This window comes from Cryptomeria japonica, chromosome 6, assembly GCF_030272615.1.
Source record: "Cryptomeria japonica chromosome 6, Sugi_1.0, whole genome shotgun sequence".
Lineage (NCBI taxonomy): Eukaryota > Viridiplantae > Streptophyta > Pinopsida > Cupressales > Cupressaceae > Cryptomeria > Cryptomeria japonica.
In genome coordinates, this window is record NC_081410.1 from 629,360,545 (window position 1) to 629,432,633 (window position 72,089).

Sequence of the window (72,089 nt, forward strand, 5' to 3'; positions counted from 1 at the left end):
ACGAGGGTTCCTGAATGCTTTACATGTGGTGGCAAGGATGGAGGTTGGTAGGGCATTGAGAGATAGGGCTGAAGAAGGAAGGGCCATACAGCTACTGGCAAGCTTGGAGGGCGACCCCAACTTCTGATTCCTAAACTACATTCCAAAAATGAAAGTTGAAGCGGCAAAAGGGAAAGCCAAAGCATCGACCTCTGAGGAGGGAAAGGACTGGGAGGACCAAGGGGGTAGTGAGACTGAGTGAGCGGCCTATCGGCAATGAACTAGTTTTTTTGTGTGCTTGCTATAAGCTGTGGACAAATTTTGTATCTTGAAACGTTTCAATTAATTGAATGAAAAAACCTTGACCGATAAACTTTTGTATCTTGCAACTTTTGAAATTTTGTATTTTGAATGACTATATAGTAATAGTATATATTTATAAAATTATAATCAACCATAATCAATGTACAAATAATTAATGGAACGAATTGAATTTTTTTTTTATAGCATTACATAAAAAGATCACAGTATTAAATTTATTTCCATTGTTTAACAAATAATTGAAATAACGTAGCCGGTAGCTTATATACAAAAAGCATTTGAAAGAAATTAATTAATAAAAATGAAATAGAATTATAGAAAGCATTTTTATATCCATAAGAATGTAAGAGGCAAAGTGAAACAAACTGGAATTTGAAAAATTATCATTAAATTATTTATGCTTTTGAAATTTACAATTTTTTCGTCAGAGACTTGAGTCCCCCAAAAACTTAAAAGCCAAAATGAGTGAGCCTCTGGTACTCAGTCTGTTAGGGTTTAAGGACATAGGAAAAAAAAACTACAGGTAGTGGAATTGTTTACAATTTTTCCCTATGAATCTGGCTCTCCTTCCATGTAGAATTCTTCAGACAACATAAGTTGAGAGAATTCTTCAAGCCACATGTAGTTTGGAAAGTCATCCAGGAGGAACCATTTCCGGAGGAAGTCCATGCCAATCCGCACCCATTTTCTGTGACGTGTCAGCTACTCCACATTTAGGTTTAGGAGAAACGGTTGCCTGGCCACTGGCACTGCTTGGTCAGGGAGGAGAAGCTTGGATAATTCACTCGCCCAAGGGATCCCCACCCCTACTTCTACAAGAATGACAAGAGTAATGTCATCTCCGAGGAATTCTTCCTTAAAAACCTTCCTCAATAGCATCAGCATATCCACCTTGTCTCCTCCCAAGTCCAGAAGAGATGCTAAGAAGTGGGATGTAATGTCCATGTTAACACGGTACCTATTTTCATTTTGCAGAAATTCTCTGCCCAGCACCATCTGCACAGCTTCATTGGTGAACGACCCAACCTCCTTGCAGACTGATTGGAGGGTTGGGTCTCTAACGGAGCCTAGAAAGGCCCTCTGGTCCTCTGCAGAAATGCTTCTCAAGCAGATGGGAGTGTCCATCTTGAGAAAATAGATTAACAAATTAAACAACCTGAGCACTAAGCAGTGAGCCTATAAACCTAAAATACCGTGAGCTCTGATGATTTATCTACTAAATGGCAAAGGCTAATTGAAGATGAAAGAAGCAGAGATCGTATATAAATTGTTGAAACTCTTGATTGTAATAATTACTTCTTTAACAGTATTAACTGCTATAAATTTTTTTAAATCTTTCATATCTCTGCAAATCTTTCCCATAAATGCATGAGTGTGCGAAATTGGAAATAGCTATGAACTAGTACCAAATTGGCAAGTATCACATTGGAAGTCGTGGGGATAGAGTGGATTGCCGTAAGTGAAAAGATATATATTAAATGAACAAAATTATGGATCATGATTCGTGACATTTGATACATGTCTATTGAATCCAATTCCATTCTGGGCACTTTTTGGTGAGCTATGTTCTCTTCAGAAAATTGGGCCGAAATAAAACTTCAGCCATTGATATACGATCATCAAACGGTTTAAAATCATTGACAGATTTTAGGTATGTGTCACCCTTTATGTGTCAAAGAGGCCGCGCTTATTGATACATCGTGCAGAGTCTGGACTCAATGTATTATGTGATGTGATGTACTGATGTGATGTGATATGCCTTGTCTATTAATGGCAATGAATTTATGAAATCGCCAATGAATTATATATTATACCATAAATAACAAAATATTCGCCAATACATTTAAATAATTTCAAGCAGTGGATAAAAATCGCCAATACATTTAATAATTATTCCTTTGGAGTAAAAATTTTCGCTCATACAATTATATATTTGTTCCTTTTAACATTAATTATTCACCTCCCACAATAAATATTTTCTCCATAGAACAAGGTATTATTCGCCATAAATTTATGGCATTTTCACACACTAGAAAAAAATTCGCCAATACAAAATAATTTTTTCGTCATTTAAAAAAAAAATTCGCCATCGATATGAAAATTTCCCCTCGAAAATAATGTCTGATTCGCCAGGATTTTACACAATTGCTCGGGGGGGGGGGGGGTTTCTTAAAGTTATCCCTACCTCTAACAACACCATATGACCCCTTAGGACACAATATGACCTCTTATGACCATATGTTGTCCTAATGTTTCATATGGTGTCTTGAGGACACCATATAACCCCTTTAGGACCATATTATGTCCTAATGGTTCATATGGTGTCCTGAGAACACTATATGACCCCTCAGAACACCATATAACCCCTTTTGGCATCCTAGTAAATGACATGAGTCCTTAGGACACTATATGACCCCTTACGACCATATGATGTCCTAATGGTTCATATGATTTCCTAAGGGGTCATATGATGTTATAACACATGTGTGGCCTCTTAGGACCCCATTTAACCCCTAACGAAGCCATATGACCTGTTAGGACACCATATGACCCCTTAAGACCATATGATATCCTAATGGTCCATATGTTCCCCTAAGGGGTCATATGGTGTTCTAAAATATGTGTGGCCCCTTAGGACCCCATATGACCACTAGAATGACAACATATGATCCCTTAGGACCATATGATTTCCTATTTGTTCATATGGTGTCCTAAGTTCTCATATGATGTTCTAATACATGTGTGACCCCTTAGGACCCCATATGACCCCTAATTATCATCTGATTTATCAATAGGGGCTTCACTGGCTAGGCAATAATATATCATGTGCATTCATATTGGGGGTTATAATATCCCAAAAATGAGGGTACAATATATTTCTTATCGGTGAAAATAGGGGGGTTTTAATTCGGGCTATGAAAAAATACAACATTTTGCGAAAATAGGGGGCCTTTTAATTCAAGATGTGTATTGAGAAGGATTGATAAAAAGGGAATTTAGGGCAATATTTTTTGAAAATAGGGGGATTATTTAGTATGCCATGAACACATGTGCTATAACTTGGGTTCACTAAGTGAAACCCCCGTGGATTTGTCACATAAGATGGATGTTATGAATTGACTTGTTCTCTTAGGAGGAGCATTTTTATAACCATCGGTATCTTCTCTAATTTTTCAAAACACCTGATAGTAGAGATCAAATTCAATATGATAATGACAACAACGAGTTTCAAACACTTTGTTTACCTTCACATAATATGGCCTTAACATTTCAAACATTGTTTGTCCAATTTTTATATGAGGGTTTGAATTAGTAAGCATCACGTACAATTCATGTTTTGTTGTGTCTAATCAATGTTTTACATGGAGTTCATAATGATCAGGCCCAATCCTATGCATGATAACATCTCTACTATTTGATGAAAGACAAGTATTATCATTCCAAAAAATTGACACCAACTTCCTAACAACATCTTTAATCCTATCAGAATGAGGACCTCTACACATAATTTCCCAATTCCCTTCCAGGGTAGTATCATCCAAAGTCTTTTTCCTTTTCACATATTTTAATATTGTCCTTCTACTAAAACCAAACTTAGATGACAGTGAAGAGATTTTTCTTTTTTGAGCCATTTTTTTCATTTATTATAGATTTCAACATCACTCTTCTTGTCATGGTCTTATTTGTTGATCAAGATTTTTCACCAATGTTCACCAAACCTTTCCTAACATTTTCAACAATAGATTTTTGTACCCGAGAAGTTTTCCTATTTTTTTTTGTTATATCTATACCCAATAATTTTAATGCATCTATTAACTGATTACAAATAAGTACAATTGATAAAAATTGGGCTTTCTCTAGTGTATCAAAAATATCAAAATGAGAAATTATTTCATTTCCACTTTTATTCATTGACCTACTTTTAGTATTTCTAGGAATTTCACTAAGACATCTCAATTAATCCACATCAATTTCAAGTAAATGATTTAAATTTTTATAAGATATTTATCTTCACCTTTTTAGCTAGATCCACAATATGCTCGTCCATACTGGTAGAAGGTAATGAGCATGGCGCCTCTCCAACCTCCATTGATTCAACTTGGGCCTCCTCCTCATGTTCTTGAAAAATAATGTGTCTTTTAGCCTCGTTTGCCCCAACTCTAGCTTGAGAACTTCCTTCTTGTTGAGTTTGTTCTACACACAATATATATATATATATATATATATATATATGTATATATATATGTATATATATATGTATATATATATGTATATATATATATGAATATGTATGTAGATATGCATACATATATATGTGTGTGTGTGTGTGTATACATATAGATATACATACATATATGTATATCTATAAATATATACATATATGTATATATATGTAGATATACATATATGTATATGTATATATATATGTGTGTGTGTGTGTGTATATATATGTATGTATATACATACATACATACATACATACATAGCTATATATATATATATATATATATATATATATATATCGTAAGAGAAGGATGGGTGTGTGCACCAAGATGGTGTGCAAAAAAGTGGACACACCCCCTAAAAAACTTGGAAAAACACAAAATGCGCACATGTTATTTGAAATTTTAAAAACCCCATACGTGTTTTGACTCGTTTTGTCGAGCCTTATCGAAGCAAAACCGCATATGGGGTTTTTCTTATACTAAATGCATACGCGGTTTAGTTTTCAAAAACCCATATGCATTTTTTTGTCAATAATATTTTTTTGAATGCAGCTACTAGGTCATTTTCACCTGTGGCTACAAGAAAAAATACTTTAAGGGTTTCAAGCTAAACGATACGCGAATAGGGTTTTTAAAAATCAAACCCATGCATAATGGAAAGAGGTATGAGATTGAATTTCTTCATCTATTCTATGCATTTGATAAATTATATTCGCAATTAGAATGTAAATTGATCATTTTTTATTATTATTATTATTTTAATGACTGCATATTAGATTTAGAAAATAATGCCCCCTACCAAGACACACCTCTTGAAAACTTAGGGCAAAACCCACAAGAGAACCCACAGGAGAATCCACAACCAACCCCTAAAGATACAAACCCTCCAGCTCCTCCAGTAGACCATTCACAAGCTACATAAGAGGATTTAATAAACCAGTTAACACAAAATACTACCAAAATAACTAGACTGGTGAATAGACTGAAGAAATCTGAGCATGAAAAACATGCATGCCTTTCCAAATCCCTATAATCATTGGCTAGTAGTGCCAATGAAGTTTCCAATCAAATTACAAAATGGGGAATCTATATAAGGATCGATGCCATGCTTTTTATGGTAGTGGGTTGTCAAATAATGAATTGAAAAAAAAACATAAGTAAAACACAAATGTGTGCTCTTTTTATTGATCCCAAAATGGGTGAGACCTTATCTCTTAATTCAAAGAGGTTTCCTATACACTAGTGTAGCCATTTGTAGATGAAAAATGCTTTTTGGGATAGGTGGTGGATGGTCTCTGACCAACCACCTTGTAATAATTTTGAGGTTCCATTATATTTTTTGAGGAAACTAGAGTTTATCCTCACTGAGCGGTCAAACTATTTTGATATGAGATTTTTCTATGATAGAGGTGGAGGCTCTTCCCAAGATAGACCTAGAGTTCGGAGGGTACTAGACCCCCAAAGTCACATCCCCCTAGCACCAAAACCTATGATCCATGTCACAATCCTAGTAGCCCTAAAAGAGTCGATGGAGCTACAAACTCTTTAGGTGGCCACTGCATTGATCGATGTCATCATTCAACATGGCACATAGTTATCACACCCTCTTGACCTCGATGATGATCAAGTAGTTGAGCCATCTAGCCTTGGTGAGCCCATTCAGCACGTGTGTCCTAGTTGTTTGAAGGTATATGCTTTGGAATGGATGTCGAGGCTAATGTAGATAGTTCCACATCCCATATGTGTATAATTTATGGGAGTAGATATCAATCTACCACTACAGAGGATGTGGTGTTGATTGATGATTTGATGGATATGGTGTATGGTGGTCACACACAGACATAGGTTTGTTGATTTGAATTGATAACATTTTATTTATCAATCTCTTAAAACTTGTAAATGTAAATGAATTTTCATTTATAGATCGATTTAAATTGATATAAACAATGTGCATTTCAAGATGCATCAACGGGTGTTAATACACCATTTGATATTCCTCCCACACTTGTTGCAACTACAGCTTCGATACCTGAGGTATAAATTTTGTAACATGTTAAAATATAATAGTACCTTGAATTCAAAAATAAAAATTATAAGATATACTAACTCTCTTTAATGTATATTTATTTTGTGTTTAATAGGTGTTGTCAGGGGATCAAATATCCTAGATTGATAATGTCACGCTCCCGACCATCAATTTTGGCCTAAAAAGCTATGCGGTATCATATTTTGCACACCTCTTTTGATTTATTCTTTTGATTGAATATTCAAGTCATTTAAATTTAGATTTGTTAAATTATATTTAAAATTATCTACTAATCTCTCTTGTGTTAATTTTGTTTCTTTAAGGGCACCCCACATATGTCTAGGACACCTCCTCGGCGAATGAAATCCTCAAGGATGCGTAAACGTCAAAAGGTAATTAAAAACATTTTTAATTGACACAATTGTTTGAAAAGGTTGAAATTATCTTAATTGGAACTTGTAGATTTATTACCATTTTATATACAATGGCAATTGGAATTTGTAGAACTGATGAATGCACCTGACACGCCAAAGGATCAAGAGAGGGAAGAGGTATGTATCTCTACTTTATTTTCTTGATTTGATGATTATATTCACATGCACATGTGAATTTTAGATAAATTCTAATCTTATCATTTTTCATACAGGAAATAGCCATAGCTACTTCATCAATGGTGAGCCCTCCTAAGTCTATTGGGGAAGCATCCCAGGCTCCAGTACACTTTTGTTCTATATATTATATATTTTTAGTGTTTTTGATCTATATATGTTATTACCTTGTATTAATTGTATTTAACCTACAATACTTATCACTCTATCAATTGTATTTAATCTTATCATTTTTCATACAAGAAATAGCCATAGTTGCTTCATCAATGGCGAGCCCTGTCATGCCCAAACTTTTGGGCACAAACGGAATAAATTTTTTTTTTTAAATACTCTACTAAGTACGATTAACTTAAATAAAATAATGCAACTTTGTTTGGTCTTAACTACATTTTGTGTGAATCAAGTAATTAAATTCAATTTGATGCTAAAGTTAACTAAGTCATCAACGAGAAAATATTTCTCCAAAAAGGTTATCACTAATCTCCATTAATAAATAATTAAAATCTCGAGCATCATGATTAATCTCAATTTTAAATGATCCAAATTTTATCTTATCGTTCTTAACTACCTAGGATCTAAATTTAATTGTCCTAGTTATCAAACCACCTTATTAAAATAAAATCCCCATGAATTAAAAATACTTTATAATTTAGACTTAAATGGCCCTCTTGCCCCTACAAATATCATTGTGTTTATATTTTTTTTTTGAGTCTAATCTACCTAAGTTTCTAAAAATCTTCTTATAAAAATCCTTCCACGTTTGTCAAATATTTTAAAAAGAATGCAAAACTTAATTTTACAACTAACAAATCTAATTCCAAATAAATATTAAAATTAATCTACCTTTATATATATATATATATATATATATATATATATATATTTACTTACTTATAAATGTTATATATCAGTTTATGAATATATTCTAAGGAGGGGGTGGGGCTTTTATTCTATTATATTGAGTCACCCCTTTTTGGATATTCCCACCACTTATCTATTTTTTTTTTTAAAAGAAACTAATTGTGTTTGCCCTAACCCGAAAATAGGGTTAGGGCTTGTGTGAGAAAACAACATTCACATATTTCCTTATTTCTCTTGAGTGTGTGAGCTGTGTGTATGTTTTTTTTTTTGTGTTGTGAGTGTGTGTGTGTGTGTGTGTAGGTGTGGATGCGGTGGCCCGAGCAACTAACCCATGGCCGAGCCGAAGGGAGGAGGCAGAGAAAGGGAGATAATCGAGTGGAGTGAGAGCCGAATGGTGGAGGAAGGAGGTGACGACAGTGGGCAGGGGGTTTTCCCCGGGCGCCACTGTGGTTACCCACAGTGCGGCCGAGCACCGTCCACTGTGGGTAAACATAATGGCGGCGGGGGAGCCACCACCACTGTGGTTGCCCACAGTGGGGGACCCGGTGCCACTCACTGTGGTTTCCCACAGTGACAGCCCCGAGCCCTCCACTGTGCGCAGCCACAGTGGGAGCACGGCCGCACGCCGTTCCCTAGTTGCCACAGGGGTTCGGCCCTTGGTTTTGCTTTTAAATTTTTTTTTTTGTGTAATATTTTATTTAAAACAAAGGTGTTAAAAAAATGCAAAGTAAATAATACAAACATAGTTTATATATATATATATATATATTTATGTATATATTAATAAATCCATTTATTTTTTGATTTAAAGGATTAACATGCAAAGATTTTCTATAAGACATGAACTAGCTTTATATATATATATATATATATATATATATATATATATATATATATATATATATATATATATATATATATATATATATATATATATATATATATATATATATATATATAAATGAATATATTTATATAAATGTGGGTGCAATCAGATTTAGTAATGATACATATCTGTTCTCTGTTTGTTTTTTGTTTTTTTAAAGGAATAGATTTTCAAATATACACTTAATGCATATATATATATATATATATATATATATATATATATATATATATATGTATATATATATATATATGTATATATTGTTATTAATCACTCATCTAGGTAGGTTTATGAGGCCTTTACAATGCAACCTAAACCACAACTTAATATGTATTCTTTTTTTTTGATAGCCAAGTAAACTAAAACTAGATGCAAGTTTTTTTTTTATAAAGGAATAGACTAACTAGAATAAGATTCATTTCAGCTTGAATGGAAAAATAATAACAGATTTAATTAAATTTGCAGCAGCATATTTAACTTAAAGAAAAATGGAGTAACAACTAATTTTAATTTCAGTTTACCCAAAAGTGCATCTATTTCTTTTTTTTTAATGTAAAACATGAAGATTTAAATGCAAACTAACACATTTCTTTCTTCTTTTGCAAAACTACCAAAGTAGGAAAAACATTATGTATTTCATTAGCAAATGTAGATACAAAATAAGTATGGATACAAATGGGTTTGAAAACCCAACAATGCTTTTCTTTTCTTTTCATGATAATATGAATGAAATACTACACTTCTTTTCTTGAAAATAAATACTACAATAGCTCACATTCTTTTTTTTTTATATACAAACTACAACATTGAATACATTTCTTTTTTTTTTCTTCAACACTTTTCTTCAACATAAAACAGCAACAAGCTTTTTTCTTCTTTCTTTTCCCAATCTAAGCAACCTGCAATAAAATACAACTTTGACCATGGAGAGCTCACCTCCCAGCCTAGGCTTACTAGAAGCCACCCCCGAGCTTGGAGAACCAAGCACTAGACGGGTTACAAGCAAGCAAACAACACAACATATAGGACATACACTCAACAAACATTTTCCCATCCAAAGCTACACTTCACTACACTTGTGATGTTCATTCCACGAGTGGAAGTGGACCAAGTACCATTGGGGAGATTGCAAGCCAAAAGAACTACAATTCAAGCCACCTCATGGCAATACAAAATGCAACAAAAGATGCGTCCACATACCTTATGCCCCCCAAAAGGCTCAAGGCCATATTTACTCCCCTTATGACCCCCAAATGCATACACAAGGCTATGCAACAAGGGTCACAAAGGACACCCTTGAGATCACTCTCCATAAGGAGAGCCTCTCACCCAAGGCTGTCATACTCCTTCCACCCCAAGACCATCCTACTCTCCCAAGAGTAGGAGATCTTGGACACACCCAAAAACAAGAACACAAACAAAAAACATAGAAATGAAACTACACATTCTTTTCTTCAACAACAATTTACATAACACTTTCTTTACAAGCATTTCTTTCCTTCAACAAAACAACATAAACTAACATAAAAAACATAAACAAGAGGAGATAAAAACCAACCTTATTCTGCCAATAGGTATGCTAGATTTAGTTGGGGATGAGCTGCCCAATTCCACACAAACTTTCCTCCAAACTTTTTCCAAAATTTCTATTCTACTACTAATTTTCAAAGCAAAAGCATAATCTCCAAAAATGGAGAGTGGGTGATTACTCACTAAGTCTCCAATTCTTGCCTAAGAAGGCCTGTCACACACTTCCCAACCCCTTGGGTGAGGTGAGAGTTCCCATTGGTTGCTCTTCCCAAACTCTTACACATTACTAAAACTGGAAAGGGAAAAGGTGAGAGAAGATGGGGAAGAGAGTTTGACATCAAAAGGGAAGGTTGTCTATCCTAGGAGGAACTTTCTAAGTTGAATTTTCGTTCACCTTGGAAACACCACTTTTTGAGGTGACTAAACAGTCACATGGGAGAAGTCACATGTTTCAAAATACCCCTAACCCATAGGTATACCCTTTGGACCTTTGAAAAAGCCTTAAAACTGACCCTAGGAGTCCATTTAACCCTTTAGAAACCCAACTGAAGTTTACCTACGGGTCAAACCTGAGTTGACCACTCCCAAGACTCCCTACCCAAGGCAAATTTGGGACCACACTCATGTTTTTGAATGGCTTTGGTAGAAACAAAACTCCCTCCAAGAGACAAGTCAAAATCAATGACACTAATCAGCACATGTGTCAAGTGACACAATAAAAATACAATATAAAAATCACACATGGAATTTGTCTCTTGTAGGATTACACATATACATAAAAATTAATTTTAACACTCAAGCATCATACACTTCACAAATAAAATACATTACAAATGGGGTGTTGTCTCTCCAAATAGACAACTCCCGGCTTAACAAACGTACATTGGTCTAGGTTTGGTTCTCCATTTAAATTCCATGGTCACATGGATAATTTTCCTGCGCATCTCAATTAACACATTAGTAATTCCAAATAATCACAATTATACATAATCAAATACATGGATTTCACTGCACATCAAACACTTCATACATTGGCAACAATAATTCAATATCTCATTCAATTAAATTCGATTCCACATAAGCAATTAACATAATTCTCAAAATTGAACCATTCATAAAATAAGCATCATCTTTCTATCATCAAAAATGAAGTCCTGCAATTCCAATAATGACATTCACCATAACAATGTAATTCTATTCTAGCAACATATCTATAGTTTCATAATCATCATGCATAAAATAAAGCATCAACATATGTCAATGTGATCCAAATCATGGAATCATATAAGTTCTAAATCCATAAAGCATAAAATAAAGCATCTATAATAGTCTCAATATGCAAATAACTGAAAATGTCAAACTGAGTCGAGGTAGGGCCTCACAAGCCCGCCTAAGTCTACTAGAGAAGCATCTCAGGCTCTGGCACACTTTTTTTCTATATATTGTATATTTTTAGTGTTTTTGATCTATATATGTTATTACCTTGTATTAATTGTATTTAACTTACAATAGGCCCCTTCTCAGTCTAGGAAAAATGTGGATCCTCTCAAGTTCCATTTTAAGAAAACTCCTAAGTCTGACAAGGCAAGGAAAGAAAAGATGGTACAGATCCTAGATTAGCAGATGAGGTAATCTACAATTAAATTGCAATTAAATTATAGTTGAATGTATAGTTATGTTGATAATTGTGAACTATTTTGTACAAAAGGATTCTATCTTGGCATTTGAATTGTGGTTGTGCAACCATCTACAAAGCCGTATACTGCATCAAAGAGGGTCCATTTTGATGATCCACCACAACTATAGGATCATATAGTTTTAGTTGTGGTCATTGAAGGACCAATGCATCTATATATAGTCTACATTTTTATTGTATATCGATCTGGACATGGCATATGCAATATTTTTGTAAAACTTTTATTGACTTGGTATATATGTCATTTTTTGTATACATACACAATGATTGTGCATTTTGATATATATAAATGTAGGTATTCGATCCAATAAATGTGCATTGTGTTCATTATATTGTGCATTTTGTTGATATTGATTTGATATTTGGTACATACACAATTTGTTCATTGTGTTCATTATTGTGCATTTTGATATATATAAATATTTTTTATAAATGATATAGTTAATTTTTTCTCAAACAAAGACATACAATTCATTATGTGAGAAATATATCCAAAGCGCTCAATGAAATAAGTCTAAATGAAAACAAACAAGCTTACAAAATCATAATAAAAGAGCCTCCAACACACAATCATTAAAATTTGTCTCTACCTAAAATGGTAGTTGCAAGCTAGGTATTGCCAAAACTAGTGGCTTTCTAATCAATTACTTTAGCTAAACAAATGCCTTTTTGTTGAATTCTACCCCATATAAAAGACTTAACAATTTCCACCATGGAATATGAAGCATTGCAACTGTGGAATATGATTTGATAAGCTTTTTCAGATATTGAACTACCCCTGGAAAATTTCATGTCTCAATCACAATGAAAGTATTTTATCACTTCAAAATAGCTTCCACTTTTACTAAATTCCTAACAATAGCTGGATCCTTGTTTGATAAATTTTGATCTTAGCTACTCCATAGAATTGGCTAATCTTTGATATTAGACTTAGATAGCTATTCAATGTATTTGGTGACTGCTCTTTTATAAAGTTAAATGAATATTTGTCTATGTAATCAGCAATATAAATGTAAATAACAAAAATCTATTTTCTACAATCATGGGTTATAATGAAATAAGGTGATTTGATAAGCTTTCTGATGCTCGCAATGGTAAAATTTTGGTTTTTTGTCTTGTATTGTGTTGTTTCATCTAAATAAGAGCATTTGGGACCATTAATGATCATTTGGAGTCATTTGTGAAAGTTTGGGGTCATTTGGATAAAATATGTAAAAGTTGCTCAGTTGTTGTCAAGGTTGCAAGATAGGGCAAATTTGATTTCATTCATTATGGGCACAAACCATCAACATGAGCACATTTGAGTGGGTAGGTTTACAATAGGCATGCTCTTGTTGTGCCTCCTAGCTCACTGGAACATCCAGAGCCATACCAAACTTTGACAGACTGTTTATCACAATTTAGGATGCATACGATTAATTTGTTTGAACCTATAGGGTCATGTGAGGTCTGTCTACAATGACCTATCTTAGTTTTTGAAGACTCAGAGCCATTTTCACACGGTAGCATTTTTTCAGTCAATGCAAAAATCATCAGATGCATGCAATGCAAGGTTGCAAGATAGGCTAATTTGATTTCATTCATTGTGGGCATGAACCAATAGCAGCAGCTCATTCATTCATTTATTTTATCGGGAATTGTCTTCAAAATATTCTCATCGATGTCAATGAGATACTTGGGTTTCCTACAAATAATTCTAGGAGGTGTTAACACTAGTGCATTGCATGCATTAGGTACATTCATCGCATCAAATTGAGCGGGTGTATGTTCATCATTTGATTGATTATTCATTGTGATCTCTTCTTCAATTGCATTAGGTTCATTCAGTAAATCAAATGTTGTTGGTGCATCTTTATCATTTATTTGATTATTGATTATGATTTCTTCTTCAATTTCATTTGGTACATCTAATTGAGATGTTGTGGATGACATACCTTCTTGTCCCATTGTTCTTAGTTCATGTAATTTCTTCATACGTTGCCTTTGTCTTTCCTTTTCAGCCTCTCGTTGTTCGATTATTCCTCGCTTGTTCTTTCCCATCATTAATAGAAATTTTCCTAAATAAAATCATTTTGCACTAATTAGAACAACAATTCAATCATTTGAAATCATGTAAAACAAAATTTCCCTTACTTTGACGTATAAAACTATCATAGAATCATAGTATTAGTTGTAGTGGGGCCTTCAATGACTTCAAAAACTCCTTTTGTGGTCATTGACCAAATAAAATATGTGCAAGAAATGCATACGGGTTATGTTTAGTTAACCCATATGCGTAATTAGTCCCTAAAAATACCCCAATAGGGATATGTTCATAATTCCCATAACCCGTACATGCTTTTTATGTTGAAAAACTTGTATGCACTTTTTATGTTTAAAAACCATCACTCTTTTTATTGGTGGCTCTCAGCCTTGCAAGGCTATGGGGTCCCTTACCCCCTTTTTTTAAAAATAAAACTAAAATTAAATAATTAAAATATAAATTAAAATATAACTAAAATAAAATAAAAAACAATATAAAATAAATAAAAACAATATTAAATAAATAATATAAAAGTAAAATTAAAATTAAAATATATAAAATGGAGAGGGAGGGAGAGAGAGAGAGGGGGGGGGGCATGGGAAAGTAACGGAGATAGAGGGGGAGGGAGAGAGAAAAAGTGGGGAGAGAGAGAGAGAGAGAGAGAGAGAGAGAGAGAGAGAGAGAGAGAGAGAGAGAGAGAGAGAGAGAGAGAGAGAGAGAGAGAGAGAGAGAGAGAGAGTTTGGGAGGGAGGGAGAGGGGGAGGGAGGGGGAGGGAGAGGGAGAGGATGGGAAAGGAAGGGAGAGAGAAAGAGTGGGGAGGGAGGGAGAGAAAAAGAGAGAGGGATGGTAAAGCGAGTGAGGGAGAGGGAGATAGAGAGAAAGAGTGGGGAGAGGGAGGGAGGGAGAGAGATAGTGGGAGAGTGATAGGATGGTAAAGGAAGGGAGATAGAAGGGGTGAGGGAGAGAGAAAGAGTACAGAGGGAGGGAGAGAAAAAGAGAGAGGGTGAGAGAGAGGGGGGATGGTAAGGGGAGAGAGAGAGAGAGAGAGAGAGAGAGAGAGATGGAGAGAGACAGAGAGAGATAGAGAGAGACAGAGAGACAGATAGACAGACAGACAGACATAGACAGACAAAGATAGATAGATAGACAGACAGACAGACAGAGAGATGTGGTGAGGGAGGGAGGGAGAGGGAGAGAACGAATGGGAAATGAAGGGAGATAGAGGGGGGAGAGAGGGAGGGGGAGAGAGAGAGAGAGAGAGAGAGAGAGGGAGAGGGAGGGAGAGAGAGAGAGAGATGGGGACCATATTGGTTTATCATTTTCATCTTTGAACTTGATGCTTGCTCTCAAGGGACGATCTAAACTTATTTTTGTAAGAAATATTGGCACTACTTTTTATATTGTAATAACAGTTCATCTTGCCCCTTAGGACACCTTATGACCCCTTAGGACACCATGTGGACCCTTAGGACACCATATGACCCCTTAGGATAGCATATGACCCCTTAGAACACCATACAAAGCCTTATGATATTGCATGGTCCTACTTAGGGTCCTATGGTGTGCTAAGGGATCTTATGGTGTCATTAGGGGTCATGTGGAGTCTATGGGGTCACATGATATTGTTAGGGGTCACATGGGGTCCTAATTGGGCCACGCATGTGTTAAAATACCATATGACCCCTTAGGATATCATACATGGTCCTAATGGGTCCTAATGGGTCTGCACATATGTTAGAACACCATATGAACCCTTAGGACATCATACGATCCCTTAAGATATCATTTGGTCCTAAGGGGTCATATCATGTGCCAAGAGGTCATATGGTGTCATTACGGATCTTTGGGGTCCTAATGGGGCCACACATGTGTTAGAACACCATATGACCCCTTAGGACATCATATGATCCTAAGGGTTCATGTTGTATGCTAAGGGGTCATATGGTGTTGTTAGGGGTCTTGTGGGGTCCTAATGGGTCTACAGATGTGTTAGAACACCATATGACCCCTTAGGGTACCATACGACCCCTTAGGACATCATATAGTCTTGAGGGGTCATGTGGTGTGCTAAGAGGTCATATGGTGTCATTAGGGGTTATGTGGAGTCGTAATGGTGCCACACATGTGTTACAACATCATATGACCCACTAGGACACCATATGACCCCTTAGGACATCATTTTCTCCTAAGGAGTCATGTGATGTGCTAAGGGGTCACATGATGTCGTTAGGGGTCTTGTGGGGTCCTAGTTGGGCCACACATGCGTTACAACACCATATGACACCATATGACCCCTTAGGATATCATACATGGTCCTAAGGGGTCATATGGTGTCATTGGGAGTCATGTGGGGTCCTAATGGGGTCGTACATGTGTTAGAACATTATATCACACCTTAGGACATTATACAATCCCTTAAGATATCATATGGTTCTAAGGGGTCATGTCGTGTGCTAAAGGATTGTATGGTGTCATTACTGGTCTTCAGGGTCCTAATGGGACCACAGATGTGTGAGAACACCACATGACCCCTTATGACACCATACGACCCCTAAGGACATCATATGATCCTAAGGGGTCATGTGGTATGTTAAGGGGTCATATGTTGTCATTAGGGGTCTTGTGGGGTCCCAATGGGTCTGCATGTGTTAGAATACCATATGACTCCTTAGGACATCATACGATCCCTTAAGATATCATATGATCCTAAGGGGTCATGTCATGTGCTAAGGTGTCATATGTTCTTATTACAAGTATTCAGGGTCCTAATGGGGCCACACATGTGTTAAAACACCATATGACCCCTTAGGACACCATACAACCCCTTAGGACATCATCTAGTCCTAAGGGGTCATGTGGTATGCTAAGGGGTCATATGGTGTTGTCAGAGGTCTTGTGCAGTCCCAATGGGTCTGCACATGTGTTAGAACACCATATGAACCCTTAGGATAGCATATGACCCCTTAGGACATCATATGGTCCTAAGGGGTCATGTGGTGTACTAAGGGGTCATATGGTGTCATTAGGGGTCATGTCGAGTCCTAAGGGTGCCACACATGTTACAACAACATATGACCCACTAGGACACCAAATAACCCCTTAGGACATCATATGCTCCTAAGGGATCATGTGGTGTGCTAAGGGGTCACATGATGTTGTTAGGGGTCACGTGGGGTCTTAATTGGGTCATGCACATGTTACAATACCATATGACAACTTATGACACCATACAACCCCTTAGGATATCATGCATGGTCCTAAGCAGTCATATGGTGTCATTGGGGGTCACGTGGGGTCCTAATGGGGTTGCTCATGTGTTAGAACATCATATGACCCCTTGGGACATCATACAACACCTTAAGATATCGTATGGTCCTAAGGGTCATGTCATGTGCTAAGGGGTCGTATGGTGTCATTACGAGTCTTTGGGGTCCAAATGGGGCCACACATGTGTTAGAACACCATATGACCCCTTAGGATACCATAAAACCCCTAAGGACATCATATTGTCCTAAGGGGTTATGTGGTATGCTAAGGTGTCATATGGTGTCGTTAGAGGTCTTGTGGGGTCTTAATGGGTCTGCACATGTGTTAGAACACCATATGACCCCTTAGGTCATCATACGACCCCTTAAGATATCATATGGTCCTAAGGGGTCATGTCATGTGCTAAGGGGTCATATGGCGTTGTTATAGGTCTTCGGGGTCCTAATGGGGCCACACACGTGTTATAGTACCTTATGACCCCTTAGGAAACCATATGACCCCTAAGGACATCATATGGTCCTAAGGGGTCATGTTGTATGCTAAGGGGTCATATGGTGTCATTAGGGGTCTTGTGAGGTCCTAATGGGTCTGTACATGTGTTAGAACACCATATGACCCCTTAGGACATCATACAACCCCTTAAGATATCATATGGTCCTAAGGGGTCATGTGTGGTAAGGTGTCGTATGGTGTTGTTACAAGTCTTCAAGGTCCTAATCCAGCCACACATGTGTAGAACCCCATATGACCCCTTAGGACACCATATGACCCCTTAGGACACCATACGACCCCTTAGGACATCATATGGTCCCAAGGGGTCATGTGCTATGCTAAGGGGTCATATGTTCTCGTTAGGGGTCTTGTTGGATCCCAATGGGTCTGCACATGTGTTAGAACACCACATGACCCCTCAAGACACCATACAACCCCTTAGGACATCATATGGTCCTAAGGGGTCATGCAGTGTGCTAAGGGATCATATGGTGTCATTAGGGGCTATGTGGAGCCCTAATGGTGCCACACATGTGTTACAATACAATGTGACCCACTGGGACACCATATGACCCCTTAGGACATCATATGCTCCTAAGGGGTCACATGAAGTTTTTAGGGGTCATGTGGGGTATTAATAGGATCATGCATGTGTTACAACACCATATGACCCCTTACAACACCATACAACCCCTTCAGATATCATACATGGTCCTAAGGGGTCATATGGTGTCATTTGGGGTCATGTGGGGTCCTAATAAGGTCACACATATGTTAGAACATATGCATGTACACAAAATAGAAGGGCTTGTTATAAAAGATACTACTTAGTGAAGAAATGAAATTGATGAATGATCAAAGACTTCCAACACTAAGGAGGAGGTCCCAATTAAGGATATGTACTTAAGATCCCCATTAGCAATGCTTGTTCCAATATGAGAGAAGGAATTTAAATATGAATACACCTCTACAATCAATAAGAAATCCTTATAGAAGACACTACTTCACAAAGGGGAGATTTTAATCTTAACAACGAGAGACGTTTGAAATCACTCTTGCCCCCTATATATATAGGGAGAAGAGATTGGATGGAAATAAGCTATTATGTTTCATCCAAAAGTATGATTGCACATGAAATTGTACCATCATGAATGACAATGAGCCCCCAGTAAGTGAGCTACCAATGTCACATAATGATGAGAAACATAATAGGCATTAATGTTATTTAAAGACATGATAGATTGAATGAGGTATTTGAATTTGACATGTTAGATGTTCTACTATAAGAGATTAAAAACATGTATAAAATGATGAATGTTAAAAAGTCTTTAAAAAGAGAAAAGTTTATAGGAGAAGAATAGGCCACTAAGTCATACTTCTCTTGCACACAAGAAATCTTAGGAGAGGGATAAGTATAATTCATCAGAGCCTTATTCCTAGAAGGGTTTTTAGAATGAGTAGAAGATAAAATCTCATAAGCGGGATTAGAAATCTCTTGAGGAGATTCATAAAGAGATTTGTTCATCACCAAGATTCCCGTATGAGGGGGATGAGTTTTCAAAGAAGTAAAAGATGATTTAATTGAGGTGAGGTCATCACCACTACTAAATATAGCATTCACATTGAGAGATGGTCTTTTATATGCTTTGGTGGTCTTAGAAGGATTATATCCTCGTCCAAATAAAGCTTCATGTGTATTATGTTCTAAAGGAACTTTAATTCCTTGTTCATTTGTGCCACAACCATTGCCATCATAGCCACTCTTAGCTAAAATGTGAAAACCAAGACTATAAAGGGATGCCAAATTAGAAAGAGATGGTGATGCCCCATAGGTCTCAGTGCTATATGAATTCGAGGAAGGATTTGAAGAATTATTTAAATTCAAAGCCGCCACAAAGTTGTTACTTAGTTGTTTAGACAAAGTAGGTTTCTCTTTAGGTTCCTCCTTATATTTCTCCTTCTCAGTCTTAGATCCTTTCCAAGATACTCTATATTCTCCTACAAATGTAGGGTTAAAGTCTAGATATCCCCAATCATCATCTGAGAGCACTCCTTCAAGAGAAAAGATATCCTCGGGAGGAATTCCGATTGAGTAGAAGAATCAAGAGTAATGGAAGGAACAACATGATTAATGGAAATAGATGTATTGGAAGAAGTAGAAGGATTGGGAGAAGAATGGGAAGTAGTTGAACAAGAAGATTGAGATTTTAATGGTTCTTGAGGTTTTGCAGCAAACAAGGTGTATGTTGTATTGTTATAAATGAACTTGACTTGCCTATGCAAAGTTGAGGGGACAACTTGCATGCTATGAATCGAAGGTCTCCCTAATAGAAGGTTATATGTCAAATTACTAGGCATAACATGAATAGGTGTAGGTAACATAGTAGGACCTACCCTAATAGGAAAGCTTATGAAACCTAGGCATTGTTTAGCAACATTCTCAAAGCCTCAAATAGTAAGAGAAGAAGGTTCGATGAGAGAATGATCTACTTTAATCTTATCCAATAAGTCCACACCACAAACATTAAGGCCATATCCATTGTCCATAAGGGTTCATCTTATAGCACTATCATGGATAATAACCACAATCATAATAGATCATACTAATGTTGAATTTCACCAGAAGGTAACTCATCTTGTTTCAATACAATTTGAGCTTTGGATTTGTTTGTATGATCAATTAAAGTGGACATGTAATTAGGTGTCACTGTAGGTGGGACATCTAAGTTTTTCAAATCATCTTGTAACATCCCATGATAAGAAGGTGAAGTCTGAACTAAATCCCAAATAGAAATCTTAGCAGGAGTACCTTAAGTTGTTCAATGAGATCATACTCCTTACTAAGGGTAGATATATGAGGTTCTTGTGGAAGGGTAGGTTGATAGGGAGGAAGTGAAGTTGGGGTAACAAGAAGAGGACTAGGTTGCCTATTGTTTCTTGTGTTGTAAGTATGAGCAATCATATTATAACTCTCTCCAGTAATTTTCTTATCATACTCATAAGGGCTCTTAGTAGGATAACCTCCTTGCATAGTAACAATAGGTTTCTTAGGAGTGCAAAAAGATTAATCAGCATAACAACCTTGAACCACTAAGATAGGTTTACATGCAGAATTTTGAGAAGGACAAGCACCTTGAACTGTGAAGAGGAGTTTATTAGGTGTTTCATTCACATGTATTAAATTGATTGAATATGGTTTAGGAATATCAAAGGTGTCCTTAGAAGAAGAATGAACAATATTTTTGGAAGAATTGTTGATAGTCTCTTCTTACATGGAAATATTATCATGGATAAGACCAATTTTAGAAGATAGACTAGAAGTAAGCATTGACATTTTAGGAAAGGTCATATCATCCTCTATCACAAAAGGATCTACATGGGGAATAAACTCTCTAGTAGAAGGATCAACATTACTCTTTAAGGTATCACCTTTGAGAGGGAGATCTTTGAAAGAGATGTCAACAATCTTACCTTGAAATAGGGTATCCTTATAAGTAGAACCAAGTTGAGGAGAGGGAGATGCTTTACCTTCAGAGAAAAAATGTTTTAGATTCATGGAAGGTGAGATGCTATCAAGAGAGTTATCAATCATGATTTTATCCCCTTTGGCTAGGGTTCTCTCATGGGGGAGAGAATAATCAACACCTTCTTGTAATGGTTTATCCCAAATAGTGAGGTCATTAGGAAAAGTATTAGAAATATCTTGCACAAAGATGTCCTTATTGTTGTTGCCAATTTTTGGGAGAAGGGATAACATTGTTCATTAATTCTTCATCATTAAGAAGGAGAGAATCACTACATGTATTTAAATCATCCTCTTTCCTCAAAATTTCTTTAATAGGATCTTTATGGGAGAGAGAATTAAGGAAATTTATTATGATTTCATCTTCTTTCTCTAAGGCATATTTAGGGGTAAAAAAAACTTTAGGAGAAGGGAAAGCATTTCTCATTAACGCATTATCTCTAGTGGGAATTTTGTTGGAATCAAAAGAGGAAATGCCTTCACTAGGAAAAGTAGAGACAATACCATCTTCTTGCAAAGCATTATCCTCATGAGGGGAGTATTCTTAAGGAGGGAGATGAACATGTTTATCCAAAGATTCATGTTTAGGAAAGAGATCTTTGAAAGAAATGCTCATTACCTCTTGTTGTACTAACATGCCCCCATTGGTAAGAACAAATTTAGGAGAAGACAGATCAATTTCCATCAATACCTTTTCACTTAGAGAGGAATCATGCAAGGTAAGGTAACACTAAGAAAAGTGTATATGATATCATCCTCTTCCTCTAAGATAGCTAGATGAGAAGGGCACATTTTAGGAGAATTGTCAAGATCACTCATCAAATCTTCATCCTTAGAGCATGTGAGAGTTTTGAAGGGATTAATAAGAACTCTTTTAGGCACTAAAATGTTATCACAGATAGGAGGAGGTTCTTTAGGAGAAGGAAAAATTGAAACAAGGAAAGCTGACCCATTATCACATTTACGAAATGAATGCATCATGACAAAAAATTTCCACTTTCAAATGATGACACATACAAAACAAAAGGAAATGTTCAATTTTAACCAATGAAATAACTCTAAATTTTGATTTAGAAAATGAAATTTATGAGTGAAATGTGTTCCTAAATCAGATCTGAAATTAATTATCCAAATTAAGCTATCCAGAAGTTCAATTTTGAATTGAAAAATAAGGGTTTTAGCAAAATTAATCTCTAAATTTTGAAATTCGAAAGGAACTAAAATTTGTAAATGTAAATTTGAATTTTAAATGGAAAAAACACTCAGATCTAAGAACATAAATCAGAATTAAAGAAGGTTGGATTCACGTCAGGTTCACCAAAATGTGGTGGCGGGAAAGCGAGATCGGGTGACTAGGACCTAATCCCACTTTTGCCAACACATTGGGAATACGAAAGAGCTTAGGGAGATAGATCACTTTGGCTACTTCTAGTGATAAAGAGAGAGGCAAGGATTACCTCTTAGGGTTTCTATTCCTCTTGTTGCAAATGATGAGAAAAACTAGGGTTTGAATGATCAACTAGATTAGGAGTTAAAGAATGAAGCATAAATGAACTTGGAATTGCACAAACTTGCAGATCTGAAACTAAGATAGTGAAAGCATGAAAGGGGGGGGATTTTGGATGTGTACATGATGCTGCAAATTGCACAAAACTGACTAGGACCAGGGTGCTATGCCATTGTCTTGTTTCTTCAGACAGGAGGCTGGAACTAAGACACTGCAAAGTAGAGGTCCTAAGACTGCAAACCTGTCAAATTTGACTGCAAAATAGAGGGACTAGGGCACCATGCCCCTATCCTCAGAAGGACTAGAGTACCACACCTTTGTCCTTGATAGATTTATACACTTCTGAGACTTCTAAGTGGCTCTGATGCTTTTTGCAAATCTGAAATTGCCTTTGGATGTCTGTTTCTACACCTGCAACTGAAAAGGGAAGGTTTGGGTTTCTATATAGGGTTTCACCTTAGTAAAAACCCCGTGTTGGTTATTTCCACCTCCACAAATATTCGATAATATATTGAAAATTTGTGTGCTAGAACCTTGTGTGTATGCAAGATCCTAAAATGAAAGAAACTAGAGCTACCCTATGCATGAGAGTAAACCCTAATGTAAATGTGAATGTAAATAACAAGGCTTCAAACCAAATATGCTAAATGATCTAAAGAATGAATTTAAATATGCAAATTGATGTAAAGAATCTCATGCAAAGACATAAAAATAACATGAAGTCATACCAATCCCCAAGGGAGAGATATTACCACTAGATCTCCTATTATTCTTCAATGTCTTCAATGCTCCTAATTGATGATGAATGGTTGTTGAATGTTGTTGAAGATTCCACACAGGCTTCTCTTTCACTACATAGAAGTCTCCTTATGCTTTCTTTTTCTGAAAAACTCCCTTAGATTAGATATATCTTAGTTCTTAGTTGCCTTCAAATGAAGAAAGAGAGCTCTTATTTATGAAACCCTAGATCTTAATTTTTACTTAATTTTGTCTTTAGGCTGATCTAGGAATTGAATTTGTAAGGAAGTTAAGTAGCGGAAACAACTCCCTACACTAACCTTGAGAGGAGGGTAATGCAAAACTTTTTCAGATCATTACAACAGTTACAGAAAATAGAAATAGATATAATAGCATTCATACCACAACACAATGATTTACGTGGGGAAAACCCTTTCGGGAGAAAAACCCCACCCTCCAAAAGCAGCTCAATATTTTATTCAGCAATCAAAAACAGATTACAAAATACTCGCAGAGCAAGCTCTTCGCAGGAGTATCACTAATCAGAGATTCAAAGGCAACTCAATAGCCATAGGACTCTTACACACAACCTCTATCTCACACACCTCATAAATAGGAGATACAATACAAGAAACCGTCAAACGGTATTACAAAACCATGGGCTAAAACCACCCAATAAGGTGTAGCCGACCTTATCTCCCTTCTATGACATGTTAAAGCACACATCAACACGTGTCGCTCCCTTTTACAGCTCATTTATGTATCCGATACAAATTATTTTTCCTATTTCAGGAGTACAAACTTCTGGAGGCCATAACTTGAGAACCGGGTGTCCGATTGACGAACTGTTTGAAGCGCCGGAAAGCTCGCGAAGTGCTCTATCACCTCGTAACCTGCTTCACCGGTTACAAAAACTTTTCAGGGTGTTTCAGAGCCTCTAAAGTCCCCAAATTTAAGTTTAAACATTTTATTGCACCCCTCCAAGATGAAAACTTTAATATCTTCAAAACTAGCTGTGACCTTGCGACGCAACTTTACCGGAATGCTTATCTAGCCAACCAGAAGCTTCAGGGAGAGTTTCGCACCATTTCGTGCTCAAATGAAAACTTACTATAAATAGTAACCTCACATAAATGCAAGGTTGAGACACCATTTTTCCCAACAAATCTCCCACTTGTCGAACACCTTGCATGAGCAGAAGGGAATGTCAACACAATGAATCAATTGCTAGGGGCCATAAGGCCCATAGACTCTGAACACCATCTGAACTTCTCTGTGCTCACAGCCTTAGTTAAAGCATCTGCAACATTCATCAAAGTTTCCACCTTAACTAGCTTCACCCTACCATCTTCGACCATATCTCTAACAAAATGATACTGAACATCAATATGTTTGGTCCAGGCATGAAACGTCAGGTTCTTAGCTAGGCTAATTGCACTTTGACTGTCACAGTAAACTGTCACTGCACCTTGTTTTATTCCAATATCCGAACACAGTCTCTTAAGCCAAATGGCCTCTTTACAAGCATGAGTAGCTGCCATATACTTTGCTTCAGTAGTGGATAAAGCAACCACAGCCTGTCGTTTACTCATCCAACTAATTGCACCACCAAACAAAGTAAACACATAAGCACTGGTGGATCTTCTGCTATCAATATCACCTGCCCAATCTGAATCCACATAACCATGGATATCAAGGGAAGTCATGTCTCCAACTGAATTACCATGATAACACAAAGAATACTCTGAAGTACCCTTCAAATATCTGAAGACTCTTTTGACTGCATCCCAATGAACTCTACCAGGATTAGACATATATCTAGAAAGTACTCCCACTGCTTGGGCAATATCTGGTCTAGTACAGACCATAGCATACATCAAGCTTCCAACCGCACTCTGGTAAGGCACTCTGCTCATGTCTTCCATCTCCAATGGGGATGTAGGACAATCTGAAATAGATAGTTTCATTCCAACTGTAAAAGGAACACTCAACGGTCTACAATTCTGCATGTTGAACCTCTGTAACACTGAATTCACATACTTACTCTGGCCTAGCCATAGCTTTCTGTTTACCCTATCTCTTCTAATTTCCATCCCAAGAATGTGCTTTGCTGCACCAAGATCTTTCATTTCAAATTTAGCAGCGAGCTGAGACTTCAGTTCTGAAATCATACCTTTCCCTTTACCAATGAATAACATATCATCAACATACAATGCAATGAATAAGAAATGATCACCATAAGATTTATAATAAACACAGTGATCTGATTTAGAACGTTCAAATCCCAAACTCAACACACATGTATCAAATTTCTGGTACCACATCCTAGGACTTTGTTTGAGGCCATACAAAGATTTCTTCAATTTACAGACCAAATTACTTTTGCCTTTCACCACATAGTGCTCCGGCTGTGTCATATAAATATCTTCCTCCAAATCACCATGAAGGAAAGCAGTTTTCACATCCATTTGCTCAACCTCTAAATCATAAGCAGTAGCAATAGAAAGCAAAAATCTAATGGACGTCATTTTTGCAACAGGAGAAAATATCTCACCGTAATCAACACCCTCAACCTGAGAGTAGCCTTTTGCAACCAACCTTGCTTTATACTTCTCAATGCTTCCATCTGAATCAATCTTTTTCTTGAACACCCATTTACAACCAACAGGTTTTCGTCCTTCAGGCAATGGTACAAGATCCCATGTATCATTCTTTTTCAAAGCTGCTATTTCTTCCTCCATAGAAATCTTCCAGGATTCTGCATCATTCATACCTAATGCCTCTTCTATAGATTTAGGTTCATCCACACTAGTATTCAGAGCAAAAATACATCTCCAATCATCAGGTGAATACCTTTCAGGTGGTTGTCTATGTCTTGTAGACCTTCGAACAAGCTGAGTTGGAGGTTCTTCCTCCTCTTCTGAAGATTCAGAGCTAGATGAGCTCTCCTCAAATTCTTGCCTATCTAGGGGTCTCGATTCAACTCTTCCAGGTGTAGAAGGAAGTTGAATCACATCTTCTTTTTTAGTCTGTTCTGGCTGCAATGTAACAGAAGGAGACTTAATTTCTCTAAAAATAACACTTCTACTGTGAATTACCTTTTGTGCAACAGGGTCCCAAAGCTTTTATCCTTTCACACCATAACTATACCCGATGAAGATACATTTCACAGCCTTGTTCTCCAACTTTGTTCGCTTCTCCTTTGGCACATGTGCATATGCCTCACAACCAAAAACTCTAAGATGTCTCAATGAAGGCTTGTGACCTGACCATGCTTCCATAGGCGTTTTATCAACAAGAGCTGATGTAGGAGACCTGTTAATCAGGTAGCAAGCAGTGGCAACAGCTTCAGCCCAAAACTTTTGTTCGAGACCAGCACCACTCAACATACTCCTAGCCTTCTCCATCAGTGTCCTGTTCATTCTTTCTGCAACTCCATTCTGCTGTGGAGAATACGGAGTTGTCTTCTGCCTGTTAATTCCACAGTCTTTACAAAATCTATCAAAATCATTAGAGCAAAACTCACCGCCATTATCAGTTCTCAGACATTTTATTTTCTTTCCAGTCTGCAACTCAACCATTGCTTTAAATTCTTTAAAATGACTAAAAACTTCAGATTTACTCTTTAGAAAATATACCCATGTCCTTCTACTAAAATCATCAATAAATGAAACATAATATGTGGATTTTCCAATCGAAGAGACATCTACTGGACCAAACACATCAGAATGGATAAGATCCAAAACACCACAAGTTTTATGAGAACTCGAGTAAAACTGAATGCGGTTTTGTTTTCCATAAATGCAATGCTCACAGAAATCAAAGTCAAGATTACAATCATTCAAACCTTCAACAAGATTTTTATTTTTCAAGGTCCTTAGACCCTTTTCTCCAATGTGGCCAAGTCTCTGGTGCCATAACATAGTCTTCTCTGCAGGTAACTTTGCTTCAGACGAAAGAGCACCCTTAGGTACCCAAAAACCATTTCCATCTACTGAAGGTGAAACCTTCAAATCTTCCAGTGAAGTATCCACAGATTTACTTTTTACAGAAGTGCTATTACACTCAACAGTGTATGCTTCAAGCTTATACAAAGTGCCAAACCTGACACCTCTAGCAACTACCATAGCACCCTTAATCATCTTACACCCTGTTTCAGAAAAGACTACCTACACACCTGCATCTATTAGTTTGCTCACAGATAACAGGTTTCGTTTTAATCCAGGGATATGCAGCACACCATTAATCCTTTTTATTCTACCATCAGAAAACCTGATTCTAACTTTACCTCGACCAACAATGTCTAGAGGTGAATCATCACCCAAGTACACCTTACCTCCATTAAATCCTTCATATTCAGAAAACCAATTTCTATTGGAAGTCATATGAAAAGATGCACCAGAGTCAATTAGCCAGGCATCATTACCTGCATGAGTCACCAAAGCCGCAATAAATGCATCGCCATCTTCCTTGTCGGACTCAGAATCAGAATTGAACTTTTTCTTTTTCTTCTTCTTTTCTTCTTTGCAATCCTTACGGATGTGACCCGGTTTACCGCAATTCCAGCAAATGACTTTGGACTTTCCAGGAGATTTCGATCTCCCTTTGGATTTGGACTTGCCATGCTTCTCATTCTTCTTGCCTTTCTCTTTAGGTCTTCCACGAACGGTTAGGGCTTCCTTTGAACTGATGGATACCTTCCTTCGCATCTCTTCACCGAGTAGGGCACCCACCACGTCTTCAGATTTCAAAACAACAGAAGTACTACCGATAGCCATAACAAGAGAATCCCACGAATCAGGCAAAGAGCAAAGCAAGATCTGACATTTCTCCTCCTCGTCCATCTTAACACCGACAGATACTAATTGAGCCACCAACATATTGAATGCTTCCAGGTGGTCTGCAATTCGTCCACCCTCTTCCATCTTCAAGGAATACAATTTCTTTCTTAAGAAAATTTGATTTAATCAAGATTTCACTTGATACATCTCACCAAGCTTAGTCCATAGCTTCTTTGCAGAGTTTTCTTCATGGACATTGATTAGAACAGAGTCTGCCAGGCACAGTCTGATTAGACCCTTGGCTTTTCGGTCCATAACATCATACTGAGCTGCCGCAGTAGGATCTGAGGGCCTTTGGACATTCGCATCAACAGCATCCCAAAGATCTCGATCTATTAGCAAATCTTCCATCTTCAACTTCCACATCTCAAAATTACTTCCATTAAATTTTTCCACCTCTATTCTCCCTGACGAACTCGCCATCTGAATATTCCTGCAACAAGATCAAAAAGTGTCTTCTGCACAAGCTCCCACTCAAATCTGGATTAGTTCAAAAAATCCAATTGCCCACAATTGAAACCAAAGGTGATCAGGCTCTGATACCACTTGTAAGGAAGTTAAGTAGCGGAAACAACTCCCTACACTAACCTTGAGAGGAGGGTAATGCAAAACTTTTTCAGATCATTACAACAGTTACAGAAAATAGAAATAGATATAATAGCATTCATACCACAACACAATGATTTACGTGGGGAAAACCCTTTCGGGAGAAAAACCCCACCCTCCAAAAGTAGCTCAATATTTTATTCAGCAATCAAAAACAGATTACAAAATACTCGTAGAGCAAGCTCTTCGCAGGAGTATCACTAATCAGAGATTCAGAGGCAACTCAATAGCCATAGGACTCTTACACACAACCTCTATCTCACACACCTCATAAATAGGAGATACAATACAAGAAACCGTCAAACGGTATTACAAAACCATGGGCTAAAACCACCCAATAAGGTGTAGCCGACCTTATCTCCCTTCTATGACATGTTAAAGCACACATCAACACGTGTCGCTCCCTTTTACAGCTCATTTATGTATCTGATACAAATTATTTTTCCTATTTCAGGAGTACAAACTTTCGGAGGCCATAACTTGAGAACCGGGTGTCCAATTGACGAACCGTTTGAAGCGCCGGAAAGCTCGCAAAGTGCTCTATCACCTCGTAACCCGCTTCACCGATTACGGAAACTTTTCAGGGTGTTTCAGAGCCTCTAAAGTCCCCAAATTTAAGTTTAAACATTTTATTGCACCCGTCCAAGATGAAAACTTTAATATCTTCAAAACTAGCTGTGACCTTGCGACGCAACTTTACCGGAATGCTTATCTAGCCAACCAGAAGCTTCAGGGAGAGTTTCGCACCATTTCGTGCTCAAATGAAAACTTACTATAAATAGTAACCTCACATAAATGCAAGGTTGAGACACCATTTTTCCCAACAGAATTTACCTCCAATATTTTGGGGTTAAGAATTATAATATCATAGAATTGTGCTTCCAAAATTTTGGGAAAAAAGTCGAGAACCATGTGCATTCCCGCCACGGTTTGACCAACTTCTCACCAAATTTTAAGGGTTGTTAGATATGATGATATTAGAGAGAATCCCAAAGTTACAACTAATTTCGTGGTGTTTTGATATGTGAAATCGGGCCTTAAAGGTCGAAATAGAACATAATTAGGGTTTATGATTAAATGATTTATTGGAGGAATAAAATAAAAAGGGGCACACTTAGGGTAAAGGGCCCAATTTTATAATGTGTGAAGTGATGAAATATGACTTTAGATTTAATTAAATTAATTAATTAAATTCTTAAAAGGAAATAATAATGCAAGATACAAGACACGCTAAGGCGGGTGCTAACCTAAGTATGAAATTGTACCACCATAGCAAGGGTGTACAATTTATGACACTACATTTAGCCCTCACTTTAGCAGTCATATGACACTACATGCATATGCAAGCTAAAGTACAGAAAAGTAAACATCATTTGAAAAATGATATATCCATAAGTTGTCGGACAAAGCTCCCAGCGGTATTTGCAATACACAGTTAGGATCCACACCCTACAAAAACACATGTTAGATAAAATCACAAAGTCACCTAAATGCTTACTAAGGAAGGTGATGAAAATTCAAGGGTAGTTATATGCCCCCCCCTATTTCAGCTTGCTAGTTTTAGTGAGTTGAAATAGGGTATCATGTTTACCACATCTAATTGTAAAAGAATATTGATGAAAAATGCTCACAAGAAGATTCAATACAAGATCAAAAATTAATGGAGAATCATTTGGTAAAAAAGAGAACTAAGCCTCAATTCCAACACAACAAAGAGTGTGAGGATTTGAGAGATATCTAAAACAAGATGAAAGATTTAAATGGAAACAAATTCAAAGAGAGTCAAAAAGCATCAATACACACTTTGGTGATCCATGAGAAGAAAAAATGAACCATGGACATCTCTCCCCTAAAACTAGGTGATCCATGGAGAGAGGGACATGAAAAACTAGCCCCCAAAGTCTGTCTTGGTGATCCATGTAAGGGAGGAGAGTGAGAACAATGTTAGTTCCACTCAACCTCATGCATTTGTGTGCAAGTAGAAACAAGGATACCTACCTTCAACACCAAGAAGATATCCATCATGCAACAATGTCATAAATCCAAGCAAGAGAGGAAATACTCTTTAAGCAAGGATAAGATAGGTCGAAAGAGATATCTTTCTATATAAGTGTACAAGAGATCCTTGGAGGAGAAGAGATATTTGTTCAAAAGACATCTACCTTCAAGAGGAGTTGTCTTAGACAAATATAACATCTTCTAGAATGAATGAATGCAAGAGTTTTGAAAAGAGAAGAGGATTGAGATGACATCAAAGAGAGATTATTTATAACAACACTCTTCTAAAAGAAGGCAAGAGATCCTCATCAGGGATATGATCATGCACAAAATAGAAGGGTTTATTATAAAATATACTACTCAATGAAGAAAATAAATTGATGAATGATCAAAGACTTACAACACCAAGTAGGAGGTCCCAATTAAGGATATGTACTTAAGATCCCCATTAGGGATGCTTGTTCCAATATGAGAAAAGGAACACAAATATGAACACACCTCTACAATCAATAAGAAATCCTTATAGAAGACACTACTTCCCAAAGGGGAGATTTTAATCTTAAGAAGGAGAGTTGTTTCAAAATCACTCTTGCAGCCTATATATACATAGGGAGAAGAGATGGGATATAAATAGGCTATTTTATTGATTCCAAAAGTATTATTGCACATGAAATTGTACCATCATGAATGTCAATGAGCCCCTAGTAAGTGAGATACCAATGTTAATTAATGATGAGCAACATAATAGCCATTAATGTTATTTAAAGAAATGATAGATTGAATGAGGTATTTGAATTTGACATGTTAAATTGTCTACTATAAGTGAGATTAAAAACATGTATCAAATGATGAATGTTAAAATGTCTTTACAAAGAGAAAATTTTATAGGAGAAGAATAGACCACTAAGTCATACTTCTCTTGCACACAAGAAATCTTAGGAGAGGGATAAGTATAATTCATTAGAGCCTTATTCCTAGAAGGGTTTTTAGAATGAGTAGAAGATAAAATCTCATAAGCAAGATTATAAATCTCTTGAGGAGATTCATAAAGAGATTTGTTCATCACTGAGATTTCCTTATGAGGGGGATGAGTTTTGAAAGAAATAAAAGATGATTTAATTGAGGTGAGGTCATCATCACTACTAAATATAATATTCACATTGAGAGATGGTCTTTTAGATGCTCTGGTGGGCTTAGAATGATTATATCCAAGTCCAAATGAAGCTTCATGTGTATTATGTTCTTAAGGAACTTTAATTCCTTGTTCATTTGCACCACAACCATTTCCATCATAGCCACTCTTAGCTAAAATGTGAAAACCAAGACCATAAAGGGATGCCAAATCAGAAAGAGAAGGTGATGCCCCATAGGTCTCAGTGCTATATGAATTAGAGAAAGGATTTAAAGAATTATTTGAATTAGAAGCACCCACAAAGTTGTCACTTAGTTGTTTAGACAAAGTAAGTTTCTCTTTAGGTTCCTCCTTAGATTTCTCCTTCTTAGTCCTAGATCCTTTCCAAGATACTCTATATTCTCCTACAAATGTATGGTTAAAGTCTAGAGATCCCCAATCATCATCTGAGAGCACTCCTTAGGGAGAAAACATATCCTCAAGAGGAGATCCCGATTGAGTAGGAGAATCAGAAGTACTGGAAGGAACAATATGATTAAAGGAAAGATGTATTTGAAGAAGTATAAGGATTGGGAGAAGAATGGGAAGTAGTTGAACAAGAAGATCCATATTTTAATGGTTCTTGAGGTTTGGTAGCAAACAAGTTGTATGTTGTATTGTTATAAATGAACTTGACTTGCCTATGCAAAGTTGAGGGGACAACTTGCATGCTATGAATCAAAGGTCTACCTAATAGAAGGTTATATGTCAAATTACCAGGCATAACATGAGAAGGTATAGGTAACACAACAAGACCTACCCTAACAGGAAAGGTTATCACACCTAGACATTTTTTAGCAACATTATCAAATCCTTGAATAGTAAGAGAAGAAGGTTTGATTAGAGAATGATCTACTTTAATCTTATCCAATAAGTCCACACCACAAACACTAAGGCTAGATCCATTGTCCACAAGCATTAGTCTTATAACACTATCATGGATAATAACCACAATCATAAGAGAATCATATTGATGTTGAATTTCATGAGAAGGTAACTCATCTTGTTTGAATACAATTTGAGCTTTGGATTTGTTTGTAGGATCAATAAAAGTGGACATGTTATTAGGTGTCACTGCAAGTGGGACATCTAAGTTTTTCAAAGCATCTTCTAACATCCCATGATAAGTAGGTGAAGTGTGAACTAAATCCCAAATAGAAATCTTAGCAAGACTAGCTTTAAGTTGTTCAATGAGATCATACTCCTTACTAAGGGTTAATATATGAGGTTCTTGTGGAAGGGTAGGTTGATAGGGAGGAAGTGAAATTGGGGTAATGAAAAGAGGACTAGGTTTCCTATTGTTTCTTGTATTGTAAGTATGAGCAACTGCATTATAGAATACTCATAAGGTATCTTATTAGGATAACCTCCTTGCATAGTAACAGTAGGTTTCTTAGGAGTGAAAAAAGAATCACCAGCATAACCACCTTGAACCACTAAGATAGGCTTACATGGGGAATTTTGAGAAGGACAAACACCTTGAACTGTGAAGATGGGTTTATTAGTTGTTTCATTCACATGTATCAAATTGATTGAAAATGGTTTAGGAATATCAAAGGTGTCCTTAGAAGAACAATGGACAAGATTTTTGTAAAAATTGTTGATAGTCTCTTCTTGCACTAAAATATTATCATGGAAAAGACCAATTTTAGGAGATAGACTAGAAGTAAGAATTAACATTTTAGGAAAGGTCATATCATCCTCTATCACCAAAGGATCTACATGGGGAATAAACTCTCCAGTAGAAGGATCAACATTACTCTTTAAAGTCTCACCTTTGAGAGGGAGATCTTTGAAAGAGATGTCAACGAACTTACTTTGAACTAGGGTATCCTTATAAGTAGAACCAAGTTGAGGAGAGGGAGATACTTTACCTTTAGAGAAAAAATGATTGAGATTCATGGAAGGTGAGATGCTATCAAGAGAGTTATCAATCATGATTTTATCCCCTTTGGATAGGGTTCTCTCATGGGGGAGAGAATAATCAACATATTCTCCTAATGGTTCATCCCAAATATTGAGGTCATTAGGAAAAGTATTAGAAATATCTTGCACAAAGATGTCCTTATTGCTATTTCCAATTTTGGAAGAAGGGATAACATTTTTCATTAATTCTTCATCCTTAGGAAGGATAGAATCACTACATGTATTTAAATCATCCTCTTTCCTCAAAATGTCTTTAATAGGATTTTTAGGGAATAGAGCATTAAGGAAATTTATTACGATTTCATCTTCTTTCTCTAAGGCATCTTTGGGGGTAAAGAAAACTTTAGGAGAAGGGAAAGCATTTCTCATTAACGCATTATCTCTATTGGGAATTTTGTCGTAATCAAAAGAGGAAATGCCCTCACTAGGAAGTAGAGACAATACCATCTTCTTGAACAAAATTATCCTCATGAGGGGAGTATTATTAAGGAGGGAGATGAACATGTTTATCCAAAGATTCATGTTTAGGAAAGAGATCTTTGAAAGATATGCTCATAACCTCTTGTTGTACTAACATGCCCCCATTGGTAAGAAAAAATTTAGGAGAAGATAGATCAATGTCCATCAATACCTTTTCACTTAGAGAGGAATCATGCAAGTAAGGTAAGGTAACACTAAGAAAAGTGTATATGATATCATCCTCTTCCTCTAAGATAGCTAGATGAGAAGGGCACATTTTAGAAGAATTTTCAAGATCACTCATCAAATCTTCATCCTTAGAGCATGGGAGAGTTTTGAAGGGACCGATAAGAACTCTTTTAGGCACTAAAATATTCTCATAGATAGGAGGAGGTTCTTTAGGAGAAGGAAAAATTGAAACAAGGAAAGCTAACCCATTATCACATTTTTGAAATGAATGCATCATGACAAAAAATTTCCACTTTCAAATGATGACATACAAAATAGAAGGAAATGTTCAATTTTAACGAATGAAATAACTCTAAATTTTGATTTAGAAAATGAAATTTATGAGTGAAATGTGTTCCTAAATCAGATCTGAAATTAATTATCCAAATTAAGCTATCCACAAGTTCAATTTTGAATTGAAAAATTAGGGTTTAAGCAAAATTAACCTCTAAATTTTGAAATTCGAAAAGGAATGGAAATTTGTAAATGTAAATTTGAATTTTAAATAGAAGAAACACTCAAATCTGAGAACATAAATCAGAATTAAAGAAGGTTGGATTCACGTCGGGTTCACCAAAATGTGGTGGTAGGAAAGCGAGACTCGGTGACTAGGACCTAATCCTACTTTTGCCAACACATTGGGAATACAAAAGAGCCTGGGGAGATAGATCAATTTGGCTACTTATTGTCATAAAGAGAGAGCCAAGGATTACCTCTTAGGGTTTATACTCCTCTTGTTGCTAATGATGAGAAAAACTAGGGTTTGAATGATCAACTAGATTAGGAGATAAAGAATGAAGCATAAATGAACTCGTAATTGGACAAACTTGCATATCTGAAACTGAGATATTGAAAGAATGAAAGGGGGAGGCTTTTGGATGTGTACTTGATGCTACAAATTGAACAAAATTGACCAGGACTAGGGTGCCATGCCACTATCTAGTTTCTGTAGACAAGAGGCTGCAACTGAGACACTACAAACAAGATGTCCTAAGTCTGCAACCTGTGAAATTTGACTACAAAATGGAGGGACTAGGGATCCACACCCCTATCTTAGGAAGGACTAGGGTGCCAGACCCTTGTCTTTAATAGATTTATGCACTTTTGAGACTTCTGAGTGGTTCAGATGCCTTTTCGAGATCTAAAACTTCCTGTGGATGCATGTTTTGTACCTGCAACTTAAAAAGGAAGGTTTGTGTGGCTATATAGGGTTTTAACTTAGTCAAACCACTATGTTGGTGATTTCCACCTCCACAAGTATCTGATAATATACTGAAAATGTGTGTGTTATAACCTTGTGTGTATGCAAGATCCTAAAATGAAAGAAACTAGACCTACCCTATGCCTAAGAGTAAACCCTAATGTAAATGTGAATGTAAATAACAATTCTTAAAACCAAATATGCTATATGATCTAAAGAATGAATATAAATGTGCAAATTGATGTAAAGAAGCTCATGCAAAGACATGAAAATAGCATGAAGTCATACCAATCCCCAAGGGAGACATATTGCCACTAGATCTCCTATTATTCTTCAATATCTTCAAGACTCCTAATTGATGATGAATATTTGATGAAATGTTGTTCAATGTTGTTGGTGTAAATAATTATTCATCATGGATATTATTACACTTTACTTAAGTTTACTTAGGAAATGCATTTCATAGTAGTTTGGGTATGAGACACTTGGGTGTTTGTGCCACATTGGGATAGTGTGTGTAGGAGAAATTCCACCTTTTATGGTGTTGATCTTGTTGTTACACTCCACATTCAATGGGTGATCCACCTCATGTGGACTATTATATTATTTCTTCTACCTACCCACACCTATTTCCTACCTACCCTTGTTTCTTATTGAGCCACATGTCATGTTTGTGTGCTCACATATCCCTAGCCTTACCTATATAAGCAGACTCATCTACATTGTATGTAATTGATTTTATTGATCATTTTCTATTAATGAGAATACAGTTTATTCTTGTCCCATATTTTGTCTCTATTGTACTTTTCATTGAGCTCTTGATCTTGGCAAAATCTCACATGGTATCAGAGCCATTGGGGCTTCATTGATTTGTCTTGAAGAGGCATTATTGCGACGTCAAGAGGCAGATCTGAGGAGCAGCATCTTTTGGAGGCATCCTAGACTAGATCTGACCCTGCCATTGTGTCCAAAAGGTCGTTTCCATGAATTTTGGTTATAAAATCGGCCTATTTTGGTGAGAAATTTTTTTTCGCCAATTTTGCTATTATTGTATGAATTTCGAAAAAAAAAATTTATTTTCCGAAAAATAAAAATAAAAAAATTTTGGAAAATTTTCGTCAAAAAATTTTGAAAAAAAAAAAAAAAATTTCGAAAAAATTAAAAATCATAAAATTTTTTTTTTTAAAAAAATCAAAAAATTTGGTTTTTGGGGGGTCCACAGACCGCCCCTGTGACCCCCGTGACCCACAGGGTTTGCAGATCCTGGCTCCACAGCAGCACTGTGCGCCACCATCATGCCGCTCCTCTGCAACGCCCCTGCATAGCTCCCCCGGTCGCAACTCCCCCAGCACCGCCAGCGGCCCTCCTGATGGTCTCCTCCACTGCGCCTCGACTCCCTCCGCCTCGGCTCCCTCCTCCCGCGCGCCTCCGCTTCCTGCCCGCGCAACTCCCCTGGCGACCTCCCTGCCACCTGCACAAACTACCTACCCGCTGCCCATGCAAGCCGCCTCCACTATCAGCTCCCTACACAGCGGCCCCGCCGGCCCCACCGGGCTCCGCCAGCTCAGCTCTCGGCCCTGCTGCCCTTGCCGCCCCCCGCCGCCTCCGGCTCTCCCTCCCACCGGGTCTAGACTTTAAGGCAGTTGCCACCAATTTTCTGGCAACTTTCCAGCCACCGCTAGCAGCCCTCCGCCACCTGCCACGTGGACATCGGGACTCGCATCAGCGCCACGTCAGCAGTTAGTAGCCTAGTTGGCTGCACGATCACACTGCCCAGTCAGTTTTTTTACCAATCAGATCGCGCCACGTCATCGCCCAGTCAGCTGTGAAGTTTTGGCAATGGTCATATGGTTATCAAATTTAACCCCTCAATCTACTGACGTCATCATTTAAAAAAAAAATTTGCAGGCCCCTCTCATTGAGCTTTTTGATTTTGCAGTTCAACTTCAAATGGCCATATCTTGCTCATTTTTGCTCCTTTTTTGGTGCAATTTTTTTTCAAATGGGCTAGAATTTTATGTACTTTCACATGGTGAAATTATTTTCTAATTTTGATAGATATATTTTTCAAAATTTGTAGTTTTTGATGATTGTACGTTTCCAATCCCCATTTCTGTAGCTTCCAGGTCTCCGTTCGGGCTCATAAGAACTCCTTTTCAGGTGCCATTTTTTTTAAAAGTGCATTATTTTTTGTCTACTCTCAGAATATGCTATCAATTTGTAGCAATTGTGGGTATAAATTGTACTTTCATCATATGGTCATATCTGGCCAATTTGGCATTTGTATTGCATATATCTATCTTTCTAATCTTTTGCTTTGTAGTTCTCAGCCTATTGCGGTAGTTGTAAAACAAAATCAAAAGTCCATCTTGCCATTGTTTGCAAGTGGCCTATTGTACACGCACTACATATAAAGTGCCAAAATCATCATTTTTGGGGGGGTACTTTGATTGAGTGAATTTGTGGGGGTGTATCTTGTTATTTTGTGCCCTTGTGTTCCTTCCTTTCTGCTGCTATGAGTTCTTCTAAGTTTCCTCTATTAACTCCTCATAATTATGCTACTTGGAAAATTGATGCATGGAGTAAACTTATGGAAAAAGGACTCACTCATTACATCGATGGAACTATTGTTGCTCCCGTTGATCCTAAGGTTGATCTAGTTGGTCACTTGGATTGGCTTACTAAAAATATCATGGCAATTGGTACCTTAAAAAAGTATGTATCAAAGGATCTCATTTTTCATATTGAGAAGTGTACTCTAATCAAGGATGCTTGGAAAAAGTTTCAAGACTTGTATGGTCAAGTTGATGAGATTATGGGATATCAAATTGATAGTGAACTCACCATGTTAGATCCCAAGAAATTTGATACTATACAAGATTATGTCACTAAGGCAAATGAGTTGAGGGCACAACTCGAAGATTGTGGCATTGATAAGAAGGATACTCAATTGATATTCAACTTGAGAGGCAAGCTTCCACAAGAATATGCAGCATTTGTTTCTAGTTTCCAAACCCATAGGATGAGAATGGGTTCAAGCTACACAATGCCTACATTTGATGCTTTCAATGAAATGTTGATGATGGAACAAACTAAGTTGATAAGCATGGGCATTCTTAAGGCTTCTAAGTCTCAAGCATTAGTGGCAAATCAAGGGAACAAAGGAAATCAAGGAAAGGACAACTCAAACAAGAAGAAATGGCAATCAAAGCCTAAGGACAAAGCACCATCTTCTCCACAGCAAGGAGATTCATCCTCTTCCAAGAGAGCTAACTCACCAAAGAGGGAGAGACCTACTTGTGCCTATTGTAAAAAGGTTGGTCATGAGGAGCGTTGTTGCCATTCTAAGAAGATTGATGAGCTCACACATCATCAAAAAGCATAACATTTATTTGCCTAATGTCTACAAGAAGGATGATTCATCAACTTCCACTTCCTCACATTCAAAAGGAAAAGGGCAAGCATTCATGGCTTCTACAAGTGGGAAGACTCACTCTTTTGGAACAAGAAAAGGAACTATGTGCTACTATTAGTCATGATTTAGAGAGATGGCTTCTAGATTTAGGGGCTTCTCATCATATGGCATCTTCGCAGTCTATGTTCTCTAAATTTGAGCCTTGCACCATGTCGTAGATTTTGATGGGCAATCATACATACATGGATGTGATTGGGAAAGGATCTATTGACATTGGGGATAACTTGTTCAATGATGTGTTGTGTGTACCCCACTTGACAAACAATCTCCTTTCTATCTATCAAATCACACATGGTGCAACTAAGAGAGTTGTGGAGATCACACCTGACTCAGTTTTCATTAGAGACTTGGAGACTAGAGCTATCATTTCGACTGGGGTAGTTGATCATGCATCTTGGTTATACTCCTTTTCAGATTTTGTTGATGATGATGATTTCACATTTGATGATTCTACACATGATGATCACACTTCTTGTGATGGTTTAGACTTTGAGGAGAACTTTGGCCACTTGAACATGGGGATTCTCACATGTGACCCTATTCTTGAGCCTTATATTTCATCTCCTCATATTGATATCACATCACCTATTGCACCTGATGATGCAAATAGTGTGACAGTTTTGCCTTCATGTGATTCAGTGCAACTGGATATTCATTGTCTTCCAGCTTCAGATTCATGGGATGATTACTTAATAGACAATGTAGGTTTGTTTGTGGAATCCTACATTGCAGATTTGGGAGACATCATTGATGACATTCATCTTCTCTTTGATGAAGATGATCCTTCTTTGATTGTTGCGAGGGAACACTCTAACCCTCTTGTTCATTCTCTACATGATCATTCTTTCGAGGTTGACATGATTGTGGATACTTATGTACAACAGTTGGAGGAGGTCTCTTTATGTTTAGAGGAGACATGTGAGTCTTTGGGACATGTTCTACATCCATCTCCACTAGATCTTGGAGTGCCTTTTTCAGCAGTGTGGCACAGTTTACCACCTTTGGAGGGGGTATCTTTTAGCATTGACATGGGGACACTTGAGCAGTTTTCAGAGATTCCATTCATCATGAGTTTTCTTCATAAATCTTCCCTTCATGATTGGGGAGACTTCATGGATACACCTTTGGTTTTGTTTCTTCCTAAGGGGAGGAATGTTGTTCGACGTTCATGGAGCAGTTTCTTCATACATCAAGCTTCTATCATTGATGCAGATTCCACATTGAGGGGGGGCTTCCTAGCTTCTCTTCTTCTCTCATATGGGGGGGACTTTTTCCTCACATGGGGTTTTGTCCTTCACATTCTTCTATGAGAGTTCTCTTGTATGTTTTTCATCTCTCTTTTGGGGGAGGATTTTTTCCCATTGGGTTTTTCTCTCTTTCCCCACTTTGTGAGAGATTTCATTGCATTGGATTTCATGCATTCACATTTGTACATGGGTACCTAATGTGGCCTAGTAGCCGGGACCCATCTTGCATTGCTTAGTTGCATTGTAGACATAAGTGCATTCCCCTAAGTTGCACTTAAGGGGGGGTGTTGGTGTAAATAATTATTCATCATGGATATTATTACACTTTACTTAAGTTTACTTAGGAAATGCATTTTATAGTAGTTTGGGTATGAGACACTTGGGTGTTTGTGCCACATTGGGATAGTGTGTGTAGGAGAAATTCCACCTTTTATGGTGTTGATCTTGTTGTTACAATCCACATTCAGTGGGTGATCCACCTCATGTGGACTATTATATTATTTCTCCTACCTACCCACACCTATTTCCTACCTACCCTTGTTTCTATTGATGAGAATATAGTTTATTCTTGTCCTATATTTTGTCTCTATTGTACTTTTCATTGAGCTCTTGATCTTGGCAAAATCTCACAAATGTTGTTGAAGACTCCACATAGGCTTCTCTTTCACTACATAGAAGGCTCCTTATGCTCGATTTTGCTAAAAACTCCCTTAGATTAGATATATCTTAGTTCTTAGTTGCCTTGAAATTAAGAAAGAGAGCTCTTATGTATGAAACCCTAGATCTTAATTTTGACTTAATTTCATGTTTAGGCCGACCTAGAAATTGAATTTCCCACCAATGTTTTGGGGTTTAGCATTATAATATCATAGAATTGTGCTCTCGAAATTTTAGGGAAAAAGTCAAGGACCATGTGCATTCTCGCCATGGTTTGACCAAATTTTCACCAAATTTGTAGGGTCGTTAGATATGATGATATTAGAGCGAATCATTTGATTTTGAGGTGTTTTGATATGTGAAATCAGGCCTTAAAGGTTGAAATAGGACATAATTAGGGTTTATGATTAAATGATTTATTGGAAGAATAAAATAAAAAGGGGCACAGTTAGGGTAAAGGACCCAATTTTATAATGTGTGAAGTGATGAAATATGAATTTAGATTTAATTAATTTAATTAATTAAATTCTTAAATGGAAATAATAATGCAAGATGCAAGACACACTAAGGGGGGTGCTAACCTAAGTGTGAAATTGTACCACCCTAGCAAGGGTGTACAATTTAAGACATTACAATATCGTTAGGGGTCACGTGGGGTCCTAACTGGGCCATGCATGTGTTACAACATGATATGAACCCTTACGATGCCATATGACCCCTTACAACACCATATGACCCCTTATGATATCATACATGGTCCTAAAGGGTCATATGGTGTAATTGGGGGTCATGTGGGGTCCTAATGGAGCTGCACATGTGTTAGAACATCATATGACCCCTTAGAACATCATATGGTCTTAAGGGGTCATATGGTGTGCTAAGGGACCTTATATGATGCCATTAGGGGTTATGTGGGGTCCTAAGGGGGAGACATATGGAGAGAGAGAGAGATATATTTAAAGAGGGTAGGAATACAATGTAAGATATTGAGAGACTATATATGCATATATTTTACATACATATATGTATACATACACATACATATAGATACATATTATATATACATATATATACATATTATACATATAAATACACATATTATATACATACATATGTATTTCTATATATTAGGATCTCTTTATGTTGACATAACCCGTACAGGTTTTGTTCTCTCCAAAATGTGTACGGGTTTTGTTTTCTCTAATCCCTATACATGCTATTGTTTCTAGAAACCCTGTACACGCTATTAGTAAAACAAAACCCATATGAATTTAGTGTGTTTAGGCTTGTGATTAGGCTTGGATACCAAGGCTGAGGGTTGGAAGTTTGATTTCCCTCCATTTCCCTCCTTTTTGACGTGTTTTGTTTTATCAAATTGGTTTCTTGATTTTGTCATCATCAAGTTCACACCTCATCAATTGGGAATTGATTAAATTTCCACAATATTTTCACCCATCTTATGAGCTTTCTAACTTCTTTTTTTTTTAAATTTGAACATTAACATATTAATCTGCAATTTCTTTTACCACTGTCTTCATAGTTCTCAGAGACATATGTGTACCATTTTTTTAATAAATTTTGATCTACTTATCCAAATTTTAAAAAAATTATATAGTATTGTAGTGAAATTTATTCTTTACACTTACAAAAAAAATTGTATTTTCGATTATTTTAGTGCAAGTTATGCTTCCCGCACTAACAGGTGCATGATTTTCAAGATGTGCCCATTTCAAAAAATCATTAAAAAAAATATTCAACAAAAATTTACAAAAAAATACACAACTTCTAGTGCTCACTCTTCACTATCTTTATACCAAAGGATTTATCAAAATACTAAATATAACTATGACTTTTTTTATGCATACACTAGACACTATGTTATGTTTTTTTTTTAAAAATCAGGGACTATTTTTCATGTGCGAAGGATTTGACCCCCTTAATCTTATCCAATTTTGAAAAGATTTAGTAGTTTGGAAACTAGATTCAACGTATTAAAATCTTTGTTCTTTGAGTATCTTCATATTTTTGAGTGGATGTCTCTCAAATTTCTCCTCCAAGTCTAGGTTTAGCTGATTTCTGGAAAAAAAAAAAAGTGTCCACTTATACCCCTTTTTGCACACCATCTTGGTGCACTTACCCAGATATCTAGAAAGAGAGAGAATAAATCTATTAAAATAAATTTCAAAGTAACTTCAGGGGAGAGAGAGAGAGAGAGAGAGAGAGAGAGAGAGAGAGAGAGAGAGAGAGAGAGAGAGATTTAAAGAGATAGGGTCCTAAGAATATTTAAAGAGGGGAGTGAGAGAGAGTGAGATCTATATATATATATATATATATATATATAGAGAGAGAGAGAGAGAGAGAGAGAGAGAGAGAGAGAGAGAGAGAGAGAGAGAGCCTAAGAAGTCTCAAGGGGGGAGAGAGGGGTCCTAAAAATAAAGAAGAGATAGCGAGAGGTTCTAAAAACACTTAAGGGGAGGGAGAATGCGAGAGAGAGAGAGAAATTTTATTAGAATGAAATTTTTTTTTATGCACCAATTCCAAGTATAATTTTCTAAGCTAGAGAGAAGTCCTAAAAAAAGGAGATCATAAGAAGATTTAAGGAGAGAGAGAGAGAGAGAGAGAGAGAGAGAGAGAGAGAGAGAGAGTCATAAGAAGACTTAAGGGGAGAGAGAGGATTCCTAAAGATAAGTTATATTAAAACTAAATTATTTTTAATGCACCAAAATTTAAAATATAATTTGCTAATCTAGAGAGAGGTCCTAATAAGAGATTCTAAAAAGAGAGGTCTTAAATGGACTTAGCGAGATAGAGGGGGGTCCTAAAAAGAAATAAGAGAGGGAGAGAGGTTCTAGAGAGAGAGAGAGAGAGAGAGAGTCCTGAAATGAGTTCTAGGTAGAAATACATAAGGGGAGGAGAGAGAGAGAGAGAGAGGGAGACTAAATTAAAACAACATTATTTTTAATCCAACCATTTAGAAATGTTAGTTACTCTATATATAGAGGTCCTAATTTTAAGAGATCCTAGTGCTACCTATTTTTTGACTCCCAGGCCAAAAATAGCCTAAATAGCTCTACAACATGCCCAAGATATTGCAAAGAGGTTTAAGAGGAATTTAGAGTTAAACAAAAATAAAAATGTAGTAAACACCTTGGTGGCGTTTATTAATTAAAAAAGTTAAATCTTGAACACTTTTCGTAGTGTTATCTAAAAGACACTCCCCATGTTGAAAATAAAGGTCAAAGCAAGAGTTCATGAGCATGATTTGGATGTGAATAATAAATTACTTCACAAAAGGGGCATGTGGGTAGATCATCTTGGATCTACATCAAGATTCATGCATGGGAAAAGCAGTTCCAAAGCTTCAATAAGTAGATGAGAGCGAGAAAGAAAGGTTACTGTAGGTTTCAACAAGAGGTAGGGTTTTCAACCTAGATGAGAATTCTATATTGCTAAAGAAAGCAAGTTTCTTTTAGCATCTTTCAGGGTCCTAGTATATTCATGTTTCAAAGAAGGACATTTGTTCTTTTACATCTAAAAATCTATAGTAGCATTCATATCATTTTTATGAGAAATGTGAACTAGCAATATAAGGAAAAGGTCACATGCTAATCTTATCACATAGGCTATTTGTTATAGAATCCTTGATGATTTAAGAAGTTTTTTAGAAACAACAATCCAAGCTATCAAGGTCAATCCAAAATTTCATAGTCAAAAATCTCATTGTAGGCGTCTAAAAATGCTCAAAACTTGCAGTGCCATACTTTATCATGCATGTGTTACTTTCTTTTAGTTTTTCACATTTAACTAACACTTCTCTATGTTGCACATTTGATATTTAGCATCTGTTAACATTGTGTCATTCTTCTGCATTCTTTCCTATTCAAACCCATTTTCTCAAATTTGAATTAGGTCTTATCGACGTCATTCTCAATTGTCATTTCATGATCATGATCAACCTTTAATTTTAATTAGACATCATTTATCATTTTCAATCATTACCAATTTCTATCAATCTTGATCAATTCATCATCAATCCCTATCAATTATCAATCATCATTTATCATTATCAATATTTGTCAATTTCAATCAATCCTTGTCAATGTTGATCGATTTGTCATTGATCCCTATCATTATCAATTTGGATAATTTTTTATCCTTATCAATCATTTTGTTTATCATGTTCATTACAATCATTATTAACCATGTCAATCCTATCATGGCCTAGTTTGACCTAATTCATTCTTCATTTTACTTTGGGTTTAATAATTCTTTAATTATTTCTCCCTTTTATCCCTTTTCTTATCTATGGTTTAATAATTCTTCAATTATTTATCCCTTTATCCTAACTATTCCTTTTTGATTAAATAATTCTCAATTATTTAATCCCTTTATGCTAAGCTAATTGTTCTTCCATGATTAAATAACTATTTGAATTATTTAATTATTTAATCGCTTTCTCCAATTATTCTAATTAAATAATGTTTTAATTTATTTAATTACCATGTGTGGGTGAAATAAATGAATATCATTTATTTATTTATGACCCCACTTAACTCTTCCACTTTCTAATTTCTCTCTCCCTTTAGCTCTCCTTTCAACTTATTCATCACTACTCCTTTCCTCCACTCTCCAATGGCATATTTTTTTGAAAATGAATATTTCCAATAATCATTTTCACTCATCTCTATTTCATTTTGGCATATTTTGTTGAAAATAAATGTTTCCAATATTTATTTTCACTTCTCTTTTTCATTGCAAATGCAATTTCCTTTTTATTATCACTTAACATGTCCTCTCATTTAATCTCATCCATTGATTACTTTCAATCTCAAATCAATCGTAACCATCCAATCAATCTCAAATTTTTTTATAACTTGAGTCATTTTCTCATTGATTAACAACCACAAGCTTCAAGTATCCTTATGCTGTCAATTTCGCTTGCAAATCTTGCTTTCACTTGCAATTGTGCTTTTTAGGTGAGATCCACAACATTAACACATTTGAAGGAGAAAGAGAAACAATGGAGGTCAATTGAAGGAGATTTTATTTGGTTTGTGTTTCTTCCTTATATCTTATCTTCAATTCTTTCATTGAATGTGATAGGATTTATTTCATTTGTGTAGTGTCGTAAATTGTGCACCCTTGGTAGGGTGGTACAATTTTAGACTTGGTTTAGCACCTACCTTAGTGTGTTTTGCATCTTGCATTTCTAATCTCTTTTAAGCATTTAATTAATTAATTTAATTAAATATAAATTCATAATTTATCACTTTGCATGTTATAAATATGGGCCCTTTATCCTAAGTGTGCCCCTTTTATTCCTTCAATAAATCATTTAATCATAAACCCTAGTTATGTCCTATTTCAACCTTTAAGGCCCGATTTTGCATATCAAAACACATTGGAATCAGCTGTAACTTTGGGATTCACTCTAATATCATCATATCTAACGACCCTGAAAATTTGATGAAAAGTTGGTCGGACCATGTGCAAAGTGCACATGGTCCTCGACCTTTTTCCTGAAATTTCAGTAGCATATTCTTATGATATAATAATGGTTAACCCCAAAAGATTAGTGGGAAATTCAAATCTTGGGTTGGCCTAAACATGAAATTAAGGTCTAGGATTTCATACTTCAAAGCTCTCTTTCTTCATTTCAAGAGGCCTTCTTCCAAGAATCTAAGAGCAGGCTTTTGGAGCATAAAGAGCCTTCTTTGAAGAGAAAGAGTAGATCTATGAAATATTCAACAATATTCAACATTCATCCATCAAACATTCATCAAGCATCATTTCAATTGGGGGCTTTGGAAGCTGTAGGAGAACAATAGGAGATCAACGACTGAAGATTGGCTTGTACCTCTCCCTTGGGGTTGGGTGTGGTTTCATGTTGTTTTTTATGTAATTTTATGAGCTTCATTTTGATTCATATTCATGCTTTAGATCACTTTGCATCATGGATTTAGAGCATTTACTTTGTCAATTATAAGCAATTAGGGTTTACTCTTTATGGTTACTCTAGATCGTTTGCTTTCATTTTAGGATATTCCACACACACAAGGTTCTAGCACACACATTTTTAGTACATTATCAACTATTTGTTGAGGTGGAAATCACCAAAACAATGGTTTGACAAAGGAAAAACCCTACATAGCCACTTGAAACCCTCTTTTTCAGCTACAGGTATAGGTTCAAATCCGAGTGTCGCTGGAAGTTTTAGGACCGACAGAGAACACAAAGGTTGTCCTAGGGTTTAGATCTCACCAAAAAACCCTAGGATAGGGGTGTGGTGCCCTATTCCTACCTAGGAAAGGGGCATGGCGCCCTGGTCCTGCCTATTTTCAGCAGGATTTGATAGTGCAGCAATTTGCAAATCTCAGATCCTATCCTATCAATTAGAGCTTCAGACTTGCATAATCGGGATAGTGGCGTGGCACCCTAGTCTCAAACATTTTGGCTCAGATTTTAGACACATGTACACCTTTGATTTTGCTTCCTAATCTGTACTTTTCAGCAGTTTATCAGTTGTTTTTTGTTCTACATTTCTAGATTAGGGTTTGCTTGCTTACTTGCACTTTAGGTTAAATTTTATTTTAAATCATTCATCTCTCTCATTTGCAGCAAGGTAATAGAAACCCTAAGAGGTAATCCATGGCTCTCTCTTTCTCACAAGAAGTAGTCAAAGTGTGTTACCTCCTTAGGCTCTTTCATATTCCATGAGTGTGTATGAGAGTGGGATTAGGGTTTCCATACTTAGTCTCACTTATTCACCTACAAAATTTCCAATTAGGTTTGTGGTTGCCTAATGTTAATTCTTTTGATTCTCATTTTTCGATTTCCTACCTCACATTTTCTAGTGAACCCGATGTGAACATGCAAAATCTAATATTTCTATGAATCTATTTGCATGCAAGTTTTATGTACTAATCCATTGTTGCATGCAGGTTTTTTGAACTAATTTGTTGTTGCATGTGGGTTTTATGTGTGGATATGTGGTTGTATCCATGTTTTTTGAACTAATTTGTTGTTTCATGCAGGTTTTACATGAGGATCTATTATTGCATGTGGGTGTTATGGATTCTAAACAATGATTCATGCAGGATTTCTTAACATGCAATGAACGACAATTTTTCACATATCCTAATTAGGAGGTTTGAATGAACAACAATTCTTCATATAGTTTAATTGGGAGGTTTGAATGACTCCTACAATTCACATAGTCTTAATTAGGATTTGGATCAAAGAAAAACAAATTTCAAATTTCATGCATGCAAAGGGTTTAAAATGAACAACAAATTGCATTTAATAATGGTTTAAATTGATCAAATCCTTTTCAAATTAAGGCAGAATTAACCTCATGTAGTCTTAATTAGGATGCAAATGGATCAATGGACATTTCATTTTCTAAAGGTTAAACAATCAATGTTTGTCATGTCTTCTTTTATTTTGCTTATGTGTCTTTACCCTTAGAAGTGGGTCCACCTCTCGATTTGTTTGGCAACTCACACAAGCATTGGTGAGAGAGAATGACCCAAAGTGTTGATGGGATAAGGCCAAGCTCTTCCAAACCACTCTAAATAACTATTTTTGCAATGAAAGTTGTAAGCAATGGGTGTTAGAATGGCATAGCAACGATTAAATTCACCGAATCTATGCCTACCTGAATGGATGCCCTGACTAAAACCTCTTGTGTTTAGAGACCAAAATCCCTCTATTTGTTGACTCAGGCATTATGATACATGCATGTCAAAGAAACCTCTCATATACCCCTCAATTATGTTAGCATTTTCAATAGAAAGATTTTTTATATTCATTAAGGATATTGAGAAGGTTGGTGTAGATTATTGATATAACTGAAAAAGGATGATAACTATCTTTATAACATTATTTTGTCATTGATGTCAAGAAATTGATTATCTGATTCAGTATGATGTTGCCATATCTTGAGAAGATTGATTTGAAGAGAATTAAGATGTCAGTAAAAGACACAAAAAGAATGTGATGAGTAAGAGGAGGAATAAGATATTCAATGGGCAACTATTACCGAGTTAGACAATGATGAGATCATGATGTTTAGATTGTTTTGATATCCTACATATGTTGTTGATTGTAAGGTTAATACTATACTATGTCACCAAGTAAAGAAGCTAGTCGGTAAACCCTAAGGAACCTAGTCGGTAAACCCTAAGGTTATCGATATCGGCTAATGAAGGTGAAATGTCTATCGAGTAAAGTTTAGTATTTACCATGTTGCAACCGAGTTATGAAAGTGCACATTGGATGGATAAAAGCATTATTTAATGAAGGACAATGATTAGCTAGAGATGTACAAATGATTGGTATGTGGTGCATAAAGTTTGTTAAGGATCTATGGCAAAGGAAAATCAGCAGGAAGATCTACAATGTAGATTGAACTGCAATAACCTTGTGCAAGTTCCAAGAAAGGAATGCAAGTCTCGAGGCAAGGTAAAATGTTTTCAAATCAAAAGATACATTGAACCTAGTCAAGTTTGAAGATCTGATGGCTATGATTGATCATGGGAAATGTGATCAAGGAGATTCAACAGTTAGCAATTGTTTAGAAATAAGAAATTGTTGATAAACAATGTATGCGGGCAAGTGTAAGCACAGGGATGCTACATAGTGATTACAGAGCATAGAAGCTTGAAGACCTGTTTGATTAATAAAGTAGAGAGCTCAACAGAGGGACAAGATAAGTCCTATGACAAGATTGTTTTGAGCAAATAGGAATCTGCTTTAGCATTTTAGATGTAAAGTTATAGATATATATTACTGTTGTTTATTTTGTAGGTGATGGGGAATCTCTTAACCGAGTGGACTTAACAGTCTTATTATGTAAACCCTCTAGCAAGGTAACATTCTAAATGAGTGTTTGAAACCCTTTGACAAGGTCACTTCTAACAAAGTGAAGATCCTAACAGATCTGAGGGAAATCCCTTAATCGGGTCACATCTAGCAATGTGTTTGTAATCTTTAACATGATTTGCTTTTAACCGAGCATACTTTGGAAGAGTATATTTCTTAGTGGGTCCAAAATCCCATAGTAGTTTTTCCCTATTTGGGTTTCCATGTTAAATCTGGTGTTATATGTGTTATGATGATTATGTGTTTATGAGTTTGCATGTTTAGCAGTTTTTGGTTATATTGCTGAAGCATAAGTTATCGAGGTTGAATCTATTGACTTAATGGAAGATTAAGTTTGTATGATTCACCCCCCCTCTCATCTTGTTAGCTATTAGCATCAGCTCTTTACATTTAGTATCAGATCTTAACAATTGGTATCAAAGCTTTGGATTCTGAAAGAAAAGTTTAAAGGTACTTGAGGCAAAGATTTGAAGATGTATAAAAGGGATGCACCGAAGCTGAACAAGTCAAGTTTCTCCACATGGAAGAAAAGGATGAAGCTACTTTTATTAGGAATTGGAGAATATGCTACATATTATCTGGAGAATGATTACATTGCACCGAGCACCAACCCTATGACCTTGGAAGAGATAAAGGAAAAACAAGAACATATTCAAGCTATGATTGAAATAACATCAACATTGACCGACTCAGAGTTTAATGATCTAGAAAGCTGCAATGATGCAAAAGCAATGTGGACTAAGCTTATATCTGTGTATGGAGGTGATGAACATGTCCAAAGAGCAAAAGTAGATAGTCTAAGAGGACAACTTGAATCCATGAGAATGAATGAAGGTGAGAACATAACCCAATACAATACAAGACTAAAGGAGATTGTCAATCAAATTAAAGGAGCAAGTGGAACTATTGAAGAAAAGGATATAACAAGTAAGTTGTTGAGAACCCTTTACCAGCTTATGTTATTTGAGTCTCTACAATCAATGAATTGAGGTCTGTACCTAACATGCCAGTTTCTTTGGATGCTACTATTGGTAAGCTACATGCATTTGAGTTAAGTAATTTTGATAACAGTGGGTCTTCGGTAAATAAAGTAGAACCTGCATTCAATTATTTTCATATTGGTGAATCTAATGATTACAATGATAGAATGAGTAAGTACTCTGAAGGGAATCACAGTGGAGAAAGTGAAATATTTCACAAGAACATGGAGGAAGTGCACAAACTATATGAGGAAATCAAGAAGCAAGAAGAGTTTGAAGCATTATTAGCCAGAAGGTTACCAAGAAGAAAAGGTAAGTATAAAGGAAAGCTACCTTTAAAATGTTTCAATTGTGATAAAATAGGACATATGGCTTCTAACTATCCTGACAAGGAATCTAGTGAAAAGAGAGAATACCATGATAACAGGCAGAAAGACAACCAATACAGAGGACACTGAGAATTCAGAAGGAGAGATAGAAAGACACACTTAATAGCTGATGAAGAATCCAACGATGATAAATCTGATGAAACTGATACTGAGGAAGTTGTTTATGTGGCTATTAAAGATGGATCAGATGAAGAAAGGTATGAAGAAAAAGCCCTAATATCTCACATAAATAATAATGATTCTTGGATCATAGACAATGGATGCTCACATCACATGACAGGTGATAAACACAAGTTTGTTAAATTAGAAGACTATGATGGAGGCTATGTAAGATTTGGTAATGATGCACCATGTCCGGTGAAAGGTAAAGGATCTATAACACTTCTTGGCAATGCTAAACGTGATTATGTATACTAGGTTGAAGGATTGAAATACAATTTGTTGAGTGTAGCACAGCTAAACAATATAGGATACCAAATAGAATTTTAGAAAGGAATTTTCAAAGTTCATGACAAGCATGAAAAGTTAGCTACTACCGGGACACAAACAAAAGGTAATACATTTCATCTTGACTCAACCCGAAACAAGTGTCTTTATGCAAAGATAGATGATACCTGGTTATGGCATATAAGGTTTTGTCATGTAAATTTTGATAATCTGATCAAAATAAGTAAGAAGCACTGAGTAAGAGGTCTACCAAGTCTAGAAAAACCTGAGAATGCTATGTGTCGAGGATGTCAGATGGGTAAGATGACAAGATCAAGCTTTACAAGTAAGTCCTACACTTCTAAAGAAATTTAGATCTTGTACACACTGATCTTTGTGGTCCCATGAAAGTTCAAAGTTATTACGGCGATAAGTATTTCATATTATTTGTGGATGATTACTCAAGGATGATGTCAGTTATGTTTTTAAAAGAAAAATCAGAAGCTTTTCAAATTTTAAATGGTACAAGGCAAGAGTTGAAAATGAAACAGGAAGACAACTAAAATGTCTTAGATCCGATAGAGGAGGAGAGTTCACTTCTGATGATTTTAACTTATTCTGCAATGATCATGGTATAAAAAGGCAAGTATCTGCACCAAGAACACCTCAGAAAAATGGGATAGCTGAGAGAAGAAATAGATCAATTCTAGATTGTGCCAGAACCCTGATGATAGAGAAAAGGGTACCTCAAACATTTTGGAGAGAAGCAATCAGCACTGCAGTTTACACCCTAAACCGAGTTCAACTGAAGGAACTATGAAGACACCATATGAGATCTGGTATGACAAGAAACCTAATGTAAGTTATTTTAAAATCTTTGGAAGTAGATGCTATGTTCACAAAGATGATAGAAATGGAAAGTTTGATCAGAATTGTGAAGAAGGAACATTTCTTGGTTATTCTTCTAGAAGTAAAGTATTTAAATGTCTGATCAAATCATCTAACAAAATAGTGGAAAGTGCAAATGTGAAAATTGATGAATTTGTAGAAAGAAATGATGAAGGAAATTCCAAAGAACTAGAAGATTATGAAGAATTTGTTTATGTTAAACCGAGAAGTCCTACCGAGAAAGCTATTGAAGAAAATGAACATAATGTCTAGTTACCGAGTGATGAAGAAGATCATATAGAACCTACCGAGCCTATATTAGCCAAAAATGTTAGAAGACATCATGCATCAAGTCAGATTATAGGAGATAAGGATGATCTAGTGATGACAAGGAACAAACTGAGACAGAACACATATCTGATATCTGAATTTGAATCGAGAATAGTGAAAGAGGCATTTAACAGTGAAGATTGGGTAAATGCTATGATAGAAGAGATTGATCAAATCAAGAAGAATGACACATGGACACTGATCCCAAGACCAAAGGACAAAAATGTAATCTGTACAAAGTGGATTTTTAGAAACAAGCTAAATGAAAAAGGTGAGGCCATTCGGAACAAAGCAAGACTAGTTTGCAAAGGTTATGCTCAAGAAGAAGGAATAGATAATGGTGAGACCTTTGCACCTATGGCTAGACTTGAGGGAGTAAGAATATTGTTGGCATATGCTGCTTTCAAAAATTTCAAAGTATATCAAATGGATGTTAAATTTGCATTTTTGAATGGTATACTAGAAAAAGAAGTTTACATTGAACAACCTGAAGGATTTGTTGAAGATAGGAGTAAAGATCAAGTATGCAAACTGAACAAAGCTTTATATGGTCTGAAACAAGCACCTAGAGCATGGTATGAAAGATTGCACTCTTACTTAATCAAGATTGATTTTATAAGGACAAGTGAAAACAACAATATGTACATGAAGAAAGATGAGGACAATGGAATACTGATCTCAGCCATATTTGTTGATGATATTATTTTTTGTGGTAATGACTCCTTATGCAAGAACTTTGGAAATGAAATGTGCAAAGAATTTGAGATGTCATTAATCGGTGAGATAAAGTATTTTATAGGTTTACAGATACTGCAAATGAAAGATGAGATTTTCATTACTCAATCCAAGTACATAAAGGAAATCTTGAAGAAATTTGGAATGGAGGATTCTAAACCAACAAGGTACTCTTATGACTACTAACTATAAACTATCAAAGAATGATGATTCTGCATCTGTTGATGAGACACTTTACTGATCTATGATTGGGAAGTTGCAATATGTTGTGCATAGTAGACCAGATATAGCACATGCAGAAGGTATTGTTGTAAGATTTCCTCTAGATCCCAAGGAAACCCATATGACAACAATCAAGAGAATTTTTCAGATACCTGAGAGGCACTGGAGATTATGGCTTAGTATATGAAAATAGGAATAATTTTGATTTAAAAGTTTATACTGATGCTGATTGGGTAGGCAAAAAGCACAAGTGGTGGAGCTTTCTTTTTAGGAAAAAGACTAGTGAGTTGGCTTAGCAAGAAACAAGGATGTATCTCACAGTCAACAACAAAAGCTGAATATGTTGCAGCAACATTGAATTGTACCAATATAGCATGGATCAAACAACTATTGGAAGGTATAAATGAGAAAATTACTGAGCCAGTAACTATATTCTGTGATAATAAAGTGCATTTTGTGCCATTAACATTTCAAAGAATCTGGTAATGCACTCTAAGACAAAGCATATATCAATAAAGTATCATTATCTTAGAGAAGAAGTTCAAGAGAAGAAAGTTGTGCTAGAATATATCAGTTCAAATGAGCAATTAGTAGACATCTTCACAAAGCCATTGCCAAGGGACACTTTTGAGTATCTCAGAAGAAAGCTAGGGGTCCTACCCCTATCTTCTACTCACTGACAGAATTCGATGAATCTATAGAATATTATGTGTGGATTGATGCTGATTTACGCACTTTAGAAGGTTTTATAAATGTGTGCTGGAAATAGTGAATGGAGACAAGTTTCTTTGACTGAGACTGAGATGATACACAGCAAGGCTAATCACTTCACTGAGGAAGAAATCCTGATTTAGTTCTTTTACTTTTTGGCATTGTTGTCAAAGGGGGAGAAGACTAAATGGTAAAATCCTGAATGATGAAAACAACGAAAGAATAATGATAGGGGGAGAAAAATACAAATGGGGAGAAGACTTCAGAAATTTTAATAGCTCAAAGATAATAGGAGAAGTCTAACAACAATCTAAATTCGAATCAATTTGAATATCTTGTTGGTATTACCATTTAAAAGTTGGTTTGGCCATCAATGCCAAAGGGGGAGATTGTTGGCATTTTCAAGAGAAAGATTGTTGATATTCATTAAGGATATTGAGAAGGTTGTTGAAGATTATTGATATAACTGAAAAAGGATGATAACTATCTTTATAACATTATTTTGTCTTTGATGTCAAGAAATTGATTATCTGATTCAGTATGATGTTGCCATATCTTGAGAAGATTGATTTGAAGAGAATTAAGATGTCGGTAAAAGACACAAAAAGAATGTGATGAATAAGAGGAGGAATAAGATATTCAATGGGCAACTATTACTGAGTTAGACAATGATGAGATCATGATGTTTAGATTGTTTTTATATCCTACATATGTTGTTGATTGTAAGGTTAATACTATACTATGTCACTGAGCAAAGAACCTAGTCGGTAAACCCTAAGGTTATCGATATCGGTTAATGAAGGTGAAATGTCTACCGAGTAAAGTTTAGTATTCACCAAGTTGCAACTGAGTTATGACAGTGCACATTGGATGGATAAAAGCATTATTTAATGAACGACAATGATTAGCTAGAGATGTATAAATGATTGGTATGTCATGCATGGTTTTGCTAAGGATCTATGGCAAAGGAAAATCGGCAGGAAGATCTACAATATAGATTGAACTACAATAACCTTGTGCAAGTTCCAAGAAAGGAATGTAAGTCTTGAGGCAAGGTAAAATGTTTTTAGATCAAAAGATGCATTGAACCTAGTCAATTTTGAAGATCTGATGTCTATGATTGGTCATGGGAAATGTGATCAAGGAGATTCAGCAGTTAGCAATTGTTTATAAATAAGAAATTGTTGATAAACAATGCATGTGGGCAAGTGTAAGAACAAGGATGCTACATAGTGATTACCAAGCACAAAAGCTTGAAGACCTATTTGATTAATAGAGTAGAGAGGCTATCAGAGGGACAAGATAAGTCCTATGACAAGATTGTTTTGAGCAAATAGGAATCTTCTTTAGCATTTTAGATGTAAAGTTGCAGATATATATTACTGTTGTTTATTTTGTAAGTGACAGGAAATCTCTTAACCGAGTGGACTTAACAGTCTTATTTATAAACCCTATAGCAAGGTAACATTCTAAATGAGTGTTTGAAACCCTTTGACAAGGTCACTTCTAACAAAGTGAAGATCCTAACAGATCTGAGGGAAATCCCTTAACCGGGTCACATCTAGCAATGTGTTTGTAATCTTTAAGAGGATTTTCTTTTAACCGAGCATACTCTAGAAGAGTATATTTCTTAGTGGGTCTGAAATCCCACAGTGGTTTTTGCCTATTTTGGTTTCCATGTTAAATCTGGTGTTATAAGTGTTATGATGATTATGTGTTTATGAGTTTGCATGTTTAGCAGTTTTTGGTTATATTGCTGAAGCATAGGTTACCGAGGTTGAATCTATTGATTTAATGGAAGATTAAGTTTGTATGATTCACCCCCCCTCTCATCTTGTTAGCTATTGGCATTAGCTCTTTACATTTAGTATCAGAACTTAACAAATTAGAGATAGTAAATTCTTGGGAAGTGATGCCCCCTGAATTAAAAGCTTGGTATGCTCATAGAAGTGAGTGTCATGGAGGGGAGCCAGTGCTACCAAGGTTCTAACTATCCAGTTGAATGTGGTATTTTATGGTAAGAGGATTTAGGGGATATTATCCTTGCCAGCCTTAGGAAATGTTGTGAAGGTGAATGATTGTTTTGGGTCAAATTCCAACAAACATTTTGTCTTCTATGTTTGCCAAAAGTTGAATAAAAAACATAAGTGTCACAAAATGTCATTTTCAAGCAAGTCCAAACATTCTCCAAACAAAGGTCCAAAATCTTGTCCAAGTATTTATACTACATTCAAACATGGCTTGTCAAAACATTTTATATCCTTATCTCAAAATACAAGTCACTTAGGGTTAGACTTTGCATAGTCCAAACATAGGTCTTAGGACATAATCATTACTCTTCATTTTAGTCCATTTCATTTGTAGTGTCCTCATTTGCACTTAGGTTTAAAATAATTTTCCCTAGGTCTTGCATTGTCATTTTGCATACCCAAATTAGGTCCTCACTTAAGTGTCATTTTGCATAGCAAAATATAGGTCCTCATTTAGGTGACATTATCATTATTATATCCAAACTAGGTCCTCACTTAGGTTACATTTTGCATAATCATTATCAATACCTTAATTAGGTCTTCACTTAGGTCATACTAAACAAAATCATACATTTGCATTTACATCCTTAGTCTCATAGCATTAGGTCATTGGTACTTATTCATTTAGTCTCATAACATTAGATCATATCATTGTCCCAAAAGTCATTACATTTCATAGAATTAGGTCATATCATATCATTGGGTCATAAACAATTTTTGTCCATATCATAACACAAGGTTTCATTTACACCCTTAAGGTCTCTTCATAACTTAGGTCATTATCATATTATACCTTGGGTCCATACCTTAGGTCTTTGTCACAATCATTGTCCTTTTGCATATATTTTCAAGATTAGGTTTTGTCAAACTTGAGATTAAACCCTAAGTCATTGTTAGGGAGTCTTGACCTTGTCCAACATTTGTCCTTCTTGTCATCAACATCATTTTTTTGGATCTATCTTAGTATCCAAGTATATGGGTGAGATGTTATCATTTTATCTTATTATCACTTGGTACTTTGTCCTCTTAAGGTCTAGACTTCATTTTAATTTCCTAAGGGTCATATATTTTAGGTTTGCATTCTAAAGGTTTGTCAAAAACCTTAAAAAACCACAAAAACATATGTTGCACTCTCACCCTAGGTTGCATTGTCGTTTGCATTCCCTAGAGGCTCACTTAGTTGCATGTCATTGTCATTTTCATAAAATTCAAAAGTCCAAAAACATAAGTTGTATTATCAATCATTTAAGTTGCACTTAGTTGCATTGCATTCCCAAAATTTAAAAAAGACCAAAAACATAAGTTACATTTTCAATCATATTGGTTGCATTTAGTTGCATATCAAAGTCATTCCAAAAATTCAAAAATTCCCCCCCTAAAAAAACATAATTTGCATTTGTCATTCCATTAGTTGCATCTCATTGCATCAATCTTAAAATCAAAATCCCAAAAAATATTGCATTGCATAGTGACATGCCTATTGAAAGAAGGCCTAAGTACAATAAATCACATGAATCAACATATCAAACCATGTCTTTTCCAATGGATGATACCTATTTGAGACAATCACAATTATATCTAGCACAACAACGAGACAATATTGTACAACCAAATTTCAATCCAAATGCTGGTCCACATACAAACATGGTACCGGAGTATGGAATCATTCAATTGGAACTAGCACCAAATTTTCAACCAATCTTTGTACCAATGCAACCAGGACTTGGTAGTGTTAACCAAGATCACCTTTAAATCAAACAATCATTCAAAACCAAACCTCAAGTTTGCATCCAAAACATCAAAATCTTAGATTGAACAAGACTGATCCTAGCACACATGCAATTTGGTTAGAGAAAATGATGAATAAAATCAAATACCACCAATCATAAGAGAATTAGACTCAGACTCAGAATCAAAATTTGAATTGGAATTTGATTCATACCAACCTTCATATTCTTATGAGATTCAACCTTCACAAGTAATCTATCCTTCCTACCAATCCAACATACAAATGGTCCAACAAATCTAACCAACACAATCAATGGTGCAATTCAACAATATGTCCAACCAAACACAAAATGTCAACAATTGGTTCAACCAACTGTCAAGTATCAACATCCAACTCAATCAACAAATAAATATCAACAATTGCAACCAAAAATTCCAAAGCAAAAGTTGTAACTCACACCAGGACAAATTTCAAACATGATAAAACAATTTGACCAAGTCCCAAATCAAATCCCATTCAACCAAAACCAAATTTCAAACATGTCAAACCAACTTAACCAAGTCCAAAATAAAAACATCACACCAAATCCCTTTCAAACAAATCCAAAATCAAAACCCAATCATATCAAAACCTTGCAAGGATTGAAATGTGTCTCCAACGAAAGGTAGATCTTTTATACAACTCTTAAATAAAATCTTAAGCGATCATTCTGAGAAAGATAAAAATCATGCACCTATGTCTAGCAATACTCATCCCCTCATAAGAAAATTGAATCTCCAGTGACATCTATTCCTACACCTCTTGAAGCTTCACAAGATCCTTCCATATCATCCTCATCGAATGATATACCCAAGGATGAAATTCCCCAAGGGTTATCCATAACTGATTGCCAGGCTTATCCAATTCATGATGCAAGTTCTTGCCATACTTTAGAAATGCTAGACCCAATGCCACCAGAGGATCCTATTCAAAGTCCATCTCCCTCATTTCCAAGCATTGATTCCTTGCCAAAATCTCCCATGTGTATTCAAAGTCTAACCCCATGTCAAGAGAATTATTTAGAGCATGAAGAAATGAGTCCTAAAACAAATCAAGATCAAGATCCTAAAACCTTATCATCCTATACAATTGTTGACCAGGACCCCATCTTCCCTCGCACTCATGATGATTCTCATATTCCTATCCAGCCTATCCAAAGTCCTATTGACATTACACCCCCTGAGAAAGATCAGGATATCCCACTCCATCCTATCCCAAATGATCCCCTTCCATTTCATGAACAAAATATCCTTTCAAATCGCCTTGACATTCCACTCCTTAAGCAAGGTCAAAATATCCCCTCCATCCTTTCCGATGATCCCATTGAAAGTAAAGAGTAGAGAACCTTTAAAGATGAATCCAATGATCTTTCTCAATGTCAAGATCAAATTATCCTTTCACTTTCATGTCCACCACAAGATTCCTTTGTTCCTCCATCTCCATGTCTTAATCCTCCGTGTACACTCCAAAATTATATTTCCTTTGATGATCCCATTATTCCTCCCACTCCATTTCATGAAGATCCTATCATTGATCCTAGTCCCCCTCATGATTCTAATATATTGGTGCAATATCTTCAAAAACCCCCTACATGCATAATTGGTTCCTCCAGTTTGGTCAAGTTCAATCCACTTCATGATCCCATTGTTCCCATTGCATCACATCCATCTCATAATGGAATCGCGTCTTCTTCCCAAAGTAAAGAGTATCCTACAAGTCAAAATATTTATAAAGGCAAAGGATTAGACCTTGACAAGAAGGAACCCCTCCATGTTAAAGAAAATAGTAATGGTCATGGCCTCAGTGACCATCCTCAAGACGTTGGTATCTCTGTCAAACCTAGCTCCAAACATATGCCTTCCTCTTCATCCCTTCCATCCATTTTAGGTCCTTATATACCTTTGTCCCCTATGCAGGATCAACAAAAGCACACATCTTTAAGCACCTTTCATCCATCCAAAAGACCTCCATTTCATTCCTATCCATCCATACATTCCTTTCCCCCTCCAAGCAATTTGGAAGCCAAGAATAAAAGTCATAAGTCTAGCAATCCACACATAGTCAATGATCAACATGTCCAATCTAATAGAAAGAAAAGAAAAATATGATCCAAAAAGAAAAGAAATATCCAAAAGGCCACAAAGGTCAATTTCTCATAAAGTAAATTCCAAAGCTATATGGGTTCCTAAACCTCTTGTGCAAGAAATGCATTCCAAGGAACCACAAAAGCATGAAAAATTACAAAAACCATGTGGATTCCTAAGCAGATCCTTGAAGCACAATAGTCAAAAGAAGCATCAAAATTGGCATCCAAAATTTCTATTCCTCCATCCAAGAATTTCAAACCTATTCCTCCATCACCTTCCTCATTTATTTTGGGTCCTTATGTGCCAAAATCCCTAGCCTTTCCTCCATCCCAATCTCACAATTTGAAATCCACTTTTCCTCCATCAGTCCACCACCCCTCAAGGTGTGTGCCAATGTTGATCTTTCCAGCATTTCCATCCATTGAAGCCCAATTCCTCCAATACCCTATCCATTATCCAATGCATGTTTTCCATCCTTCCATCCCTCTAATCCAATCTTTTGCATAAAGACTTACCTTAGTCCCATTTCCTTTCCATGTCATTATCTTGCCAACATATTTGAGCATACTTTTAGTAGTCATGGTCCATTTTTCAAGGCTACTATCCAAACAAAAATATTCTTGAGTCCTTTGTCCATCCCCTATCTTGTGTCCATTTTCTTCCGAAAGGTCAAAATGTCAAAAATACAAAAAATATGAAAAAATGAAAAAAGAAAAAATACAATAAAAAGAGAGAAAAAAAGAATAAATAATTTTTTTTTCATCCTTTGGTGAAAACCTAGCAAAAAGATGCCATGGGCAAGTAGCATGATGAAAATATGGTAAACGGGCATCATGCGTAATCTATGAACTTCTTGCATACCATACTTGGGGAAAACTTCCATTTGTCATATCCTATCATACCCTCCATTATCCTATCATCCCTCATGTCCATATCCCCTTTTCCACCTTTGATCTTGACAAGGTTAAGGATCTTCATGAGTGTCATGCATCCTATTTATAGCTTTCAGTCTATCACAACTTTTGGTCTTTATCCATTTGCTCATTACAACCTTTCGTCCATATCCATTGGCTTATTACAACCTTTCGTCCACATTAATTGGCTTATTGCAACCTTTTGTCACTATCCCTTAGCCTATCACAACTTTTAGTCCATCTCCCTTATCCACTTTTGACCTTGCTTAGCTTATCCATATCCTATAGCTATACATACACTCTTTCCACTCCCTTGATCTTGATCCCACATAAGCACATAAAAATGTAAACATGGTTTCAAAAGCCTCTTGACATGTCCCTCAATCCATGCCATTTCTTTACATTATCATATCCACTCCCTTATCCCATCATGTGGTAGCCCTTGGGAAGTGAATTTGGTCTGCCTTTTCCATACCAAATGGCCTTTTTCTTCCTTCTACCCACCAAAATTTTAGCAATTCTATTTATCCATTCGTCATATCCCTTGCCTTTCTAGACACTGGAGACAAAATCACAAAATATCCCTAAAACTCAAATAATGTCTTGAAAAAATCCCTAAAAATCAAATAATCTCGTGAAAAAATCCCTAAAACTCAAATAATGTCTTGAAAAAATCCCTAAAAATCAAATAATCTCCTGAAAAAATCCCTAAAAATCAAATAATGTCCTGAAAAAATCCCTAAAAATTAAATAATATCCTTAAAAAATGTCTAAAAATTTGAATAAAGTCTTGAAAAAATAAAAATCAAAAATCAAAAAATTTATTGAAAAAATCCAAAAAAAATTGCAAACTGTCCTAAAAATAATCAAAATAATTGTAAAATGTCCTTTAAAAGAATTAAAAAAAACATAAAAATCACAAAAACCCTAAAAATTGGAAAACATAAAAAATTAAAAACAATCATTTTCATTCCATCAATAAATTGTCCCTTTTGTACATAGACAGACATTTGAGCAGACGTCAAACAAAAACACATAAGACTATTACAAGCTAGGGTTGTTGTTGCACCAAAAGATCAACTTGTCAATGCCTGATACAACCGCTAGACTTATAGAATCCACAGGAGGTTGTTAAACTATGTCGCGAATTCCTACGAGGGATGTTGGCCCACTACCAACAATCCCCCTCCCAACGTCACTCGTTGTGGTCTGCTTGATTCGAACCTATGACCAAGCTCTGATACCACTCGTTACAAGCTAGGGTTGTCATTGCACCAAAAGATCAACCTGTTAATGCCCAATACAATCACTAGACTTATAAAATCCACAGGAGGTTGTTAAACTATGTCCTGAATCCCTGCAAGGGATGTTGGCCCACTACGAACAAAAACATTGCGCTTAAATGAAATCACGCATCAACATATAAGCTATTCAAGCAACAAAGCTTTCCAATTGGTTCAATTGTCACATTAATCAATCAAACAACATCAACATTATCAATCTTTTTTAACATTTTCATGGGTCTTATACAGTGTGTAGTATACTCGAAACTAGACTATGTCCTATCTTAGAAGGGGCACTACATTCCCTGAAACCAAACAACATGATTGTCCTTTCGTCTTGTCAACACTATCACTTTGGCAACGGAAATCAAAATGTTTGTCTAACTTTCTTGAATTTGTGAGTATTACCTTTCCTTGATTTATCTTTGATCATGTTCCTATGTTGCTCGATGATGTCACTGAGTGATTTAGAGTGGTCGGGATGGCTCATGGTCCTTTTTTTTTGTTTTATGTTTGCGGAATGTTTCTAGCATTTTGGGGCAAGTATGTCTTGGGTGTCTATGATAAGTGTGTTTTCTCTGTGAACGCTGCACATACCTCGACCCTTGACACACATAATGTCTCAAGTTGTTTTGATGCATTCATTGTCTATGATATGTCTGTTTTACACAAAGGGATTGCATTATCACCTTGTCCTTCATTGCCATGATGCACTGCATCCATTTTTCCATATCAAAATAAAGGTTTTTACCTACTATTGTGCATTTGTGCAAGCACGTTTTTCTTCATCACTAATTCTTCTTTGTCTAATTTCCTCTTACTAATGTTTATTTCGTCAGTCCTTGAAGTCATCTTGGTCTAGTTGTGGCATTATTTTAGACAAATTGGCCTCTTTTCTAAATTTTTCACCCAATTTCTTGAGGGGGCACCCTTGTAGCTCATCATTGTTGGGGCAATGTTTTATGCGCTTTTTCTTTACTATTCTTTGAAACAACGCTCAAAATCACATTGTCTCAAATAGGGGTAAAATGTAGGCATCTAAAAATGGTCAAAACTTGCAATGTCATACTTTATCATGTCTGTGTTCCCTTATTTTAGTTTTTCCCATTTTACTAACACTTCCTCTATGTTACACTTTTGATCTTTATCATTTGTTAGCATTATGTCATTCTTCTACATTCTTTTCTATTCAAACCCATTTTCTCGAATTTGAATTAGGTCTTATCAATGTCATTCTCAATTATCATTTCATGATCATGATCAACCTTTAATGTTACTTTATAATGTCCGTGTTACCTTATTTTAGTTTTTCATATTTTACTAACACTTCCTCTATGTTGTACTTTTGATCTTTATCATCTTTTAACATTGTGCCATTCTTCTGCATTCTTTCCTATTCAAACCTATTTTCTTGAATTTGAATTAGGTCTTATTGACGTCATTCTCAATTGTCATTTCATGATCATGATCAACCTTTAATGTTAATTAGACATCATTTATCATTTTCAATCATTATCAATTTCTATCAATCTTGATCAATTCATCATCAATCCCTATCAATTATCAATCATCATTTATCATTATCAATATTTTTTCAATTTCCATCAATCCTTGTCAATGCTGATCGCTTTGTTATCAGTCCCTATCATGATCAATTTGGATAATTTTTTATCCTTATCATTCATTTTTTTGATCATGTTAATTATCATCGTTATTAAGCATGTCAATCCTATCATGGCCTAGTTTGACCTAATTCATTCTTCATTTTACTTTGGGTTTAATAATTCTTTAATTATTTCTCCCTTTTATCCCTTTTCTTATCTAGGGTTTTAACAATTTTTCAATTATTTACCCCTTTATCCTATTCCTCTTTGATTAAATAATTCACTCAATTATTTAACCCCTTTATGCTAAGCTAATTGTTTTGATTAAGTAAAAGCAAGTATTTGAAAGGTACCCGAACCTTGTACAAACCAGGAGAAAGAACTGCTAAAAAAGTGCTTGGTCACTTCAAAAAACAAAATGAACCCACTGAAAGGGATCAACTTAACACAAAATTACATAATAAAGTATCTCGGTATAGACAACAAAAGGAAAGCATAAAGACAGCAAAGAGACCTAACTAGGGACAACAACAGAAACTAAATACTATTCATAATTTCCTCTGCGTGAACAACCATTTGTTTCATGCTGTTCGCTGAGGTCTTCAGATCCTCCAACTCACGACCTTCGATATCGCCTTTTTTCTTTGTGTTAGCTCTAGTCCTCCTTTCATGCCCTTTCTTGTTTGACTACTCTTTATAACCATCCTTTTCTGCATCATTCTTGAACCTGTTAATAAGGATGTTCATGTTGTCCACCGAGGATTTGAGGATTTGGAAATTTTGGTCGGCAATCTTCTTTACATTGAGCTCCAGCTTGTCAATTCTGGTGCTAAAATCTTTCATTTTGTTTTCCATTTCCTTAGGATCTCCCATCTGGTTTCCATAATTTTTCCAACCATACATTCAATAGCTTGTGCATTATGCAAAACAACCACCAATTCTTTAACATGTTTCGCCAAGGGCTTGTCACCAACTGTAATTCTTGCAATGGCCTGTGTATTGGTTTTCAAACTGTTAACATCCTTCACCATAGTAGAGATGGTCTCACAGAAGCCCTTAACAGTGTCTTTGTCACCATTGTCACTTTTATCCCCTTTTTCCTCCTTATGCAGATTTGTGGTATTCACAGTCTCCAAATTATCCATCACCGGGTTACCCTCCCCTTCTTTATCCTGACTATCAACCACCTTGTTTTCTTCAGCCTCCTCTTCCAATTCAATCTGAACATGATTGAAGTCAGAATCGCTCCCTTTTTTAATGTTCTTTTTCTGAGCCTTCTTTCCAGTGGTTTTCCCTTTCCTTTTTTTAGTAGATTTTTTCTCAAGGGATTCAGTTGCAAAGTTTGACGTATCAGAGTCCACAATAATCCTCCTCTTCTTGGCCCTAATCCTCCCTTTCTTTCTAGTTTCCTCCAACTCTCCCTTGGTATCTGAGTCAAAATTAAAACCACTATCCTTACTTTCTGTAGTTTCATCTCTAGCATTTTCGCCTTTGATAGACTTTTCAATGCACTTCCCCTTTAGCATTTTATAAACCAGGACCATAAGCCCCTACTGGAGGGCATGATCACCTTTAGGATCCCTCTGGATTTCCTTTATAGTATGATCCATAGAATAGGCAAGGTTATAGGGAAGGCTAACCCTTTCACCATGATGAAAATGATTAAGAAGAATGAAGTGGTGCTCGTAGGCCCTGGTAAACCTACCATCTAAGGTAATGTATTCAATAGAAGCGAAAAGAGCAAACCTCCAAGGCCTACAAATTCTCTCTGGGGAGTGGTAGGAATTGTCAATTTTGATCATTTTTCGCCTCTCTCCATCCGTAACTCGAAACTTGTCTACAGCTTTGTCAGATATTCCTCTATCCCTGTAAAATTTCATACCCTCAGTAGACGTCCCCGTGGCCTCGACAATAACCTCTTCATCGTCATTCATCATCTGTGAACCAATCAAAATTTTTCCATTTTTCTAGTTCTTGATGAAGTAAGAAGTAATTGTGGGGTCTTTCCCACTTAGTCATTCCATGAAAACATTCATTCCTCCCTGCTAGAGGATATCCCAGACTTCTTCATTATTTCTCCAATCCGAGTAGGAAGTAGGTTCAAATCTCTTCTTGTTACCTCTCATTTTTCTAGCTCCTTCCTTGCAATTCCTTCTCTCGATTTGATCACTTCCCCTCTAGTTTCTGTGGTTATTCTATAAGAGTGCACAGAATCTGTGCCAAGTAATTATGATAAGACACCTATTTAAAAGTTCATTATCTTTAAACGAGCCCTACATCAAAAAAGGTGGAAAGGTCATTAGAAATAATGATTAAAAGTACCACGTTGTCTTGTATAGCTTCGGTCTTGATTGAGAAAGGATTTCATTTTGCTTGCAATCTCTGTTTCACCATAATTAGTAATGATGTCTCCTGATTGGTAGGCTAGGTTGGCAGCCCAGTCAGCACAAGAGTTGGCCTCCTTGTAAACATGTGTAAAAACACACATGTCAAACTCCTTGCTAATTTTCCTAGTAGCTTTAATAGCATTACTAATAGACCAAGATGGCGGGAATTTCATATTAAATAGTTGCTAATGTTTAAGGAGTCTCCTTCACACCAAACTTTAGTGCATTTGGCTTCCTTGGCAAGAATCATCCCATGTTAGGCCGCCATGGCTTCGGCTACATGATTGGTTTGATTTCCTATGGGAATACATTTAATGATTTTACATATTCCACATTCATCTCTTAGGACCACTCCACATCTAGCAACCCCTGGGTTACCCTTAGAGGCCCCGTCAAAATTGATTTTCATCCATCCTCCGGGTGGGCTGATCCATCTCACTCCCTCTCTAGGGTTGCTCTGAACACTCTCTTGAGCCTTTAGTCTCCACTTTTTATAGATACATTGATCCTCCTTAGTGTGCGGGTTATCCAAACCACCTATGATATTCATATTTTCCATTATGCTTCTTCTTATTTTTTCAAACACAATTTTAGCCTTAGTAGTCTTTTCCTTGAAAATTCTATCATTTCTCTCTTTCCAAAGACCCCAACACATGTGGGGTAAAGCAATTTTCCATAATAAGGTTGTGGTTTTGTTTTTTCAAGGATGATGCCAAGACTTGAAAATTTCCTGAATCGAATTAGGGAAGCTCCAACTAATATTGAATTGATCCAAATAGCTTCCCCAAACATCAACAGAGAAGGGACAATGGAAGAGCATATGATTTATAGTCTCCTCATTCTGCTTGCAGAGAATACAAAAACTAGGCATGTTGATACTTCTTTTTCTGATATTCTCAGTAGTGAGAATTTTGTCTTGAAGGGCTATCCAAAAGAAAATATTGATTTTGGGGATGAGGCCTTTCACCCAAGCTTTGGCCCAACAAGGACTTTCCATGTTCTTGAACTATTGATGATATAGAGAAGTCACTGAAAAAGTACCACTAGCTAAGAGTTTCCAAATTATTTGGTCTTCTTATTCAATCCTCACCATAGAGTTCATAACTTTGTTCAAACTACCTAAAGACTGATCCACCTGAGATAAGTCTTTCTGCTGTCCATCTTTCCAGTAATCCTCAACCTTGGTTCCAAATATTTCCTTGCATTGGTTCTAATATCTGTTCCACTCAGGGTTTCCATTCAAAGGGGAATCCAGAAGCCAAGGGTCCTCCCAAAACTGAATAAGATTCCCTTTCCCCAACTTCCACTTTGTACCTTTGATAATTAAGTCTCTAGTCCTAGAGACATTTTTCCAAATATTGGAACCAATTGGGATGGTCTCCACTTTGAGGAAACTTTGAAGATTTGGGCATTGGCTTTTGTATTTGTTGTCCCATATTTTTTTCCACTCTCCTTGATTTCTATATCCTCTCCAAATCTACTTGGCCATGAGGTGATCATTTATGTCTCTTATTCTTCTAAGGCCAAGACCTCCTTTATTCTTACGCTTACAAACCTTCTCCCATGCAATTAAGTTCATTCTCTTCTTCTCTTCCACCCCTATCCATAAGAAGGATCTTTGAATCTTTTCAATGGCCTCAGCACACTTAGCTAGAATCCTGAACAGACTGATGGCATAGACGGGGATACTTTTTAGAGTGGATTTAAGCAGTTGGACCTTACCTGCTTGACTAAGGAGATCTCCCTTCCATACAGACATCTTTTTGTGGAATTTATCCACCAAGGCTCCCCAAAAGGTGTCTGGGGGATCAAGGCCTAAGGGGAGCCCCAAGTAAGAAGCAGGTAGACTACCAATTTGGCCTCCCAGAATGTTACTAATTTTAATCCTCCTTCTCTTCGGGGTATTGATAAAATAAACAAAGCTTTTAGACCAATTAATTAGCTGACCAGTGGCCTCTCCATAGTTGTCCAAAGCCATTTTTAGTCTTCTAGAGTCCTTAACAGTGGCTTTTCCCATTATTATAGAGTCATCAACAAACTATTGATGAGAGCATATTTGATCTGCTGAAGAAGGATTCAAACCGCTAAACTCCCTTTTCTCAACCAGCTTACCAATACATCTCCCCAAGAATTCCGCCATGATGATGAAGATCACTGGAGATAGAGGATCCCCTTGCCTTAGACCTCTTGAGGCTTTAAAGAAAGGAGAGGGGGAGCCATTCATTAAAATAGAGAAAGAAGCCGAAGAAACAAGCTGTCTGATAAGGCTGACACGTCTAGGACTAAAGCCAAAAGCAAAGAGAACATCCACCATAAAATCCCAATCCACTCTATCGTAGGCTTTAAAGAGATCCAGTTTCAAAAAAAAACCTTTTTTAGAGAATGCTAGTGAGTGGATATTTTCATGAACAGAGATGATAGAATCCAAAATTTGTCTTCCCGGGACAAAACCACTTTGCTGAGGTGAAATGATGGAGGGCAACAACTTCAAAATTCTAGAGGTTAGAACCTTAGAGATAATCTTATAGAGAGAGTTGCATAAACTTATAGGTCTGAAAAGATCCATAGAGTCTGCCCCCATCTTTTTGGGAATGAGAGCAATAAAAGTACCATTACCATCTTTTAACAGTTTTCTAGCACCAAAAAACTATACATAGCTCTGGTGACATCATCTCCTATAACATGCCAATACATTTGAAAGAAAAACATGGGAAAGCCATCCGGACTTGGGGCTTTGTTGCCTTCAAAGGATTTGACAGCTATCAAAATTTCTTCATGGGAAGGGATAGCCAACAGGTGATCATTCTGTTCCTCCCCCAAAATGGTAGGTATGTTGTCCAAAAGTTCCCTCTGTGCTTTTATTTCCAAATTCTGGTCCTTAGCAAGTAAATTAGAGAAAAAATCCATAGCAGCCTTGCTCATGGAATCATCATCAACAACACATATGCCATTCACTTTAATCTGAACAATTCTATTCATGGCCTTATGTCTTAAGGTGGACATATGGAAGTATTTAGTGTTCCTATCCCTCTCCTTTAACCAGACATTCCTCGATCTTTGTTTCCAGTAGGTTTCCTCTTTAGCTATTATATCACGATATCTCATAAGAATAGCATCTTCAGTGTTTCTAGACATATTAGTGTAACCATTGATCTGTATCTCATCTTGGATTTCCTTGAGCTCTAAGTGGGTTGTAGCTTTTGAGGTAAAGATGTTCCCAAAGCAATCCTTATTCCACTTCTTAACATTATCTTTAACATTCTTCAGCTTTTTGACCACTTTGTACATGGCGTTCCCTTCAATACTAACCTACCACCATTCCTTAATCTTACTTTCCAGATCTGGGTGTCTGGTCCACATTTTTTCAAATCTATAAGGGAAATGTCTTCTTCTGTTCTTTACATCAGCCGTGAAGGTTATGGGATAATGATCTGATCCAGCCCTTATCTGAGAGGATAATGAACAATCATGAAGATTATACCAATCTAAGGAAAGAAGAGCTCTATCGAGTCTAACCTGGATCAGATTCTCACCACTTCTTCTGTTGGTCCTGGTGTATTTGACTCCTTGCAATTCTAGATCATGAATTGCATTATTGTTTATGAAGTCCATCAAGTCCAGTCTGTTGTCCAGATTAGCTTGACTCCCTCCCTTTTTCTCATTTTCCTTCAGGGGAGTATTGAAGTCTCCCATAATTATCCAACTGTCCTCAACAAACCTACTTCTCAACCCAGTTAGATATCTCCACATCTCACTTCTACCAGTCTTTGTGTTGGGGGCATAAATGTTAGTTAGAACCCAAGTTGTACAATTCTTAATATGCTTAAATCTTATATAAGCCAGATTGTTGTCTTGAATCAACACCTCTCCTTCTACATTGTTTTTGTTCCAGAAGGTAACAATTCCTCCCGATGCACCTTTTGAACTACCTCCACTGACTCCACCATTTTTGAACATATTCAAACTTTCAAACTTTATCTTTAACAATCTTAGTTTCTTGAATCAAAAAAATATCAAGGTTTTAATCTCTAATCATAATTTTAACTAAATTATGCTTGTGGGGACTATTAAGTCCCCTAATGTTTCGATAGCCCTTGGCCCAAAATGGTATCAAGTTGGGCCTCTTGAACCAGTCTATTTCTTTATCTTGATCTTGAGATTCTGATACAAGGTTAAAGTTATCTCCTTCCTCTTTGACTGAGGGTTTTTTTTTTCCTTTATCTGGGACTAACTCTTTCTTGTCCTCTTTCGGTTCCTCTTGCTGAGTGTTGTCTTTTTCTTTGTACTCTGAGTCCTCAACATTCTGCTCTAGCATCTGAATCTTCAGTTCATTACCCACTTCGCTGGTAATTTCTTCCTCCACCCGTCCTATCCGAGACTAATTCTGGTTAAAGTTATCTCCTTCCTCTTTGACTGAGGGTTTTTTTTTTCCTTTATCTGGGACTAACTCTTTCTTGTCCTCTTTCGGTTCCTCTTGCTGAGTGTTGTCTTTTTCTTTGTACTCTGAGTCCTCAACATTCTGCTCTAGCATCTAAATCTTCAGTTCATTACCCACTTCACTGGTAATTTCTTCCTCCACCCGTCCTATCCGAGACTAATTCTCCTGATTAAGATCATTGGATTCCAAGGCTTTTAGTGGCTTGTCTACTTTTTTCCAGACCTTAGTTTTGGGGAAGGGTTTATCCTCCATATTTGGACATTTTTTAGCCCAGTGTCCAACCTTTTTACAATGGAAATAGGTGAAGGGGATTGTTTCATAAACAATATTTTGCTTCCACTTCCCCAGTTTCAATTCTATATCTATTTCCTCTGGCATGTTCATGTCAGGTCTGACTCCAACACAGATCTTAGCGTAAATCAGTCTTCTTCTGGATGCCATGACCTGGTCAATAGCGATGAGCTCCCCAAAGGTATTGGCAATTCCTGCAAAAATGTCTTCCTCCCAGAATTCCATTGGGA

General features: G+C 36.3%; 1 protein-coding gene across 1 annotated transcript; it reads left to right on the forward strand.

Moving 5' to 3' along the window:
- The first annotated feature begins 8,515 nt into the window (after positions 1-8,515).
- LOC131876759 (uncharacterized) lies at positions 8,516-37,858 on the forward strand. Its single transcript, XM_059222235.1, has 2 exons — positions 8,516-8,680; positions 37,337-37,858. Exons 1-2 carry the CDS (start codon positions 8,516-8,518, stop codon positions 37,856-37,858), a joined length of 687 nt encoding a protein of 228 aa, XP_059078218.1.
- The last annotated feature ends 34,231 nt before the right edge of the window (positions 37,859-72,089 follow it).

Bases quoted from the DNA above. Each gene is read 5' to 3' on its own strand.
- LOC131876759 (XM_059222235.1), top strand. From the start codon at position 8,516: ATGGCGGCGGGGGAGCCACCACCACTGTGGTTGCCCACAGTGGGGGAC. The intron at 8,681-37,336 runs GTTTTGCTTTTA...GGGGGTCCACAG, and splicing joins CCACAGGGGTTCGGCCCTTG to ACCGCCCCTGTGACCCCCGT.